This window comes from Arvicola amphibius, chromosome 11 (assembly GCF_903992535.2).
Source record: "Arvicola amphibius chromosome 11, mArvAmp1.2, whole genome shotgun sequence".
Taxonomy (NCBI): Eukaryota; Metazoa; Chordata; class Mammalia; order Rodentia; family Cricetidae; genus Arvicola; species Arvicola amphibius.
Genome location: NC_052057.2, coordinates 94,977,621 through 95,048,585, shown reverse-complemented (window position 1 = coordinate 95,048,585; position 70,965 = coordinate 94,977,621). Strand labels below are relative to the sequence as shown.

At 49.2% G+C, this 70,965-nt stretch overlaps 2 protein-coding genes across 2 annotated transcripts; one reads left to right on the top strand and one right to left on the bottom strand.

Moving 5' to 3' along the window:
• The first annotated feature begins 17,075 nt into the window (after positions 1 to 17,075).
• Enho (energy homeostasis associated) lies at positions 17,076 to 18,846 on the top strand. The gene is made up of 2 exons (XM_038348379.1): positions 17,076 to 17,170; positions 18,120 to 18,846. Exon 2 carries the CDS (start codon positions 18,279 to 18,281, stop codon positions 18,507 to 18,509), a length of 231 nt encoding a protein of 76 aa, XP_038204307.1. The 5' UTR covers positions 17,076 to 17,170; positions 18,120 to 18,278; the 3' UTR covers positions 18,510 to 18,846.
• Positions 18,847 to 19,201: 355 nt separating this feature from the next.
• On the bottom strand, positions 19,202 to 63,435 carry Dnai1 (dynein axonemal intermediate chain 1). Its single transcript, XM_042055953.1, has 21 exons — positions 63,432 to 63,435; positions 63,038 to 63,285; positions 61,438 to 61,470; positions 59,847 to 59,945; positions 59,586 to 59,666; positions 55,509 to 55,635; positions 55,175 to 55,305; positions 54,826 to 54,945; positions 53,654 to 53,713; positions 52,080 to 52,214; positions 46,920 to 47,004; positions 42,728 to 42,845; positions 42,383 to 42,426; positions 32,279 to 32,526; positions 27,241 to 27,330; positions 27,046 to 27,133; positions 26,343 to 26,422; positions 24,692 to 24,840; positions 24,491 to 24,590; positions 21,946 to 22,131; positions 19,202 to 19,300 (listed from the first exon to the last, which is right to left on the bottom strand). The coding sequence occupies exons 1-21, from the start codon at positions 63,433 to 63,435 to the stop codon at positions 19,202 to 19,204; spliced, it is 2,325 nt and encodes a 774-aa protein (XP_041911887.1).
• Between the last annotated feature and the right edge of the window lie 7,530 nt (positions 63,436 to 70,965).

Genomic DNA, 70,965 nt, shown 5'->3' with positions numbered 1-70,965 from the left:
GGAAAGGGGTCTGGGAAGAAGACGAAGGGAGGCCAGGGTGAGACAGGGCTGAAGCCATCAAGGAATCCTTCCACCCCAGCCCTGTGAAGAAAATGAACAAAAACCAACACAGAACACTGCCCATGCCCAACCGAAGGACTTTAGAGGAAACCCTTAAATATGACAACCCTTGTCAGAGTAACACGAGAATCTAGTGCAGTGACCCTTCCCCTCCACAAAAGCGGCACTTGGAAAGGGTGAACTGGCCTGAGAATTTATACTAATAGTGACCCTACAGGTGAGCACACAAGCACAGGGAAAGTCGGGTATCGTAATGAAGGAACTTTTAAAAGGTAATAATTTCTTTATTGATTCTTTGGGAATTTCACATCATGCACCCTAATTCTGCTCACCTCCTGGTCCCTCCATACCCTCCCCTCACCCCTACAAAAAAAATCAAACAAAAACAAAACAAAGCAAATGAGAAAAACAAGAACACCCCCCCCCCAAAAAAAACCTCACCTCTTCATTTCTCCATTTTTCCTGCCTCTCCAACATCTCTTCATTCGTCCTGGTGGCACTGGGAGTGGTGTGTCACACAGTACACACTTTGTCCAGTCAGCTTCACTAGCAAATGCTCATTGCAGTGAGTTATTGGTTTGGTTTCTGGTACACCATCATCCCTGGACCTTCCCTGGAGCTCCTCTGGGATATCCCACAGTTGCTCCCAAGTCATGGAGATCCTGCTGGTCTTGTTCCACAGGACCAGTCCCTCCACGAGCTCCAGCAAGTCCTAAATGGGGTAGATGTTAGGGTGGGCCAACTCAAGCCGGGCTTTGGTCCTAGGTGGCCCTTCCAGGCTACCGGGGCTACCCACCCCAGGTGAGGGGGCAGAGCCAACTCCCCAAGGACCTTGCCATCATTGGTTCTCCCTTGCCTCTGGTGAGGAGTGGGGCCTTTTCTCCCAAGAGCAGGGGTCAGCTCTCCCCTGGGGATCAGGGCAGGATCGTTTGCTGCAATGACCAGCGAGAGGCAGGGCCAGCTTTCCTTGGGCCGGTGAAAGGCGGAGCCAGCTTGGCATGGCCCTCTGATTTTATCATGCATGGTTCCTATGCCTCCCTGAGGAGACACGGGCCACAGACTGACAGTGGGGGCCACAGACCCCAACTGCTGCTGGACCATGGACCCAGACATGGCCCTCAGCAGCAGCCTGGGCCAGGACAGCATCCTGGCTCTGGGTGGAAGCACTGGCCACTGAGATTGGGATGGTGCTGGTGGCGGCATGACCCCCAGACACCGCCAAGGCCTCAGGTTGCAGCCCCAACCTCGGGCTTCTGTGCAACCTTTGGTGGCAATATGGGACTTGGACCCCAGCACAGACCCCAGCTGCTCTAGGATCACAGCCCCAGACATAGTCCTTGGCAACAGCCAGGTCTGGATGTCACCATTGCCCCAAGCAACAGTGTGGGCCTCTCAGATGGCCACGGCTCCAGAGGCAGTGTGGCCCTCAGACACCAACATGGCCCCGGACCTCAGGCGTCCTCGTGGCCTTTGATGGTACCAGGAGCTTTGGATGTCAACACAGACAGCTGGCTGCAGTAAGGCCATGGACCCAGATATGACTCTCAGTTTCAGCTCTGGCCTAGATGTCACCATGACATTGGGTAATCACACAGGCCACTCAGATCTGCATGGCCCTGGCCTTCATCATGGAAGTTGGTCTTCGGACCCCAACAAGGACTCAGGCAGCTGACCTGACCTTGGGCATCCACACAGCCTCCAGTGGCAACAAGAGCCACATACGCCCACCCAAACCCTGGCTACTATAGGGCCACAGACTCAGACATGGCTCTCGACAGCAGGCTGGGCCCAAAGGACACTGTGGCCCTGGCTACAGTATATCCTGATAAAGCAACTTTTTAAGTAGAAACCCCGTGCCCTTCTGTGACACTCCACAGAAACAAGAAAAACATGGCCTCTTCCATGGTATGGACTGCTGTTCCAGGGGCTTGAGCTAAAGCTTTAAGATTGGAATATGCTTTCCCTTCACTTGGAGCCAATGTCTGATAGGGTCCTGTGTGGATGGATACGTAAGCACCAGCAAGGTTGACTGGTAGGCCCAGCCGGGCCACCATCTAGCCATAGAATTAGGAGGCGTGGCCGGCCAAAAGCAGCATCTGTTTTCTAGGGGAGGATAAATTAGTAGGGATGAAGGGGTCTACAATGCAAAGGAGAAGTTTGTTAAGCATGCGCCATGGCACGTAGCAGTAAGAGAAAAAGAAGAGGGTGGCCTTTGGGTACAAAGACCATAAGCAAAACACAGGCAGGAAGGAAAGCGAGAGAGTAGAAAGGAGGAGGGGGAGGAATGTGGAACATAACATACACTCACTTGCACACTTGAGTGCACACACACACACACACACACACCAGTCTAGGAGGAAATATAAACAAGGAATAAAAACCGAGTTCCCACAAGTTCTTCCTATGTAGGTCTTGCTAATATATAAAATTGATAGAACAAAGAACCCAAGGACAAGATGGTAAAAGAGAATGGGGTGAGGGGCAGTGGAGGACAGGAATAATAGCGAACCAAAGCAGGAATGCTGTCAGTGCAGCAAGGAAGCCAGAAACGGTAGCGTGCAGTGGTTGGAAGTGATGTGGAGTTAGCCGGGAGAAAAAGATGAGGCCAGGAAAGCACCAGGCAGGCAAGAGGACCAAACCACAAGCGTAGCCATGAGCGTCCTTAAAACACCTTGAAAATGGAACACAAGAAGGTGCTACAGGGTTAAAACACGGGGGAAATCCCCCAGTGAAGAACCGGATACTTGTCTTGAAGAAGATGACCTACACACCACAGTAGTTGACCTTGGGGCATGCTGGTCTCACCTGTCTGGCACTTCTCCAGACTTGTGCTTTACGAAGGTAATGGCATCTACGGAGGCATATACGACAGGGTTCAGGGTTCATCATGAACCTGAGGGTGGGGCTGAGAACTCAGGGATAGGGATGTGGCTCAGTAGTTTGCCTAGCGTGAAGCCCTTGATTCGGTCCCCAGCATCGCTTAAATCAAGGCCTGGAGACACAGGCCCGTGATCCCAGCACTCAGGAGGACCAGGAGTTCAAGGTCATCCTCAGCTATGGAGTGAGTCTGAGGCCATCCTGGGATACAGAAAACCTTGTGGGTTTTGTTTTTGTTTTTGAAAGACAAAATCCAGTCAGCCAAGAAATTAATGAAAACCACAACTGGAGGAAAGATGGTTGTAGGGAAAGGGCTGGTGGTGACATTAATTCCATTTAGGTTAAGATTAAACTGTGGGAATTTCAGTTGTAGGACAAAATGTAAATATTATAAATCTTGATAAAATAAAGACAACATTGGCAACACAATCTGGAGAGGAGGGTGGGAGGAGGACAGGGCTGATCGCATTTTCTCCCCAGTGCAGAGTAAATTGACAGTGTCTAAAACTGAGGCATGATGGTAAAATCCCACCCCAGCTTCTTTTAAATTTTCATTTATTTATTTTTTAAGTTTCTCCCCCTCCCCCTCCTCCCACCCCCTCTCACAGACCCCCCAGCCCACCCCCCATCCACTCCTCCCTTGGGGAGTCAACAAAGCCTGGCACATTAAGTTGGGGGCAGGACCAAGCCCCTCCCCCCGCATTAAGGCTGAGCATGGCATCCCACCCTAGGGAATGGGCTCCAACAAGCTAGCTCATGCACCAGGGAGAGATCCTGGTCCCTCTGCCAGGGGCCCCTCAGAGAGTCCAAGCTTCGCCACTGTCTCCCACATATGGAGGGCCCTGTTCAGCCCCATGGAGGCTCCACAGCTGGCGGTCTAGAGTTCATGAGTTTCCTCGAGCTTGGTTCAGCTGTCTCTGTAATTTCTCCATCATGATCGTGACCTCCCTTGCTCATATGTTCCCTCCTCTCTCTCTTTGATTGGATTCCTGGAGCTCAGCCTGGTGCTTGGTTGTGGATCTCTGAATCTGGTTCCATCCGTTACTGGATGAAGGCTCTATGATAGTTGAGGTATTCACCAATTTGATTACAGGGGAAGGCCAGTTTAGGCACCCTCTCTACTGTTGCTAGGAATCCTAGGTACCGCAGCCTCTTTTTTTTTTTTCTTTCTTTTTTTTTTTTTTTGGTTTTTGGTTTTTCGAGACAGGATTTCTCTGTATCTTTGGAGTCCTGGAAAAAATCCCTCTGTAGACCAGTCTGGGCTTAAACTCACAGAGATCCACCTATCTCTGCCTCCCAAGTGCTGGGATTAAAGACGTGTGCCACCACTGCCCAGCTACCCCAGCTTCTTAATTGAAAGTATTTTTCTAAACTCAAGAGAGGTCTTTTAGGAATGACTGCTTTTTGAGAAATAATTCAACCTGAGTTCATTTATTGCATTTTTACTTGTCTCTTTTCCTGGTTAAATTCAAGTTAATGTTTTGCTTTCGGTTTAAAAAAAAAATCTGCTGTATCATGTGCAATTAGAACTATATGAACAGTTCCATTCTTAGCTCCACACTGTTCTCTCTTACCTCAATGCTTCTTTCTCTATGTATGCATATGCTAGCTAAATCTAACACCGACTGTTTTAGGATGGTGACACTGACTTGCAATTTTTAAAAATTATCTACAACTTTAATAATAACATTTTTTGGTGTATTAAAAAATGTCTGCCTAAGACCAGTCATGGTGCCACATGCTTTTAAGTCCAGCAATCATAAAGCAGAGACAGATGGATCTCTGTGAGGCCAGCCTGGTCTACACAGCCAGATCCAGGCCAAACAGTGCTACATAGTGAAACCTCCTCTCTCTCTCTCTCTCTCTCTCTCTCTCTCTCTCTCTCTCTCTCTCTCTCACACACACACACACACACACACACATACACACACACATGCGCACACACACACACACACACACACAGAGAGAGAGAGAGAGAGAGAGAGAGAGAGAGAGAGAATGACTTAACTTATATGAACATCAGAATGCTAGGCTTAAATTTCAGGATAACTAAACGCACATTAGAGGGCATTTTCAAGATCGTGAGATAATCGGCCACCCTCCTGTGCTAGGTTGAATAATGGTACCCAACATGTCCAAGTCTGAGTTCCCAGACCTGTGACTATTACCTCATATGAGAAAAGAAGCTTGAAGACGTGATTAAGATCAGGATCTTGAGATGTGAAGATTACTCTGGATTGTCCAGACGTGCCTGGGAATCACGGTGGTTCTTAATGAAGAGGGGGAGGGGCTTAGGGAAGGTACCAGAATGATGGAAGCAAATGCTGGATGTTGTGCTCTGAGGATGAGGCCGTCATCCACAGCCAGGGAACAGGAGCATCCACCAGAAGCTGGAAAGGCAAGGATACAGATTGTTCTGTCAAAGCACACATAAGATCAGTCTCCCTGACACCTTGACCTTAGCCCAGCGAAATGGACTTCAGACCACCAGCCTTTAGACTAAGGTGTGTGTTGTTCAAACACACTAAGTTTCTACAAACTTTTTACAGCAGCGACAAGAAGCTCATTGGCACTTCCTGCACACCCTTCCCATGGCCCAAGTTGACCTTTCGTCTTTGTCTTTCAGCCAGCCAGTTACGACACTCAACTGTGCTTGTCACTGCCCGTTGTGGGTACTCATGGGTCTCAGTCTCTCTCCCTCTTTCTCCCTATTCCACATCTACCTGCTTTTTCTCTTGTCTTGTACATAATGTTCTTCTGAACATTATTTCTAGGAAGCTGATCACTGCCATTGATTCAAGCACTATCTGGTACTTGTCGAGTGACTCTTGGATTAGTTTATTATAACGTGGGTGTATTATGACCCCTGACCTGGAACTTGTTTGTAGGACAGGCTAGTCTTGAACTCACAGAGATCCACTTGCACCTGACTTCCTGAATGCTGAGATTTAAAACTGTGTCACCATGCCCAGCCCATTATGGAAAAAACAACGCAACAAAAACTTTATTGTTTTTATTTCATTAGGTTTTTAGACATGGTCTCATTTTGAAGTCTAGCCTGGCCTTGGATTTGTTATCCTCTTGCCTCAGCCTCCTAAGTGCTGGGTTTCCAGGTGTCCTTGTAAGCTTCCAGTTGCTGGGTTAAACACCCTGACCAAAAGCTATTTTGGAGGAGAGGGTTTATTTCACCTTACAACTTAACACTGAAGGAAGCCAGGGTAGGAATTGGAGGCTCGGACAGAAGCAGAAGCCATGGAGGAATGCTGCTTACAGACTTGCTCCCCATGGCTTACTTATATAACTAGGACCATCTGGCCAGAGGTGGCACCACCCACAATGGACCAGGCCCTTCCACATCAATCATTGATCAAGAAAATGCCCCTCTGGACTTGCCTACTGGCTGGTCTGATAAGAAACATGTTCCCAACCCAGGTTCCTTCCCAAATAACTGCAGTTTATGTGAAGCTGACAAAAGGCTAGCCATCATAGCAAGCGTGTAGCCCACTCCCAGATGACTTCCTGTTCGTGTGCTATCTAGGCAATGAATGTTAGACATGCACATTCTCTATGTGAACATGTGTTTTTGTTTGCATACACTTAGTGGGTTTTCAAATGTTTATTTTACTTTAGTTTGTGCTTGTATATTTTCCTGAATGTGTACTTGCGTGCCACACGTGTGTCTTGTGCCCTTGGAGGTCAGAGCAGGGTGTTGGATTCCCTGGAACTGGAGTCCACCAGGTCCTCCTCAAGACTAACAAGTGTTCATAACAGCTAAGCCACACCTCCAGCCCACACTTAGTGTTTTTTGAACAATGATTTATTTATTTGAAAGAGTTCGGAATTCCACAGTGCACATGTAGTAATCGGAGGAAAATTTGAGGGATTCCTCTCTATATGTGAGTCCCAGGGATTGAACTCAGGTTGTTAGGCTTGGCAGCAGGCATCTTTACCTGCTGAGACATCTCACCAGCCCCGTATACTTAGTGTTTATGAAACAGAAACTATTGATTTTGTACACCTGAGCGCACACAGCATTAGATTTAATGTCAGTGGGAAACACTTGTCAATGGGAAAAAGATTGGGGCTATGATAAGGCAGAAAACACCACCTGTCTGCAAAGGGCACCGCATGAAGAAAGAGGGGCAGAAAAAGCCAGACTCTTCCGTGCTTCATGGGGCTGGGTAGGAGTTGGGATCGAAGAAGATGGGGGCCACATGCCCAAGGTTTTGGAATTGAGCTGAGGTTCTGAAGATTTCGCTGACAGTTGAGAGCTCGAGGCTGAGACAATAGGTCATCTTCATGGGCACTGTGTGTAGGAATACAGGGAAGAAAAAGAATGTGGACCCCTTGGTGACGGGGGGGGGGGCTCTGAGAAGTCCTGGGAGAAGCTTTGGTTAGATGGTGTGTAAAGTCACGTGCAGCTTCTTTCGGGGAATGTAGTCAGTTGGTGGGATGCTTGCCTAAGCATGCACAGAACCCTAGGTGTCACAGCATATGCCTGTAATCCCAGTATTTGGGAAGTGAAGGCATGAGGATAAACTCAAGGATAGCCTCGGCTATATAGTGAGTTTGAGACCAGCCTGGACTTGAAGCTATCCTATCTCAAAACAACCCAAAAGCTCTTGCCGTACAGTGAGGATCAAAGTTCTAATCGCCAGGACCTGCATAAAAGCCCAACACAGTGTAATTCCAGCACTCCTACAGGAAGGTGGAAACACAGTGTAATACCAGCACTCCCACAGGAAGATGGGAGCCGAGATGGGGGCCAGCTAGCCTGTATATCCAACACAGAAACATCAAAGACCCTGTCTCAAGGTGGAAGCAAGGGCCAACACACAATCATCTTCCCTCCATTCAATTAGCAACCAGCCAACTATGGCAACACAAAGTTCAGCTTCTTGCTATATTCAGGCAGAAGGACTAGGGTTGGGCATTGAGAAGTGTGCTTACTGGAGTACATGGTCCTAAATCTTGGTGAACAAGGATTTGGGAAGGAGAGTGGAGGAAGAGGATAATAAGACCATCTACTAAAATAGCCGGCATGAGAAGACAAGATTTGGGCTATAGTTTGAACATCCTATCACTTGCTAGGGTCACACAACTGGTGAGGGACAGACAGGTTGAGACTTTCAGATACCAGGTACTAAAGCTACCTCCTGATAAAAGAGTCAGCAGGTAAGATGCTGACTTAGCCTGGGGTGGTGCTAGGTGCCTGTAAATCCAGAACTAGGGAGTCTGAGGCAGGAGGATGGAGGTTCAAGGCCAGCTTGCATTACATAGCAAGACCATGTTTCAAACAATGACTTTAAGGTCAGATAAATCTTGGCTTCTGCTGACCTCGAGACAAGATGATATTCTCTTTACTACTCTGTTTTAGGAAAATAGTGTATGAATATCTGCCTCTCAGTGTTCTGGGGATTTAATAAAATAACACACATAATGAGCTTGGCACCGCACCTACCTATGGTAACACTACAAACCTTGGGTCTTAATAATGACAGAAGCAACAGTAAATAGCATCTGGGACTTGGGGAGTGAGATCTGGGTTAGTGGTAAAGCATTGTCTAAACAAAAATGGGCACTGAAACAATGCAGAAAAGCTTGTTGCAGATAGGAGAAGGGGATGGGGGAGGGGACAGGGAAGGGAGGGAGGGTGGGCACGGGGAGCAATGTCCACGAAGGAGCTAAGGAGGGCCAGAGAGGCTGGGAGCCAGTGAGCTAGAGTCAAGGGCAAAGGAGTGGTTTAGGTTCAAATACCGACTCCATCACTTGTTGCTATGGGGCCTTGGGAAAACTCTTTGGTTGTCTGGAGCCTTGGCTTCCTCACCTGTCTCCTCCACCTGTGTCGCGTGGAGGAGAGGAGTATCTACAAGGGTTGTAAAGCACCAACAGAGTACAGGTGCTTCATAAGCAAGAGTTGCTTTAGTCGGAGAAAGCACCTGCCTGGAAGACAAGAACGGACAGTTTCAAAAGGTATCCTCAGCTGCAGCGCTGCCAGACAGGCAACACAGATAAGGGCTAAAAGTGTTCATTGGAAACGACACGGGTATGAAAGGGACCTTGGTGAGCCAGCCTCAGGGATGGTGAGAGCGGAAGGCTGAGATGGGGTGGGGTGGGAGGGTGCTGAGGTTTGCTGTGGGGGGGGGGGGTGGAGCTAGGAAAGAAGGTAAGGGCTGGGGAGCCTGAGCAGTGAGTGTGGGAGTGGGGACAGTGATAGGCAGGGTTTGGGGAAGGGAAGTCAGCACATAGCAAGTGCTGTCCCAGAATGAAGTGGCTCTGTCCTACCCAACCCTACCAGGGAGACCTGGCTCCAGCTCTGGAACTCGTTCTTCACACAATGCTTCTCTGTCTGGGTACCTGGTGCTCCCATGGCTACGGCTTGGGTCACCCAAAGCTGAGGCCAGGCACCTCCTCTCCCTGTCCTACTTTCTATTGCGGCTTGGGAAAATGGCTCCTATCTTGTGACCCAGCTCTGGCGTCTGTCCTTGATCCTGCACAACACAAGGGAAGTGGGTAATGGTTTCAACAGCGGTCAGTTTATCCTTCCTTCTGGTTCCTTCCCACCAGTATCTGTACACATAAGAAATTTAAGATTTCATTTTAAAAAAATGATACTTATTGATGATTGATTGCCGGGGGTGGAGCATAACAGGTATTAGAACTAAAATATTCTCAAAAATAGACCTGAAAACGAGGGACTGACCGAGCTAGTGGACAGAAGGCAGTGGGCGTCACCTAATCCTAGTGTGAGAGGGGCCAGTGAGATAGCTCAGTGTGTAGAGTATTGCCCCCAAGTCTGATGATTGGAGTTTGATACCCAGAACCTGCATGGTTGAAAGAAAGAACCAGCTCACCAAGTTGCACACACACACTCGGCAAATACACACACATACACATACATGCATACATACATGCATGCACACATACATATGTACATACATAAAAATGCAATAACCCCAGTGTAAGGCTCTGGGAGTCCTTTTTACATGACAGCAATGCAATTACTTTACTACAGTCTGTTGTCTCTTCGGAGAGCTTGTGCCAGCTAAAGCTGACTCGCTTGAAGATACAGTGATTAAAAAGACAAGCTCTCCAGAGTGGGTGGTCGCAAGCAGCTAGGAGAAAGAGTGCTTTGGATCTGGAGAAGAGAATTTGATTTCGCCTTGACCCCAGATTGCTAGGAGTAAGACAATTATGCTGCCTTGCAGGGTTTCAGACGCTGTTATTTGTTCCTCTCTAATTAAGAAACTGTGAGTTACCAGCAATCAGGGCCGGGATACACTGAGCCACCAGAGGACTGGGAACTTCCACTTGGTGTTCCTCGCCTGATGGGCAAATGGGGTAACACTTTCCTTATGACGTCATTGGCTAGGGTGGGATAAAATGAGCACATTATGCTTGGACAGTATAAAAAAGGTCCATTAGCCTGCGTTTCCCAGTAAGCCCGAAGGCACCGTGAGAGGAATAGAGAAAAATCACTCAGAACCTTGCCCAGACTGTGGGTCTTCTTGCTGGTTCGGGGACCATGGCTCCACTAATTTCTTGTGTTGCTCTATCGTACAGTACTATCATACAGTAGTAGAAATATTTGATGTTCATGAGTGTTTTTCATCTTCCAGACAGTTTTCCATGTGGAAAATGTCCAGTTTTAAAATCTTACCTTAGAAATAAAAATTACTGTGCTTTACCCCATCTCCCTGACATCTTGTCAGGAGTGTTGGTGCACTCTGGAGGCCGAGGTAAGTGTAGCTCTGTAAGTTCAAGGTCAGTCTGGTCCACTTCCCAAGTTCCAGGCCTGTCATGGCTGCACAGTGATAACCTGTCTCCAGAAAAGGAAAACAAATCCTGCCTCCGCAGGGGGTGGAAATCGGAAAAGGCCTGTGCTCTCTGCAGCTCCGGCTGCTGATCCACCAGCATGGTTCTTTGCCATGTGAGACTTCTGTGTGGAGGGGAACAACAAAAATAATGTGAAAATGACTAAAGTAGACTAGTATTTCTGGTTCCCTTTCCTTCAGAGCACAGAAACATCGACTTCCTGTGTCCTTTGATGTTTGGTATGGCTGTGAGATTTGATCAATGCTATGACGGCAGAAGCCACTGTCTGATTGCTTTTGTTTGTTTGCTTCTTTGAGACAATGTCTCAAGTGCCCAAGCTGGCCTCAAACTTGGTATGTAGCTGAAGCTGGCCTCGGACTCCTAATCCTCTGCCTTCACCTCCCAAAGTCCTGGCCTTAAAGGCTCAGGAGACGCTGACACTCCCTTTAGGAAGGTGGCATCCATGGGCATGGTGGCTCACGCCTGTAATCCTGCCATTTAGGAGGCTGGGACTGGAGAATTTCTGCAAGTTCCAGGCCTGCCCGGGCTACAGAGTAAGACCCTGACTGTATAAAGAGTGGAACTCCCTGCAGCCTGGCCCACACTGGAACTATGGTCCAAGCAAGAAACGTGTCTGTGCTGTTTGAAGTCAGTGCAATATGAGAGCTGTTTATAATTATTCTGCCTCCTAGCTAGTCCTGATTGACAGAGATAGGAAGCATGCTGACATAGGACTTTGGATTCTGCTGTTGGTAGGAACACAAGTGTCCAGCTTTGGGGCTGGTAGTGGCAACAGCCGTGGTTTCCCAGTGGTTGTAATAATGAGTTCCTACCACAACGGTGCTGTGGGCTTTAACACTGGCAGGCGATGGAGCTCAGAGTGGCAATGGCTGTGGCTTCCTCATCGGGCTTTGTGATCTGGCTTGGGTGTCAGTCCTAGTAGCTTAGCCTCAAGACCATTTCCCAGTTCCCCTAACAATTCTGGGCTAAATAATCTCCTTTAGCAAGTCCCTTCTCTGCTCTAACCATCCAGTGTAGATTCTATTGTTTGTGAAAAAGAACCCTGGCCGGCAAATTACTATATTTTGAAAAGTTCATATCCCATTGATTACAAGAGGCAAGTTACTTTACTTTGTGAATTCCTAAGGGGAAAAGGGACTAGAAATCTATTACATGCCATTACTTGAAAAACCCCTTCTGATTCCAAAGTTGTTTAAGCTACAGAAGAAATAAAAACCCTTAGGATCAATGAACCACATTTTAGCAAATGTGGACTTCCACCCATAAAACCATGAAATTGCTAAGTTGTTTATTGTTGTTTTATTTATTGAGTTTTTACATTTAGTTGGTGGTGGCGGCAGTGGTGGTGGCGGTGGTGGAGGTGGTGGCAGTGACAGTGGTGGTGGTGGAGGTGGCGGTGGCATTCCAGAGCAGTGGCTATAAGAGGACAACTTGAAGGAGTTGGCTCTTTCTTTCCATTATGTGGGTCACAGGGATCCAGTTCAGGTCGTCAGACTTTTCAGATGCCTTTATTGGCACACACACAAGAGACAGAGACAGAGAGACAGAGACAGCACACTGTACCTGTGTATTGTATCACCAGGAGAGGGACCTCCACACCTAATCCTCATCAGTGCAGAAATCTATGCTCACTCAATCTTAGGACAATCCCTAAAACAACACTAGAAGGGCAGTGTTCCTCAGAACAGGGAACTGTTCCCTAACAGTCCTTTCTAACACTGAAGAAGAGATCTCATCATTGTGAATAAAAGCTGGACAGGCTAACCAAGGAACATCTCAGCCAGAGATGTGAGCCAGCAAACAGGCATCGTGAAGTTGTCTAGTCTCAGAATTTTATTATTTGTGGCCCCAAACATATAGATGATGCTGTGGATTAGTGACAAACATGTAATGTTTCATTTTTATTCCATTTTATTCTCTATTTTTCCATCTCATTGGAGGGACAGGGCATTAGTTTAAAGGTAGTCAAAAGGTACTGGGCTTATTAAAAGTCATATTCCTATCTCATGGAGACCTAAGCAGATCATGAAGGGACATTACCCAGAGAACCTGTATTTGAATGGTGGTCCTGTAAAATAACCCTCAGAGGTATTGGCTGAGTCGCCCTTCATTAGCAAAGGGTGAATTTATTGCCCCCCCCACACACGTAATTTCCCATAGTCAAGTTGGTGAGACCTAAACTGGCTGTGGCAATTACTTCTGTTAGGTTAGTTGAGGTCAGAAGACTTGTCCACTGTGGGTGGGTGACACCATTCCCTGAGCTGAGATGATTCAGGACTTTATAAGTAGGAGAAAGTAAGCCGAACACAATTATTCAGTACTCCCTGCTTCTTGACTGTGGATTTGATGTGGCTCCCCTGTCATGGTAACTACAACTTCATATTAAAAGCCAAAATAAACTCGTTTGTTTGGTTTGGTGTCATTGTTTTGTTTGTTTTTCCGAGACAGGGTTTCTTTCTTCTTTCTTTCTTCCTTTCTTCCTTTCTTCCTTCCTTCCTTTCTTTCTTTCTTTTCTTCTTCTTTTTCTTTTTTTCTTTTTTTTTGATTTATTTATTTATTATATATACAATGTTCTGCCTGCATGTATCCCTGCAGGCCAGAAGAGGGCACCAGACCCCATTACAGATGGTTGTGAGCCACTATGTGGTTGCTGGGAATTGAACTCAGGACCTTGGGAAGAGCAGTCACTCTCCAGCCCCTTAACTTTCTTTATTTAACAACCCAAACAGGAAAAGTAACTAAGACAGTGAGTTTTCCATTCTTGCAACAAACACTTGAGATACTCAACATTATTTATCTCTTGGGACTTGGTCTCACTATGTAGCCCTGGCTGTCCTGGAATTCACTATGTAGACCAGGCTGGCCTCGATCTTACAAAGATCCTCCAGCTTCTGCCTCCCGAGTGCTGGGATTAAAGGCATGAGCCACCATGCTTGGCTGATATTCAACTTTTAAAAAATAAAAAGGAGCAAGATGGCTTAGTGGGTAAATGTTTTACCACCAGCCCTAAATTATCTGAGTTGATTCCTGGAACTCACTGATGGAATGAGAGAACCAACTCCTGAAAGTCTGACCTCCACACTGTGCGACTCCTGCAAACACACACACATACACACACTCACACACACACACACACACACTTAATAAAGAAATCATACATTCATAAATATAATAAAAAACTGTAAAGTAAAAAGGTTTATTTTGTCTCTCAGCTTTGTAGGAGACTGTGACTTCCTGGCTTAGTTCCTTTGGGGCTTGTACACATCAGGGTAGAAAGAGGACAAAGCTACCTGCTTCTTGGCCCAGACAAAAAAAAAAAAAAAAAAAAAAAAAAAAACAGAGGAAAAGATTCAAGTTCCATAGTCCCCTGCCAGAGCATCCCTGCAGTGACTCAACACTTCCCACCTCCCAATAGCGCCAACCTGGGGCCCAATGTAACACATGGGACATTCTAGATCCAGATTCTAGTTTCTGAGGATATTTTGGAACTATATACAGAGAAAATGATGTGTCAAAATAGCGAGCATTTGCCGTTCTGTTCTCCTTGACCTGTCTTCTGGACGTCACCCACCCCACTTCCGTAAGGTTATCATGTGGGTCACGATAGCCGGCTGGACTCCCTTTTCTTGGCCTCTGTTGAGCAGTTCAAAGTCAAGCAAATCCGAGTAGTTTCTGAGGGATTTCAAATTGCATCTCAAAAAGCAGCAGTGGCAGCAGCAGCAGCAGCAGCAGCAGCCCCTCCACCCGTCTCCCCTTGACTACCTCCACAGTAAGAGTTTGATATCTGGTATTGCTCCAAGTCTTGTTTTCACCATGTGGGCCAAGTGAACATTAGAGGCCATACGAGACTGGGGACAACCAGGGCATGCGGCAGGCTCTTGGGACAGTTTAAACCAGTTCTGACTCTCCTTAAGTGAGCTCATATAGTGTTTTTGACTTAACTTTCTTTCACCCTGCTGCACACACTCACTGGACATCCTTGCTAGACCTCAGAGCCGCTTACCCATGCCTACTGAACAGCTCCAATAAAGCATCTCATTGGCTCCTCAAATTTGACATCTCAAAACATTATTGCCCAAGTCCTTTGCTGAAACTTACATTTAAATTATATTTATTAGATGGGGGGGGGCACACATGTACTACATACAGTGAGTAGCATGGAAGTCAGTGGACAATTGGGGTCAGGTCTCAAGTTCCACCACACTGATCCCAGGGACTGGACTCATGTCATCAGGCTTGGTGGCAAGTGCGTCTACCAGCTGAGTCATCTCATCAGCCCCTCCTATGTGTTCGTTATCACTAGATGTTGCATCAGAGTGTTGCAGTTACTAAACAGCTACCCCGAAATGTCCTCTTCGAACTTCTCGTTTTTTGAGTTCTGCCTACTGATGTTCTTGAATACCCCAAATGCCCTCCCACTCTGTTTGCCAGCAACATTTTTAGCTCCTCATCAATACCCGTCTTTCTTTCACCCTCAAATGCTTTCAAAACTCCCTTCCACCCAACAGTCCAAATCATCCCTCTAATTTCTGGATATGATCACATCACTCCGATGCTCAGAATTCTTCAGTGACTCCCCACTGTTTCCAGGATAAAATCCGGACCCCTGTGGCGGGGTCACAAATCTGCTCACATTACGCTCAGATGTGCGGCCATATGTCTCCTCTCTTTCCTATAACTGATCTGATCTTCCTCACAATACCCCCACCCTGCTGGGTAACAGGGGGGAAACTAAAATTAATCCATTCTGACAAACTCCACGGGGTCCGTAGTTTATTTTAGACAGCCTCTAACACAGTAGCTTTAGATGATTCAGCCCTTCAGATTACTTCCCCTTCTCCTCTTCAAATCGTATCCAGGTTTCCAGCGGGCTTCTTGGAAGGAGGGGCCCTGCCCCTTAGCCACCTGGTCCTGGGGGTTATGTCAGTGGCATTTGCTGTTGCAGTCGGTGTGGTATTAATGAGAAATAGGAGAAATAGCTACTATTACAACCATCTTGTAGAGAAGAAAGCCCTTGTTAGAAGAGTCAACAAATTTGCCCAATGTCACAAAGTTAGAAAGTGGAGCTGTGAACCAATACCACCACGACTCCAGTAGACATTTTTCTGTGAGCAGAGTATTCCAGAGAGAAGTTAAGGCTGAGTATGGGGCAGTGAGAGTCGCCATGATAAAATTGATCGTCCGTGGACGATATGTAAGCGAGACAAGAGGGGCTCAGATAAGAACTCTTAGGAATCACTGAAGGGCTGTGTAGCTCCGTGGCGTGCATGAGCCCAAAACCCTAGGTTAAAACATCACTGCCTTGTGAGGGTCAGGGAGACAAAGGCCTGCTTGACCGCTCCTGTCCGAACTGTTTTGGTCTCAGGAGAGCTATCAGGATGAAGAGGCAGGCATCCATCAAGCCTGGATCTAGTTCAACTAGAGCTGAGCCATTCTTCAGGTGTTTCAGGCTCCCTCCAGCAAGCAAAGCACAAGCTCCTGACCAACACTGGGTGAGAAATCAGTAAAACGCAAAAGTCTTGTGTTGCCAGAGATCACACTGTTCTTAGACAAGGGGCAGTCTATAGGAGATGATGCAGAGTGGGGAGGGGCGGTGTAGAAAGATAAGGGGTGAGGAGGGGCAGGTGTGGAGATGCGTGGACTTTTTCCAGATAACAGGGACAGACTTCTCCCAGATATGGAGGGGTGGACGGTGCAAGAAATCACTGCAAAAAGGTGAGCCTGGCCCTCCACCCTCAAGGGATGAATCAAAACAAAGTGGCCCCTTCACCCCCCCCCCCCATCACCACCACTCTCGCCACCCCCCTTCCGCCCCTCCCTCCTTCTCTCCTGCACCAGGACAGTCGTGTCCCACCCCAGAGCACAACCAATGGTGCGGGAACTTGACCCGACCAGCCAATTGAACGGCGGCAGCGGCACAGAGCTGGCCCCGCCCCCGAAGGGCCGCAGGCTGCAGGCCACTCACGAGGCGGGGCTCTTCGCTGTTTTTGCTGCCCGCCGAGCTCCGCCGAGCTCAGCCGACTCCCTCCCGCCGTAGCCGAGCCCAGTCGAACCCAGCCGAACTCAGCCGAGCCCAGCCGAACTCCTCTACGCTCCAGCCGCCGCCGCCCGAGCACCGCCGAGCGAGCTAGCTAGCGGCCCCGGCAGCGGAGGAGGCGCCGCCCCAGGGGGAGGAGGTGCCCGCTCTCCGCAGACCGCCCGCGGCAGAGGCGGCCCGGTCGCGCCCCGGCGGGAGCGGCCGGCGGAGGCTGCGCGGCCCAGGGGGAGGGCCCGGGGAGTGGACGTCGCCCCTGCCCGCCTCCCACCGCCCCCCGCCCTCAGGCTTTCGAGCCTCAGTCGGCGCTGAGCATCCCGCTGCCCCGGACCCTCCCGCGGGCGCGCACCGGGCTTAACTCAGGTAAGGGGGGGGTGCTCCCCTACGGGCAGGGGCTCGAGATACAGAGATCCTGAACGGAGATGAAGAGACAGTGACCCACACAGAGACGAGACACATCTTGAAGGAGAGATAGACAAAGACAGAGACACATGCGAGACGCACAGAACCACAGATGCCGACCCCATGAAGAAAGAGAGAGACATGTCCTCGAGGGCAGAGGGACATAGAGTCGTGAAAAGAGAGATTCACAGAGACAGACTGGTGGAGAAATGAGACACACACATGAAACACTCAAAACACTCTGAGATAGGGACACAGAGACAGACAGCCACACACCTTCACAGAGGTAGGTATGGAGGGACAAGAATGCAGATCCAGCAAGGGACAGAGAGGCAGGAAGGTGTAACGTTTAGACACACACACACCTGACCAGGGAGGCAAAGTTCCAGGGAAAGGCACACCTCGGCACACAGCCCTGGATAGACACAGACCCACACATTCCTGCCAGGGCCTCCACAAAGTTCCATTCTGTGCGAGCTGGCACCTCTGCAGCTTTCCTGGACTGGCTTACTGCAGCCTTGGGAAAGAGAGGCTGCCCCAACCTCTACAATGATGGTCATAATCCTCTTCCTCCTGGGCCTTGGGCCACCTCAGTCCCGCCCACCAACAGCATGTCTGAAAGCTAGAGGCTTGGTGGGCAGGGCTAGGCTATACCCACCAGTTCCGAGGAGAATGATATAGAGGCTGCCTGCCTGCCTACTACTGCCTGCCCACTCTGGCCGTGCCACAGTACCAGGGGCTTGGAGCCAGGCCCGAGGATGGAGATACTGGCTTTGGGAGGTACTTGAGCCTGCTGGGACTTAGTGCCCTCTGCCTGAGAGGCCAGAGGTGGGAGAGGGGAGCTGTCCCCTTAGGCTTCTGCCCACTTCTTCCCCCTCACCTCCCTCTACTTTCCTCTGTACTTCCCCAGGCTCTGGACTGCATGAGGGCATCTCCACTGCCCAGGAATCATTGTGTGTGGACAGGACAGCCTCCTTGGAACATCGGCCATACCAGAGTTGTGCCTCGGCATGGGCCTTGCCGTTGAGGCAGCTCCGCAATCTGCGCTGGCCTGAGGGTGCTGCCTGTCATGGGGGCAGCCATCTCCCAGGGGGCCCTCATCGCCATCGTCTGCAACGGCCTTGTAGGCTTCTTGCTGCTACTGCTTTGGGTCATTCTCTGCTGGGCCTGCCACTCTCGTTCTACTGACGTCGATTCTCTCTCAGAATCCAGTCCCAACTCCAGCCCTGGCCCCTGTCCTGAGAAGGCACCACCCCCCCAGAAGCCTAGCCATGAAGGCAGCTACCTGCTGCAGCCCTGAAGGCACCTGGCCTGCCCTGGAGTCCTGGACCTGAGTGTACCAGAGTCAGAGTGTGGCGTCTGATCCAGTTCAGCCAGTCTGGGGTCCAGAATTTAGAGTCCAGTCTATTTGAAGCTGGACCCAGCAGCCTAGACTGTAGCCAGCCTGACTCAAAGAGAGCCCTGAGTAGCCCTTCAGAGACAGACCTGGAGTGGGGGGTTAGGAGTTGGTGCTAGGGCCAGGGCCATCTGGACTCTGCTCCATCCCAAGAGCCAAGGGCTGTTTATCTCCCTAAGCTCAGCGTCTCTGAGCTCTCTAGGTTGGGGAAGCAAACTGGAACCCATGGCAATAATGGGAGGGTGTCCGGGCTGGGCCCCTTCTCTGGTCCTCCCACTGTTTGTTGGATAATAAATGGAACTATGGCTTACTCTGAGACTTCTCCTCTTCTTGGAGGCTGTGTGATAGAAAAAAATCAAAGGGACGAGGTGAGCTTTCAAACAGGTTTATTTGTGTAAAGGGAGTGCAATGGAGGTTGAGGGTCAAGTCATGGAAAAAGGTGCTGTGACCTTAAGAACTAGAACAAGGAAAGCAAATACTGGGACTTGATCAGAGTGAGGTACTTAAGCATCCTTGGTGCTTAGGCACCCTGGTACCCAGGCAAAGGGCTGGGCGTACTGGATTCAAAGAACGGGGCAGGGCCTGGGGCCAGACTCTCAGGCTTTGGTTTTCACTTCCCTCACGAGGTTTAGCAGTTTGTCCAGTTTTGCGATCTCCACAGCTGGTCCCTTCTGCACCTCCTGCCCCTTCTTTTCCTAAGGGGAGGGAAATAACCGTAGGGATGGTGAAGGACCGGCTGCCTCATTTTAGGTGCCACCCTGGCTCCTCTGCCCAGCCTGCCCTAGCTATTCCCTGACCCTCCTCTGCCCGGTAAATATTGGATTCCTGCTGCTGGCACTCAGTCCTTCCCCTGCTCCTGTCAGGTGACTCGGAGCCTCATCAGAGGGCCTGGGAGGAGGATTCCAACTCTAGCTCTGAGGCTCAGCCGGGGCTCCGTGCCGGCAGGAGTGGGAAACGGCATTTTTATCTCCAGATTCTCAGAAGTCAGCCAGGGAGAGCTATAGGCTCCGGGGAGAGCTTTTTGTTAGGACCACCCAGGCTCAGCCCTGCAAAGAGGAGATAGATGTTGCTGCAGGAGAGAGGCAAGGACTAGGCCACAGGTGTCCTCATCGGCTCGAGGAGGGGTGCCACTCAAAGCCAGACCTGATGTGCCATGTACCCAGGGTTGGGGAAAACACTGGGAGCCGTACGGGAGCAGTTTTCCATGCGACTCCGTGCAGTGGGGACTGTCTCTCAGGTCCCGAGTGTCTGACCCTTGGTCCCACCTGCAGGCTTTCCAGTGCTTCCACTACTAAGTTGGGCCCTGAGAAAATGGAGTTTGGGCACAGGTATGTTTGGCCCACAGGCTTGAAAATTCTGTAGCAGGCCACATCGGTCACATTCTCCCTGCCGTCCAGACAGTGGGATGTGGACTGTACCGAGACAGTCTGGGCAGCTGTCGCCCCTCCTGCCACCACCTGCGCCCACTGCTTCCTGGCACCTGCCCAGCCACACCTGCTGGGGCTATAAGGTCAAGGGAGCAGCATCAGAGCCAGCGGGCTCCTTCCTGGCCCCACCCAGCGGCAGCTACTCTGCAGAGCTCCAGTTTCCTCTGGCCTTGACCGCCACACCTGTCCCCAGGTCTGTTCCCGCAGCCCCTGGTGCGCAGTCTGAGGCGGCTCACTGCTCCACTCGGAGGAGCCACAGGACGGTTGTCTTTTTCTATCTTCCCATTCTCTCTCCATAATTAAACTGTTTCTCAGTCTTACTCCATCCTTTGGTATTTAAGGGTCCTGATTTTTAGTTCCATTGCTGCCATTAGTCCCCCAAGACTGGACAAGTCCCTTCCTGAGCCTCGCTTTCCCAACCATACAGGAGGAAACGAAAGGCAGTTCTTGACCTATGATGGCAAGGGCAGGAGAGATGCCCAGGGGACTTCCTTTTGTATGAATCACTTGAGTGCTGACAGGGTCACCTCACAGGAACTTCTAATTCTCCCAAGTGCTAGCCCCCACTGTCCTTGCTCAGATCCTGGGTGATTTAGGTTTCCTGAGTCAGAGTTTCGCTCCCTCAGTCACAACTGACCCCTGCTTTGTGAGGAGATGGAACTATGATAAATCTTGCTCCCCAGGATCACACTGGGTAGCATTCCTTCATATCTACCATGCTCACGGTGTCAGGGCTGTGCCCCTCTCCTAAAGGGTGTCCAGCTCTGCCATCTTAAGCCTGCCCCTCATTAAATTAAGAACAGATTTTATCTGTTCCACAAACATTGCTGCCTCCTTTCTCCCTCTGGAGGCCAAGGAGTTGGGCTCAGCAAAGAGATTTAGACCATGCCTGACTTCCCCCAACCCCCAGAGCCCACCGCAGCCTGCGGGCCACAGCTGCAGGCGCTTAGCAGCCTTCTGAGTATTTATAGCCAAGTCCACCCCCTCCCCCAGCTGGCTACAATTACGGGCGTCCATACTCCCAGCCCATGCCTCCCTGGCCATGGTGGGGAATAGTCCATGCCAGTATCCAAAGGATGGTGCACAGTGCCTGGCTGGGTAGGAACACTTGGAGAAGACCATAGCTGAACAAGACCCTGCCCCAAACTGCAGTATATGCCTCAAATCATACCCTGGAGGTTCAATGGTCAGGGCTACTTGGCTGACCCTGACCCTGGCCCCAAGCTGGGCAGAGAGCAAAGAGTCATTTCTGCTTTCATATACAAATGGGTTCTGTTTTATTTTTGTGTTGGGTCCCAAGGCTCTGGGTTCTAAGGCCTGTCCTGTGAGGCCTGAGCCTTAAATCTGAATTTGGGCTCAGGTATAGATTTGAAGTCATCACTCTGGGTTTTGTGTGATACATTTGGGGTCCTTGGGCTGGGTCTTCTCATCATTAAAGACCCAAAAAACAGAATTCAGAACTCAGAAGGAGGCCTGCATCGCTGCTGACCTAGTTACCCTGCTCATGGCTCATTTCCTCCTTCCCTGGGTAGACTCCTGGCTCCCAGTTCAGGGATCACTGGAGCTGAAACTCTAAGCCCAGCAATGATGCTTCAGCTAAGCCTTGAGTCCCTCTCCTGGTGACCTGACATACTTACAACATCCTGCACTTCCAATAAGCCAATGATGCCTGCCTCCCCCATGTTCCAACCCCACTTGCCCCTTGGAAATCACCCCCCCCCAGCCCTCCAGGAAACTCACACGCAGTGGATCAAACTGATCTCTTACTTCACAAACCCTTCTCCCAGCCTCTCCATTCAGGCAGTGGCACTATCCTTACCCTGAAGCCTTCGTTCCAGAAACCTGGGGTGGCCTCTGACCCTCCCTATTACCCCCTCTCTCTTGATGGCAGCCAGGACTCCCAGAGCCCATACCTTCGGCATCTTTCGCAAGTTAGGAGAGAGCTTGAGACAGGTGATGTGCCCACGGTCATCACCCACGATTATGATGGGGTGGATGGGATTGAACTGCACGTGAGTGATCTTGTTCTTCTTCTTGGCCACGACGGGCTGGTTGCAGATAGCCTCGTACTTGTTGACAGCTAAGTCAAACACGTGGGCCTGCAGAGAGGTTGGTGTCACCAGTCACGTAAAGGAGGTCTTGCTCTCCCACCTTGGACTTTCTGGGAACCCCACAGCAGGCCGTCAGCACAGCCCAGCTGGAGACAGCAGGGGGGGCTTCATGCCAGTTACCTTTCTTCCCGTGATGAGGGAGTGAGGATGAAAAAGATTAGAAACCTTACGTCTATGCAGACTTAATATTAATATTAATAGCAGCTATGGGGAGGGTGTGAGAGGGGACGAAGGGAGCAGGTAAGGGGGAGTCAGAGGGATGGAGAGGACAGCCATCCCTCTGTCCCAAGATGGGACAAACGATAATGTCATGTGTGAATAAAAATACCACAAAGAAACCCGAAGCTTTGTAAAAAGAACCAGTAATGGCAGCTACCATTTATCCAGTCTAATAAACTTACCATGTTCCAGGCTCTGGGCAGGAGTGTTACAAGGTTGGATCATCTAATTATACCCCTCACAACCACTCCATATGGCGGTTCTGTTACTATCCCGATTTTATAAATGAGGATTTGGAAGCTATTGGAGGCTAACTTGCTTGTAAGTGACAGAGCCCGGGGTTTATCCCAGCTAATAAATACAGAATGCTCAGACTTTGATGCCTAAGTGCCCAGTAATGTTTGATATTATCTTTGCCTCACCGGGAGTCCGAATCGCTATCAGCCCCTGCTGTGACAGCTAACAGTGTCCCTGCTTCTGCTCTTGCCCAGCTACAGACTGCGGTCCGTGCAGTACCCTGACTTCCCTTTAAAACAATTTCTCCCAGTCTCCCTGGAGCCTCAGTGTGCACAGCTTCCCCGCCTCATCTTCAGAATGCTGCTCCTATGGGGAGGGCGTGGCAACACATGCCTTTAATCCCAGCACTCAGGAGGCAGAGACAGGTGCACGTCTGTGAGTTGGAGGTCAGCCTGGTTTACATAAGAGGACAGGCAGAACTACATAATAGAGAGATACCGCTTCCAAATAAATAAGTAAATAAAGGTTCAAGACTTGCCATTCAGCTTCCAGTATGAGTTTCACCTCACCAAAGCCTTTCCTAAGAAACTACCTGGCTCCCACTGCCACCCCAGGGTCCTACTATATAGCTCAGTCTGGCCTGCTGGCACTTGCTATGTCATGCAGACCGGCATCAAACTTTTGATCTCTGGCTTCTACCTTCTGCATGCTGGAATTATAGGCATAGGCATGAATGACCAAGCCTGGCTTTCTCTGTTCGATATAACAGCTTTATTGAGATAATAATTCACATTCTATAAGTCTCATCCATTTAACTTACCTAAAGTATACGCTTCTTGGTTTTAGGCATGCCCACTCATCAAGTCATTATCATAACCAATTTTAGAGTGTTTTCTTTACCCACAAGGCAAACTTTGTACTCATTAACAGTCACTCCCCATTTTTTTCTCAACCCCTCTGAGGCAAACACAAATCGACTCAGCATCTCTATAGATCCATCTCTTGATATGAGGCATACAGGGCAAATCTATTTTGGACAGACCATATATTTGTTCTTTTGTGTCTGGCCTGTTTGGATTAGCATAAACTTTTCATGCCCTTCTATGTTATCATATGTTCCTTGTCTGCTGAATACGATCCTTTTGCATAGACATTGCATTGCTTGCTATTCATGACTTGATGGACACTGGCTTCTTTCATTGTTTGGCCATTATGAATAAAGCTGCTATAAACATTTGCATCCATGCTCCACCCTCTTTTGGTCCTCGGCTCTAACCTGGTGAGAATGCTGGTGCCTGTTTTCTGTCTTCCTCTTTACTATAACGTGAGCTCCATAAAAGCGGGTGCCTGAACTGCCAGATCCTAGCCTGGAACTGAGCACCGTGCTGGCCCTTAGTAACATGTTCGTGGGCGCTGATTGATATGGGGGTGATGCCTTAATCACTAGATTCTTTCCTTGGGTGCAGGTGCTTGTCAGGCTCTGTCAAATTCCATAAAGAAAACAAGCCTGCACCTAAGAATGTCCTCACCCAAGGTGGCTTCTGAGTGTCTGTCACACTCTCCTCAAGCTCCTCAGACCAGCTTGGGCACTTCTGGAGATGGGGGTGGGGTCTAACTCCCTCACGGGGACCTCAAGGAAGACAACTTCTGGATGGCATCTCAGCTTTCCAGAGGGCTTGCTCCCCAAGGTGCACGTTCCTTTCCTTCCTTAAGGCCCCCTGTGATGAAGAATTCCTCCACACCTCCCTGCATAGCCTGCACTTTAAAATACACAGTTCTATGTCCCATCGTCCCCTACTGACCTGGGGTAGCATGTGGTGGGCTCTCTAGAGACCCTGAGACACCTCCGGGTCTCCATGGTGGCTCTGCAGGGTGAGGAAGAACTACTCACCTTCCCATCCGTGGTGACTGCAGCAAACACAGTGGAAGAGTATGGTGCCCAGGCCACGTCACCCACAGCTGAGTTCAGATCATAAATGAACATGGGGGTCCTGCCGTGGCAAAAAGGTCAAGCTCATTAACTCAGAGGGTTCATAGTGCCAGAGCCGAGGTGAGGCCATGGGGCTGGGCAGGGCCAAGGCAGGCCTCTCACTTGATGGTGTGGTCCCAGATCTTCACTGTCCAGTCAGAGCTGCAGGACATAAAGACCTTGGTGTGGTACGGGTTCCATATCACAGCGTCCACTGCCATGTTGTGAGCATCATAGGTGTCCAAGAATTGGCTGGAGTAGGATTTAGAGCACTATGAAGGGGAGGGGGTGGGCGATTCAGGAAAGCTGGGCTCAACGGTGAGAGCAAAGCCAGCTGTAACCTTTTCCCCTAGGAGCCCTAGAGGACCAGCACCTGAGCCCGGCTGTCCGTCATCCCATCTGCATCACCTCCCAAACTCCCAAAGGAGAGGAAGCTCTTATGGGCTGGGGTTCAGGCTGGGCATGGAGCCCTCCTGGAGGGTGAAGGGAGGTGACTGAGTAAGAAAGTGACTTCTCTCTCTGTTGCAAGGCAAAGTGGGTCTCACACCCTGGGCAAGGATGCGGCACAGCCTAATCTTTTGTCCAGGCGAGCGCCTTGGTAGACACAGCCTTGGATTCACCACAGCTCGGACATCATCCACGCCACAGTGAGCATCACCCCACCTTGTACAGGCGAGAACAGGTGTGGAGCCAGGAGCGGACTCAGATCCCCTGATTTCCCGTTCAGTGTTTGTCCTGGCCAGCAAGCCTCTCTTCCTCCCTCCAGGAGACAGAGTGACTAGTCTTTCCTTCCCCTGCCTCTCTCCCGCAGCCACTGGGAGGGGTGGAGAGGGGGTGGGGACCTCTTTTGCATTCAGACCAACTCGGGCTGGGCCTCTGGGGCTCCCGGGAGGCTGTCTGTAATTAACATTCTGAGTCTCTGAGCCTAAGAAAAGCTCACAGCAAAGCTATTTCTGGATGATGGAGGTTCAGAGGGATGTTCACCTACTAACACTGAGACGCGGCAGAACACCGGCTGTGAGGTTGTGTCCTGCTGGCAGCTCTGCCCCTCATACTCAGAGATGAATCTGTTTGATACCTGTCCTTCAAAGCCCAGCTCAAGTTAGAGCTCCTCCAGGAAGTCTGCCCAGAATGTCCTAGCTCCCCCAAGCCCCTACTCCCATGTCTGCCTCTTAGGAGAGAAGGAAAGAGATGGACTCAAGTTGTTCTCTAGATTCTCCATCACCTTTCCTGATTGTAGCCCCTCTTCCTGCCACCCGAGCGGACCAAGACATGCATTCTTCAGCTGGTGAGATGGCTCGGCAGGTAAAGTGCATGCCGCTAAGCTTGATGACCTGAGTTCAACCCCAGGAAGACTACAGGCTGTCTGCTGACCTCCATATATGTACTGCGGCATGCATGTACATCACCACCAAATAAATAAATGTTAAAACAAACAAACAAACAAACAAAAAAGAGCTTGCAGGAGAGCTCAGTGGCTAAAAGTGCTTGCACTAAGCCTGAAGACTGGAGTTAGAGCCCCACCAACTCCACAGAATTATCCTGTGACCACCATATGCTCAGTGTGACATGAATGTGCACATACACATAACACACACACACACAGAAGTAACAATTTAAAAAATTAAAAAAGAAATGCCTTTTTCTCCCTTCCAAAGGCTTCAGAACAGTGAACACTGATGGTGTCAGCAAGGGATTTGTTGTGTACTCTACCCGCCCTAGGTGCATAGGACAGGATGCCCCTGTGAGGAGCTGATGGGGCATGCTGCCTCACCTTGTAGATTTTCCCCTCCTCTGTGCCCACCAGGAACATGTAGTCGATCTCTTTGTGGAAGTCAAAGGCGGTGCCACAACCTTGGAAGAATAGGGGACAGACTTAGCCGGGTTCACAGAGAGAACCTCCCACCCAGCTCAGTGTAGGACAGATAGAACTGGGCCGCCGCAAGGGCTGGGCTCAGGCCAGGAAGGCAGAAACTGGACCGCGGGCTGGCTTGTCCTAGGCCCTTAGGACTCTACAGACAAGAATGGGGGCCTGGGTAAACAAGGCAGGAATTGAGTTAAACAGGGTCAGGGTCATGGTAAACAGGGATGGGGGTCTGCAAACAGGGACATGGTCTGTGCAAACAGGGATGGAGTCTGCATAAACAGGGTAGAAATTGAGTAAACAGGGCCGGGATCTGGGTAAACAGGGCTTAGATCTGCTTAAGCAGGGATGGCTCTGCAGTGCAGCACCTGATCTGCATAAACGGGGGCGGGGTCTGCACGCGGGAAAGGACCTGCCTGAATAGGGGTGTGTGCCCGTGGCCGGTGCTCAAGGGCTCCGCCCATGAGATTGGGCTTTTTGGTCTCCGCCCGTCTAGGCTCCAGTACAAATGAGGAGAGAGCGTTGGGAAAGTAAATGGCCACTGTCACCAATCCTGAGGTGCTGGGGGTCAATAGTCTTGTCCTGCTGGAGGGGTGAGGGCTGGGGCTCCTACCTACAGTGTGCAGCTGCAGCCCCTCGGGGATTTCTGTAGTGCTGCCCTCCGCCTTCAGCTTGATGACGTCTATATGAACCAGCTCGCTCTATATCAGAGAGGGATGGGGAGAGGTGAGGGGTGGATTGGTTCAGGAGCTCTGCCATTAGTTCCTCCCACCTCACCCCTCCATGACCCTTTCTGGGAAACAGGCACCTTTACGAGGGTCCATGACACAATCCTGCCATCAGATGACACAGAGAAGAAGTTAAGGTTGTTGTCCATGTCGTCCTTTTGCCATTTGACCTGAAGCATCACAAGCCACAAGTTTTGGAATTCTGTTAGAGTGTTGAGTTCTGGGAGCCCATTTTCCAGAACTGTATGATGAGACCACTCAATCTCATTTCACCCAGCTCTTCTTCCAACCCGGAGCCACAGTATCAGCCAGAGCGTTGCCCTAAGATGCACTTTGGGCAGTAGTGGTTTTTAGCAGTCTGGTTGTGGGGAGTCCTGGTTCTTGGTTTAGTCTCCCCACACATCCATGGCCTGGAAAGATCAGAGCCCCACAACCAGTGCTTCACTTATAAAATGGAAGTCATGACAACATGTGAGAAGTAAAATATCTTTTGTATGTAAAATCTTCAGAACACTGGATATAGGAAATGTTCAAAAAATACTAACTAATGGGGCCAAACCTTCAGTTTCATGGCATCTGTGTGAACTGACTCCCAGCATTCAGAAGACTGAGACAGGAGGATCATGAGTTCTAGACCAGCCTGGGATAAAGAGCAAGATCCTGTCTCAAAAACAAAGTCTCTAGCTAGCTAGTATCCTCATTACTGCCATCATCCTAGGAAGGAGGACTGCAAACCAGGGCCTGTTCCCTGCTCCATGACTGAGGGAAGGAGTCAGTCCCCTCTTCTAGGCTTGACCTTTTTCTTGAAAGAGTCCTCTTTGTTCCCACCTTCAATCCGACACCAGCTCCTGCTCCCAGAATCTTGCTCCCAAATCCCAGATTTGAGCTGCATTTCTCCATCTGCAAATCCGGGTTAATTACCCTGCCCCACCCGTCTTCTCAGGGCTGGAAGCAAACATATGGGAAAGTGTTTTGGAGACAGAGCTGTTGTCTTATGAAGATGACACGCTTGAGGCTCAAGTTTCTCTTGCCAGATGTGGAGGCTTGGCCAAGCCAAGTCCCAGAAAGCCGGGGTGGGGCTGGGTGCCCAGAGCTTTCCAGCCTCTGACTCCCTCCAGACCCCCCATGCTGGGACCCCTGTCCAGTCCCCTCCCTCTGTCACAAGCTGAGGTCCAGAGAGGGAGGCCAAGAACCTAGGCCTGTTGCCTGTAACTGCTGTTGCCTGCAACCGCAGCTGTCACCATGGCTGTTGGGGGGGGGGGGGTGTTGTCTTTCTCCATCCAGCCCCTAGGCCTGGTGAATCAGATTGGAGCTGCTGCAGGAGGCAAGGCTGAGACCTGCCTGGGCCTGTCTGGGTAGCGGGTTCTTTTGTGCTTTCACTGGGAGGCTGTTAGGCACAATATGGATGGATCTTGAGACCACTTTCCCTTCTGTGCAAACATGGTCCCTTTAAAGGGGGGAGGGGACAAAAGTGTCAAAGGCCAGGCTGTAAGAGGCGCAGGGGAGCTGCAAAGGGAAGTGTTTAATGAGCAGACGCTAGCACTCATGGAAATTGTATTTCACACCCCACTTAGCAGCCTCATACCCAGTGTGCGTGTGTGTGCCTGCGCACGCGCATGTGCACGTGTATGAGCGTGTGTGTGTGCTGTGTGCATGTGCATGTGTGCACATGTGTGTATGAATGTGCATGTGTGTGCCTTGTGCACGTGTGCACGTGTGTGTGCATGTGAGTGTGTGCATGTGTGTGAGCATGTGAGTGTGTGCCTGTGTGCACGTGCATGTAAGTGTGTGTGCATGTGTATACATGTGCATGTGTGTGCCATGTGCACATGTGTGCGCGTGTGAGTGTGTGCATTGTATGCCTGTGTGCACATGCGTGTGAGTGCGTGTTAGTGTGTGTGAGTGTGTGCATTGTGTGCCTGTGTGCACATGCCTGTGAATGCGTGTGTGTGTGTGTGTGTGTGTGTGCAGATCACACACATTCTCCTAGAGTGGAAGTGAGAGGGAAGGAATAAAGCTGAGAGGAAAGGGTTACCAACAGGGTCCAGAGAGTCAGTGACCCCAGGGTCCAGCGTGGGAACACTGCACTGAATTCTTTTTCCCCTTACCTGATCACGACTGAGCACGGGACCAGCCTCTGCTCATACTTTCTTCCTGTTCCCTTTCTAGAACTGTACAGTACGGAGTGTTGCTAGTTAAGGCTTCTCAGTAGGGTTTGATCAGGACTCAGACACCCAGGGGCTGCCTGGGGAAGGAGCATGTGCTATATAGGACAGACATGAGCTCTGCAGCCTCCTGTGGCTTCCCAAGGCCAACAGATCCGAATGCCCTAGACTGTTGACTGAAGTCCAGACACACGGCACAGCCCCTATAAGGACCTGGTTCTTAGCTCTTGGGTAGCTCATTCAACAGCCTGGCTCTTAATAGCACGCTTCCTGGAACTTTACCTCTGCCTTCTCTATTAACCTCTGGCCACACACGTTCCTCTCTGTCGTTTCCCACATCTACTGATGCAATACAATTCTTCCCTTTCCCCATAGTTAAACAACTCCCCTGCCCCAACAGCTTCCCATCCTATGTCCGCATCTCCGTCTCCACGAACTCTGAGCTCTCCCAGCCTTCAGAACTCATGCTGTAGCCAGAGAGCCTTTCCAAAGCACTGTAGTGACTGTTACATCCACCCGGTCCCCTGAAGATCGGACTGTGATTGTCAAACTGTGCTCTTAGGATGTCTTAGGACCCCCTGGGAAGTACCGCGGGAGGCAGCAGAAATGACAACAGGGGACCCTTAAGTAAGCAAGGCCCTGATTTTATCAGAGCAGGTCTTCTCTCATCTTTTTTTGATACACTGTACTTTTGTATTAACCTTACATTTGAAACTACTGATCTGTGATGCCCAAGCTAAGCACACTCCCAGCTGGGTGCCAGCCCTTTCCGCAGACCGCCCTCTCTTCCTGCGCATGCTCTGGTCCTGCGCATGCTCTGAATGGCGCACTGTTTCCCAGAGGACCACTGTACTCTGAGCCCTTTATTATTGCACAGTGGTTCCTTTTGCCACAGTGATGTCCTTTCGATCCAGATCAGGAGTCCAGGAGTCAGGTGCGGTGGTGGACACCTTTGATCCCAGCATTCCAGAGGCAGAGGCAGGAGGATCTCTATGAGTTCAAGGACAAGTTGGTCTACACAGTGAGTTCCAAGACAGCCAGAACCACACAGAGAAACCTTGTCTCAAAAAATAAAATAAAAATCCAGATCAGAGGTTAGGTCCCCTAGAAAGATCTGCCTGGCCTCCTGCCTTTGGTCCCCACTGAGGACAAGGGTCCCTCTGTTCCCTCTATGCATGCTTACCGAGCACTGAGGAGTCTGCCCCGCCCTGGTCAGACTGCGGTTATCTCTCACCAAGAACTCCGGAGACCCTTAAGCATCCTCAGCAACCAAGGAGCAAACAGGGAGGAGTTAATGAATGGATGAATGAGGGAGGCCATGAGAGAAAAGGAAAGAGACAGGAAGTGGAGAGATGAGTGACAGATGGGTCCACGTTACCCCGTGACTGTAGCCTGACCCCGGATTTTGCAAAGGTAGCTGCCCTGTTTTCCTGCCAGGACAGGACCATCCTGTCTAGATAAACTGGGTATTCTGGGACTACTCCCACCCTGCTATTTGATTTAGAGAGCATGGCAGGGTAGGAACAGACTGCTTGGTCTGGATCAGCTCGACAATCCTGGGTTTGAGGAGGGGAAGGGGGGCCAAGTCAACTATGGCCGCTTCGTGCTTGGCCTAGGCTGTCTAGGCTGGGGGAGCAGAGTAGGGCTCTAAAGCCTTTGGTGACATCCATGTGCGTGGAGATAGTGAATTGGGATGTGGACTTTTGGGTGTATAGGACCTCTGGGCCCCACTTTGTAGAGAGTGAAATGGGTAATGTAGCCCAGGGGTGGCCTCTCTGACACCATTTGCCCCAGGCTCTGGGGAGAAGTTGGAGCTGAGAGGGTGCCATATCCCCTGGGCCTGGGAAGCCTACTCTCCTCTCAGACCTGTCCGCATACCCAATGCCTGGGGCAAGGAACTCAGGGTCAGAAGAGGTGAGCACAAGACACCTGCCTAAAGATAGTCATACTGGAGAACAGAGGAAGACAGAGCCCTAAGTATTGCCTGAAGAGCCCGGAGACTTGGGGCAACTTGAGGCAGAAATCTAACCTCAGATTCTCAGACCCGCCCATGAAAGTGGTGCACAGTTTAAAGAGGGGGGCACCTTTGGGACACAGTGGGGATGACCTGCTCTCTGAGACAGAGGCCCTGCCTACCTTGCTAAGCCTGGCTAGAGAAGAGGGGTGCTACGAAGAGGCTCAAGACCAGACTGCCGCCGGGCGGTGGTGGCGCACGCCTTTAATCCCAGCACTCGGGAGGCAGAGGCAGGCGGATCTCTGTGAGTTCGAGACCAGCCTGGTCTACAAGAGCTAGTTCCAGGACAGGCTCCAAAGCCACAGAGAAACCCTGTCTCGAAAAACCAAAAAAAAAAAAAAAAAGACCAGACTGCCTATCAGACTCCCCAGCCTCACTGAGAGCGCATGCAATAGCATTTCTATCTGGGGACATCCCCAAGTCTTGCTCGGGTGGCAGATGAGGGACCCTGTGGGTCCAGGAACCTTAGAGATAAGGATCTGAGCCAGAGGTCCTGGAGGCACTCAGCTGTGGCTGCTGCCGTATTGATGGACCAGTGCGTCCTGGCAGACAGCTACGGTTTTCATACTGGAACTTAGGGGCAGCAGACCCCAGCTCTTTGGGGTTTTTTTTGTTTGTTTGCTTGTTTTGTTTCTGTTGTTGTTTTCCTGAGACCGCGTTTCTCTGTGTAGCCCTGGCTGTCCTAGAACTTGTTCTGTAGACCAGGTTGGTCTCAAACCCAGGTGCTGGGATTAAAGGCACCTCCCATAGACCCCAGTTCTAAAAGAAAACTTCGGACTCCTGAGTCTCATCTTTGCCCTTCTCTGTCCCCTCTCACATGCAGCTCCTGGGCCAGATGCCTGTCTTCCCCAGTCACTTGCTTGTGGTTGTCTCCTCCCCAAGGTCCCTTGTTCATGGCTCCTAAGCCCACATGCTCTTCCCACTGGGTCCCAGGCTGACCTGCCATACGGGGTCCGTGTGCTTGCCCGACTTGGAGGTGCTGCGGAAGCAGGGCTGCGAATGAGGTTTCTTGAGGTTGTAAATGGCCACGTTGCCATCGTAGTAGCCCACGACCACCAGATAGGGGTGGTCTACGTGCATGTCCAGACACATGATGCCACTCTCACTGCTGAAGATGTACTCCGGGAAGCTAGGGTTCTTCATGCTGTAGAGCAGCAGCATGCCCCGGCTCTGTTTCATGAAGTCATCTGCCGAGGGAAGAGGGGACACTGCAGATGAAGGTCTGTCCGTTCTGCCAGGGGAGCCCCCATGCGGGCTCCCCACCAGATGAGTAGGCCCGACCTGGCTCTGCCTATGAGAGAGCATGGGACACCTCTCTGGCCTTCATTCTATGACTATATGACATAGAAGTGTGAACTTGGCCCTGGTAAAGGTGACCGGGCCAATCACCAACAGTCACTCTCTAGGCTCTCTAGGGTACAGAACAGGGGTGCATGCTCAGACCGTTGCTGTTTGAAGATTTGGGGAGGGGAAGTACCCTCAGCAGGGGTTTGGGTACCCAGGTAAGGGGCAGGCTGCTGTACAATACATACCAAGATACACGTGTTCCTCACAAATCTCCAGTCGAGGATAGGAACTAAGCTTGAACTACTGTGCTATTGTCTAACCAGGCCTGGTGATGTAGGCCTGTGATCCCATCACTTAGGGGCTGAGGCAGGAGGATTGCAGGTTCAAGTCCAGCCTGGGAAACTTAGTTTAGACCCTGCCTCAAAAATTAAAGAAGAAGAAAGAAGAAAGGACAAAGGAGGAGAAAGATGAGGGGGGATATAGGAGAAAAAGAGGATGGGGGAGGAAGAGCAAGGAGAGGGAGGAAGAAGGGGAGAGGAGAAAGGAAAAAGGAGCAGGAGGAGGAGCACACAAAGCCCAGGCTTCAGTCTGCAGCTCAGCTTGCAGGACAGAGCAACAAAGGCCTGCTGCTGTTTGTGGTCAGCCCATGGCAATCACCTGGAAGCATCTCCTCATAATCTTACCCTACAGCTCCCAAGAGCAGCTGTGCCCGGGCTCTAAGAGACCTCCAATATCTGGAAGTCTCCAGCCAAACAGGTCAAGGTCCAAAGGCCCACTCGGCTCAGATGCAGATCTTGGTAATCAGCGATGGAGCACTCAGCGGAGGTCCTCTTTCCTACCCGCCCCACATAACCTCCTGCACGTGTGGTGACTCTCCTGATAGGCAACTATGGAGCAGCACACGGACCCAGCCCTCATGCCCAGACCTCCCAGCCTTCCCAAGCTGAGGGAGCAAGAGCCCGGAAGGTAGAAGACAGTCCAGAATGACTCTCCATTTTGCACCTCCTACCCCAGGCAGCCTTTGACCTTTGCACTCTCCCTGTTCCCGGGCTTTCTCCTCTAGCCTGACGACTGCATAGCCTGGCCACGAACTACTAAGTAGCCAGTCCTGAGGTGCGCAGTGGTGTGGGGGAGATAGGAAATTGCTATCTTGCGGCCAACTTGACGAGTTTGGGTTAGTCATGTCTTTCTGTCTTATTGCTAAGGCATCCCACATAGTCCCTGGGCTCACGACATGACCTCGGCTATTATCGTCTATATTCCAGGTATTGCCACCCCAGAGATTCTGCAAAGACCAGGCCTATGGAAAAGCCCACCTTCCTTTGCTGTGATGAATCCTCACAAGTTCTGAGGCTCTGCTCAGGAGCCCCCTCTGGACCCCTTGCAGGCCATGCTTGTAAGGAGGAGCCACATTGACAGTGGATGGTTCTAGAGTTCAGCCTGAGCCATGGAGGAGGTGGTGCATGAATGAAAATGTTTCTGTCTTAGGGGAAGCAAGCTTGGGTCCTCATGTTCTCCTTATAACAGACCCACATCTTTAGAACAACTAACGACGCCATGATGGAAGAGCCATTCAGGCCATAAAACTTAGCACATAGACAGCACCACCTGCCAAAATGAAAACAAAGACCTAATCCATCAAAGTCCAGAGTTCTGGGAAAGGCTCTAAATGCACTAACTTGCTTTTGGCTTCTGTAGCTTCACTTCTGACTAACTGTTCCTGTTAACTGAAGAGTGTCAACCCAGGACATGGTTTTTGTGTTTAAAAGCTCCCCCCTTTGTGCTTAAAAGGCTCGGTGCTACACTGGGCCCTGAGCACCCAGTGGAGTCAAGCTAAGGAAGAGTTTCTATTGGCTTAACCCCATGTCCCAGCAGTCTTCTCTGGTAGATACCCCATAACACCCTGAAGCCACAGTCACAGTAGGGGGTTGCCTTGAAGTTGGTGGGGAGAAGCTGGCAGTGCCTCCCTTTGTGAGCTCCTAGGTGGTCCCCAAGGGTTATTCTCCAAGGGAAGAGACATAGATCTGGCCAAGGCCATTGCTATTCTTGAAGGGCTAGGACTGGTCACTCTTGCCCCTTATGTCCATCAGGCAGACCCTGAGCGCCTGGCCTTCCTCTCCCTACCTCCCACTCGGTCACTCCTGGTTCACCCTGCAAGGTCCGAGACAGCTCATCGCTGGGCCCTCCAGCTGGCCACCAGCTAGAGGTGAGCCACTGGGGCTTCTGATTCCAATCTGTCCTCCATGTTAGCCAAGACTGGCAAAGGGTGTGACACGGACAGTAAGAAGGAGAATGGGAGACTGGACAAATGGTTGGTGAGGCCAAGCACAGCACACAGCCTGGCCCTTTGACAGGCCGTGGTGATGAGCTGCTTCCTCTGGACAAACTCCAGGTGCCCCGGCTCCTGTAGACATGCACAGTGCTCATGACCTGTGAAGCCAGGAAAATGGGGTAGGAAGCCCTGGGCTGCTCAGTAACCCTGAATGGAAGGCAATTCTGCCCTGTTTCCTGAACCACTGGGGCAACATGCAGGAATCGTGGCCTCCCAACTTTATACATGGAAAATTGAGTGTCAGAGGGGAAAAATGGTCTACTTGCATGCATAACACAAGTCACATGGTATCCTTTTAATAGCTGGGCTTACCTTTAAATCTGGTCTCTGAAGTGTTTTTTAATTATTTATTTAATTATTTGTGTGTGTGTGTGTGTGTGTGTGTGTGTGTGGCACTCACATGTATGGCAAGTGTGTGGAAGGCAGAGGACAACCTGTGACTTCTCTCCTTCTACTCTGGGTTCCAGGGATCAAGCTTAGTTTGTTAGGCTAGGTGGCAAACACCTTTACCTGCTGGGCCATCCCTCCAGGCCTGGTAATTTGGTCTTTACATGGAAGAGGACAGAGGAAGGGGCAGAGACAGCCACAACAGTGGTGCTTCTTGGCAAAGCCAAAACAAATCTCCAGGTTCTAGATTAGACAACGTGTAAGGCACAGGGCAGACAAGCATGGTGAAGGGAATGGCTGCCTAGAGGGAAGCAGATTTCATGAATAAGGTGCACAAGGAGCAAGCAATCACACAGTGTGTTGGGCACACAGGCATGCTGGGATTTAGTTGTGCTTTCTCCTCCTGGCTTTAGACATCTCTGTTACTTGCAAGTAAAGAAGTCCTCCTTGCAGGGTGGTGGTGGCGGCACATGTTTTTAATACTAGCACTTGGAAGGCAGAGGCAGGAAGATCTCTCTAAGTTCGAGGCCAGCCTGGTCTACAGCAAGAGCTACACAGAGAAACCCTCTCTCCAACCCCTCCTCCCAAAAAAAGGAGTCCTCCTTGATACAGAGCACAATTCCTAGTCCCGGTTAGAGTATGTGTTTTGTGAACTTTAGCTCAAGGCTCCTTTTGTAAAAATACATCAAGAAAGCTGAGAAAAACCTCATCTGACTGGGATTTCCTCTTGACTCTTGTACTGTGAACTTCTCATTCCTGACCCCAATGGCTCTCTGAGATCTCATGATTCCTCTTTTCATGTATACCCAGTGTGACATCACAGCTCCAACCCCCAGCAGCCCCATGATATCATCTTATCTAGAAACCATTAAGTCAACATTATTACTCAAATCACCAATGGTCCTCATATAGCATCATCATTACTAATGATGACTGTTAGTGCCATCATTGCCAAATCATTTGCCATCATTGGCAAAAACTCTAGTTCGGGGCCAATGAAGAAATTCTAGAGTCCTCTGGACTACAGGGTGTCAGGAATTATGTGTGGTTGGATATAACAAGAAGTGGATCAGAGGGAGGGAAAAGGTCTAGGAGTGAGAGAGTCTACTAGTTTTGATATTCTCTGGGAATCCTTCCAGAACATTCAGCTACTGGAGCTCTGGCTTCTGAGAAAGTGCTGTTTCCACCATCGGTATAAAGAATGGAAAAAGGTTAAAGTCAATAATGGAACACATCTCCGCACACATCTGGCTCTTTCTGGTGACTGGGACTGTCCCCTGCTAACCCCACTCTACTGGATTGTCACCGTGACTCTCCTGTCGATGATCCACAAGGTTTGGGGGTAGAGACTCAACCCTATTGAAAGAGCCTTATGTGGCAGTTCTTCTAAAACTTAGGAACGGGAGAGAGGAAGGGAGAGAAAGAAGACAGACAGACAGACAGACAGACAGACAGACAGACAGTTACTGTTACTGGGGACCAAATCTAGTCAAGTTCTATACCACTGAGCCTAGCTCTCTTATTTTTTTCTTTTGAAACAGGGATCTCACTAAGTTGCCCTGGCTGGCCTTGAACTTGCCATCCTGCTTCAGCCTCCTGGGTAGCTGGGATTACATGTCTAGGTCACTGGGCCTCGTGTATATGTCTTAATTTTACCATAGACCAAAGCTCTGACTGTCATCAGCTTCTGCACCTGGAGCCCTGGCAGAACAATCTCCAATGAGCAGGACAGATCAACATCTCAAACCGCAGTCTATCGGGGGCCTTGGACCCACAGGCGCCACCCCATCTGCTGCAGTGCTGGGTCACGATGGGTGGGCACTGTAGAACATCCTGGTTGCAGAATTATCATGACTCAAGGAGAGCAAGGCAGGTGGAGGGCATGTTGGGGCACAAGGCTAACACCAGGTCAGCGGTCAGTAGGAAGTAGATGCCAACTGCAGAGACAAGGATACCATGCCAGTCTTGGCTGGCAGGCCCCTTCTCGTACTGTGGCATCCTAAACGAGGCCAGCCTAGGACTGGTTCCAAGGCAGCAGCTGTTTGATGACTCCCTTATTAAGTCATGCAAGAGGCACTTGGAGGGGGCGTGGAGTAGGCAGAATAATGCCCCCCCCCCAAATGTCCACATCCTAATCCCTAGAGCCTATAAATATGTCACTTTGTATGGCAAAAGGGACTTCGCAGATGTGATTAAGTTAAAGACTTTGAGATGGGGAGATTATCTTGGATTACCCGGGTGGATTTGATGTAATCGTAAGAGTTCTTATAAGGGAAAGAAGGAGGCAAGCGAGTCAGAGAATCCGACATGACGGCAGAAGCCGATGTCAGGGTGATGCAGTTGCGGCTGGAAGAGGGCCACAAGCCATGGAATGCAGGCAACTACCAGAAGCTGGAAACAGAAGAAGGAACAGGTCTCCCTGGGGGGCCTCCAGAGGGAACACAACCCTGCTGACACCTGATTTTAACTCAGTGGAATCCACCTTGAGGTCCTGGCCTCCAGGACTCAGAAGAAATGTGTTACTTAAGCCATTGTGTTTGTAATCACTTGCTGCTGCAGCAACAGGAACCAGACCTCAGAAGTGTTCGGGGAAGGGTGGCCCAAACTCTAATTTTAGAAGTCAGAGCAACGGCACTTCTTCCTGAGTGACACAGACATCAGACGGGTGGCTGCAGTGGTCCTCGGCCCTTCTGATATCAGCAGTGAAATGCTCTCCATCACTACCCCCACCCCACTCCTGCCACCTTGGACTCTGGGAACAGAAATGCCCCCTTGTGTTGGGGTTTCCACAATTTCCATAGGCAGAGGACCGGCCCAAGGCTGCCATGGAAAAGCGTCTTGAATCCAGGAGAGCTCCAAACCTCAGCATGGCCAGAGGCACTGGACTCAGGAGGGGCTCAGGCTCTCAGGCAATGGGGCTTTTCCTAGGCATCCTTGTCAGATTGGGAGTTGTATTTAAACAGTGTGGGAAATAAGAGCGAGGCCTTGGAGACAGAATACATCAATTGGGACGTTTAATTTGATTTAGGGAAAATGAGGCAAACATTTGAGAACCTAAATAACTAACCAGTAATTAAACTAACAACGAAATGCCCTTGCACTGCAACCCGGCAAGCATAGTGGCCTTTATGGACTGTATTTACAAAGAGACCTGACAACATAATTAGTCCTGTAAATTTTACGCAGCCTGCAGCTAAGGAGTGATGGATTCTGTGTGCGGAGGATGAACAGGGAGAAATGAGGTGGATGAATTTCCATTTTCAGTAAATGAAATTAACACTGCTTAATTAGTGAAGCTGACAAACAAATGACCGGGAAAGATTTAAATCCTTACGAGTAAATCTCTGGCCTGGGCAAGTTCAAGGGACAGAACAGGAGTGAGTTTAGTGTTCGGAACCGAGGGCTGCTGTTGGCCTCCTCTGAGGCACTGCCCCAGAGAAAGGCTGGGCAGGAGGACAGCTGGCTCCTTTGCTGGGAAGCTTCCTGCCCCATCTCCTGTGGGATGGCCTCAGGACCACAGAAAGAATCTGCTAGGCCACCCCTGCCTGGCAGACCTTGAGGAATCTGTTTCCCTGCTATGTACTGGCTAATGAGCTGGAACGGACCCCTTCGGTAGCACAGGCTGGCACAGTCACATCCCAGCTGTTCCAAGACCATCTTTTCCTGAATTGACTTTTTTTATCTTCCAGTATCCCCCCACCCCCATTTACCTGCTGACAGCCTCTTTTTTTTTTTAAAGATTTTATTTATTTATTATGTATACAATACTCTGCCTGCATGTATGCCTGCAGAAGAGGACATCAGATCTCATTATAGATGGTTGTGAGCCACCATGTGGTTGCTGGGAATTGAACTCAGGACCTCTGGAAGGGCAGCCAGTGCTCTTAACCTCTGGGCCATCTCTCCAATCCAGACAGCCTCTTTCTCCCTTGAGCTTGTAACATGGAGCCTGAACTATGGAGCATCCCTGACTCTGCGCTTTGAGTAGCCTAACATGCTGGTACCAGAAGCCATAGTGGGAAGGCAGATGTGGATTTACTGTTTATACTTCTCTGTCTCTCTGTCTCTCAACTCATTTTGTAAACCAGGCTGGCCTCCAATTCACAGAGATCCACCTGCCTCTGCCTCCCAAGTGCTGGGATGAAATGGGATTAAAGGCTTGTGCCACTAGGCCTGGCTTCCTTTTTCCTTCTTGCTCCATATCTAACCCCAGGAAATTGTGTCCTAACGATGTGACAGGCCCCAGTCCTTCCTAGAATGTATGCCTATCCTTCTTGTACTGGCTAGTTTTTATGTCAACTTGACACAAGCTAGAGTCAGCTGAGAGGAGGGAGCCTCAATTAAGCAAATGTATTCATAAGATCAGGCTGTAGACAAGCCTGTAAGGCATTTCCTTAATTAGTGATTGGTGAGGGTGCTTTCCCTGGGTTGGTGGTCCTGGACTCTATAAAAGAGCAAGCTGAGCAAGCCGTGAGGAGCAAACCTGTAAGCAGAACCCCTCCATGGCCCCTGCATCAGCTCCTGCCTCCAGGTCCTGCCCTGCTTGAGTTCCTGCCCCGACTCCCTTTGATGATGAACTGTGTGTGATGTGGAAGCGTAAGCCAAATAAACCCCCTCCTCCCCAAGTCACTTTGGCCATGTGTTTTCTAGCAGCAATAGCAACCCTAACTAAGACACTACATAATTTTTCTGTAGCTGGGTTATACAATAAACATCTAAATTTTAGGAGGAATGGGAGCTTCAAAGGCCTGAGCTGCGCTTATCAGGCTCAATCTCAGAAATAAACCGCAATTCTCATTCAGTGTCTCTTCAGGCAGTCTTTCTCCCATGGGGGGTTGGTATTTGGGAACTTTCAAAGGCTGTGATGGAGGCTGATCGGACTAGCTGCTCCTCATGATGACCCTGTCTGCAACTGGGGTGCTGCACAACCGGGGTGCTGCCTCAACTTCCGCTTTTCCTTCCATGGAGCACACATCTGAGAACACAAGATGCTCCAGGTGATCTCAGGAGCCAGTGCAGAATTTCTGGGGCCCCACCTTGGCTGGCCCTGCTCAGGCCTGAGGCTGGTGCTGTATTAGATGGTCATCTGAAAACTGGCCAGGGGCAGCAGCAAACAGCATTGCCTCTGCCCTGGCTTCTAAAGAGGTCCCTGTCTCCCTTGCTCTGCTCAGGCCCTCTGAGGGGCTTTGCCGGAGAGAGAACAGGAAAGTACTCTTGGCCTGTTTGTCTAAATGCGCCTGGAGCTTGGGCGGCTCTCCTCCTGCATGCAGGAGCATCGGGAGATGGCTCCAGAGGGAGGCCTGGATGGTTGTCCGTCTTGCCACGTCACTAAGGAGACAGAGGCACTGAGAAGTGCTCCCGCAGAGGGAGGTCCTCAGCTGTGGGTACCACTGGGTCTGTGCCTCCAAAAAGGCTAAGGAAAGACAAAGAAGCATTTCCTGGGTAAGGGCTTGCCCAAAGGAGATAGGCAAACCTGTCAGCTTGAGGTCGTTCCCTAGTGAAAGGTATTACTTTTTCTGACTAAGGCTACCTCCCGTGGATGGCTCCACATGACCTTGCTTCTAAGCCAGGATGGAAGATGGGCTGGAATTTATGGGGTTTCTCCTCCACCTTCTAGGGAGGCTCCCACACTCTCACCTCAGTCTCAAGCAGGGAGCCTGGGGGTCCACACCCACTCCAGGGAGGGCCTACCCAACCCCCAGGCTCTGTTCCAGGCCCAGTAGCTGCGGCAGGGAAGAATGTGCTTGTTCCCTGCCAGAGGGGGAGGGTGCTTCCCATTTGGCAGGAGCCACCCTCAGGAGTAAGGACACAAAGCAGGCATTTAGGGCACCCTCAAAGGCAGCCCAGACCACAGGGCTGGGAGCAGCTCCAATGTCTCCTCCCTGAGAGGAATGACAAATACCGACTCCTCCCCCTCCCCCTGGATCCCTACCCTGGTCAAAGAACGGATGGGCAATCTAAGGGGCAGTGACCAGGAGCTTGTATGCCTGCCAGCCAGCAGCAGCTTGGAGAACGGAAGGGCTTTTCTGTTAGCAGAAGCGAATCCTCCCAGCCAGAGAACAAGCTGCTAGCATCAGGGAGCTGTGCCTGGCTTGCTGTGTAGGGCCCTTGCCGTTAGGAGCAGGGACGATCCCGTTCAGTGGCAGGGGCTCCTGCTTGGCCCAAGTACCATGGACACAGGTGCCACCATGCTGTCCCCACCTTGGGTACCACCCAGCAGGACCAGTAGCACAGGTAACTGTGGTCTCCAGTGTCTCAGGAACAGAAGAATGAACTTCAAGTACTTGCTCTTCCTCACCCCTACCCTGCCTCAGGCCTGGTCAGGAAGGGCCTCCATCCCCCTCTCTGGAGTGGCTAGGGTCTTGCCATTTCTCCTTGGCACACCTGCACCAGGTCTCCCAGCCTCTCGTCTCAGGCCTGCAATTCCTTCCTGTACTGAACATGTTTCTGCCCTTTCTAAAATTCCTTCAGCAGTTTCCTTCTTGAATGGCTTACCAGGTCCTTTGAGGGCTGGCTCCACCATCTCTCTCCTGCCGGCACGCTTCGTCTACGCTGGCCCCTCTGCTACAAAGCCTTCTCCTTCATTCTCTGAGGTTCAGTTGGCATATTCAGCTGTATTCTCTTTACCAACACTAACTGCTCATATGAGTGTGGGTCTTCTCATTAGAACAGTGATGCTCAACCCATGTGGGTCGTGACCCCTTGAGGGTTGAACGACCCTTTCACAGGGGTCGCCTGAGACCACCGGAAAACAGATATTATATTCCGATTCATAACAGCAGCAAAAATACAGTTATGAAGTAGCAATGAAAATAGTATTATGGGTGAGGGTCACCACAACATGAGGAACTGTATGTACTAAAAGGTCACAGAAGGTTGAGAACCATTGCACTGGACTGTGAGCTCTCTCAGAGGGCCAGTGACAACGTCCTGGTCATCTCTGTATTTCACACACCTGCCAGAGAAAGCTCTGAACACACTAGGAACCTAGGGTCTGTATATGCATGAGCAAACGAATGAATTGCTAGATCACTTACAGGAGCCATGTCCCACCGCAAAGAGATCCTTGTACTTCGGATTCCTGCCAAAGAAATGTGAACTCGTTGGCACAGTAAACAGACATGGCCCTCCCATGGTCAAGAACATTCCCAAGGGCATGGGTGACTACCTACACTGCAGACATACACTGTCCATTTTAGATTCTCACTAATAGTAGACATTAGATAATCCTGAAATCCAATAAGAATCCAGGTCCTATTTTCCCCCTACTTTGTCACGTGTCACAGTCAAGATGTAAAGTGCAATAGAAGGACATAGGGCTCAGGACTTGTCACGCAGTGGGTGCTCAGGGACCCTAGATTTGCTGCAATATCTGTACTCACCAGCAGAGGGCGGTGACGGCCAGGCGCTTGGCTTTGTCATTTTGAAACTTCCAGAGAGGCAGCAGCGTACCCTCCTGGTCCCTGTATTCATCAGCAGCATCCTCATAGTACTTAAAATCTTAAACACAAACAGACACAGTCAGCCAGGAGCTGCCACTTTGTAGCAAATCGATACCTCCTTGGACAATACAATGAACCCCTTTGTGTTTGGGGCTGGAAATAATAGCAGTGCCATCTCAAAGGGCTATTGTGAGAATATAGGTTAAGTATAATATATGCAAAGTGCCTAGAAAAATGCCTGACACATAGCTTCTCCCTGTATACTAGTAATGCATCCATATGTGCGTGGACAGAATCCCGGGTTGTATCCCTCATCCTTGTGAGCTTTCTCAGTGCTTCAGAAAGACGCTCAGGCCAGAACGGCCAGATTTCAAGGGTTCAGCTGCCAGCGGCTGATTAATAGTTCTATTCATCCTGCCTCCTAGATTCCTAAAATACAGTCCGACTTTATGCTCACTGCCAATCCTTACCTCAATGAAGCCACCAGGAAGGACGCTCCTCTGTGGGTTCCCCAAACTCAAGCTTCATCCTCAAAGATAACTTTTTTCATAAGTTAGCCAGAAGCCTCACCTTTCCGTTTACCTAAGCTAAAAAGTAGGGATTCCTTGGCTGATCTCTTTCTACCCTTTCTTATATTTTCCTCCTGTCTTTTTAAATCCATTTTTTAACCCCTAGCTACCGCCTAGGTTGAGATCGCTAAACCCATCACCTGGCTATTGTATTCTTCAAGTTGGTCTCCTTCCTCCTCCCTCATTCAGTCCATGCTCTTCAGGGCCAGCAGAGCAAGAGCAAACTCTCGCTCCACCGTGCTACTCTCCACACATCGCTGACGCTTCTCATGGCTCTCCTTGAACAAGGTTCTCCGGTCAGATCAAGGCCCCTGGCCACCACCTCCACATCCTTTCCGACCAGTTATTCTTGTGTTTTCCCGTGTTGCCTCATGTGTTTCCCTACCTGGATGACTCCTACTTGCGCTTTCTCTGACTCTTTATCCTCCTTTTCTACAGGGTCTTCGTTTTTTTTCCTTTTTTTTTTTTTTTAAGTGGGGTCTCAGTTGCAAGGCCACAGCATGTGTCGCCTATCAACTCTGTCAAGAGAGCGGCAGAGGAGTGTGGCCTAATTTGGGGGGGGGGGTTGGGGAGAGAGAAAGTATCTGTGCATGGCAGCTAGGGGGTCTGTAACCTGTTATCACTATATTACCCAACCTGGATTGCAACGTCTGGGCTCAAGTGATCCTCCAGCCTCAGTCTTCTATGTAGCTAGTGCTACAGGTATGTGCCACTACATTTTTTTTCACTATGTAGTTCAGGCTGGCCTGGAACTCATGGCCATCCTCCTGTCTCAACCACCTGAATGCTGCAAGTTCAGGCATGAGCCACTATACCTGCATACCTGGTCTTTCTAGTAGAGTTAATCTATCTATCCCAGTCCTGCCTCACCTCTCCTGAGACATCTGTCAGTCTTTCGGCCTGCCCTCCGTGCTGCGCAGCTCCTGGAGAGCAGGACCTATGTTGTTATATCCATCCATGTGTCCCCAGTGCATGGTGCAGGGACAGCCACACAGCAGGGCCCAAAGTCAGGTGGGAAATGGTTCTGCCTTCTCTCAAGTGGAACAGCCAATTAGAAGGAGCACCCTGATTCTGCACAGTCAGACACATGCCCAGGCATTGCCTAGACCCTCCCACAATGCCGCATACCTTGAGGGTGTTGTAGGATTACATTTAAACCTCAAAACTGTCTTGGAACAACTACAACAACAACAACAAAAGATTTAAGTGGCCAGTCAGAAAGGTGTGAGCCTTGATCACATCAAGATCCCTGAGCTTGGGGGAGCTTTGAAAATTCCTCATTTCAGAGTGGGATTAATTGGTAACACTTCTTTATTTTTATTTCTCCTTCATGATTACACTTTCCCAAAGGGAAAACACTGCGCAATTAAAAAAAATCAAAGTTCAATGCATTTTTATGTGACTGCGCTCTTACAAATGAAAGCGGTTCACAAGGCCAATTTCTCCAAGGATATTAATCAGGCTTGCAGCCCTGTGGTGGGCCACTTGCTGAGGCTGGGTCTCAGGAAGCCACGCTGTGTGAGTGACAGGTTCATTCACAGCTGCTGTGTACACTGACAGCTTTGAAAAGCACTCAAGGTCGTTTTCCAGCCTGAACGATAACGAGGGGGCTTGTTTAGGCTGCCGGTCTTGGCAGCCTCAGTTCTGTGTCCCACGGGTGAGCAATGAGCATCAAGTCACCAAGAAGGGCCCGAGGCTGTCAGCAGAGGAGACTAGCCAGCAACATGGCGTTGCCAACTCTGGGGAGGCAGCTGCTTCACATAAGCGCACAACCTCTTAGGGAAATACAAGCCACTTGGGAATGTGCTGTTCATACCACGGGAAGGAGTCCATTTCCTTGGCACTCTCAGAGACACCAGAATTTCCCAGGCCCCTAGGATTGGAGCATTTCTGAATCAATTTCTATCTTCACCTCGTCACTAATTAATTGCTAGGGTGGATCTATTGAGTGTGTCCCTGTGAAACACCTCCTCCAGCTTGGCGGCTCCGTAGCCAGTGATGATGTGGGTCAGTCAACAGATCTACCAAGGGGCTTGTGTTTGGAGTGCTGGCTCAGCTACTCATGGCTCCCACTAGTTGTGATTTTGGTCAAGAAGTAACAGATTAGCTTGGATTTCTCATCCATAAAATGGGGATAATAATGCTATTCACATCCCAGGATAGCTGTTTGGAAAACGTAAAATGCTTTGCCCACATTGTACAGCACAGTTCCTGGCACACAGGCCCTTCGCAGTGAGCTTTGGTGCTTGTTTTCCACGATTTCACCTCTCCCTTTGTCCCGTCCCCTCTTCTACCATTTGACCAGGCATGGCGAAGCCTGTTCCACTCCACACCTTCACTTTGGTCCCTGAATTCTGCCCGGTCGCTTCCTTATCCAGCTCCAGTCTCATTGGGCATTGCTCTGCCTGGGGTGTCCGTATCTCTCAACTGTCTATAGAGAAGGCCCCAACTGCCTCTTCAGCCTGAATTCCCACCATTTCCCTACAGCTACTGTTTGGGTCCTTGAGCCTACTGCCCCTTGTCCCCAGGGTCAGCTCCTACCCACTCTCACTGCCAGCCACTGCTCATGCCATCCTCTGATGCGAACACCCTCCCTTCCACACCCGCTTACACAGACCCTGCTTATCTCCTGGCACTTAGTCCACTGCACCCTGGAGCCCTCCTTGAACTTTTCCATGCATCCCATATTTATTTTTCTCTTCTTATTCTCCTCCCCCCACCCAGAAAATGGGTTTCTCTGTGTAGTTCTGGCTGTCCTAGAACTCACTTTGTAGACCGGGCTGGCCTCAAACTCAGAAATCCACCTGCCTCTGCCTCCCAAGTGCTGGGATTAAAGGTGTGTGCCACCACTACCTGCCCATTTTTCTCTTCTTCAGGGGCCCCCAGAGAAATCCTTCTCCCCTGAGTTCTTGTGTTAGCATCTCCAAGCCCACTGAGTGGGGACTGGGACACAAGGTCAAGACCTAAATTTGGGTTCTCTTTGCCACTCGTCAGGCAGCTTTGTCCTTTGCTGCTCGTATGTGAAGTCAGAGTGCCTTTCTGCTCTGCCTGCTCCCCAGGACTGTCGGGAGGATGGCATTCGATCACTTTTCTACAGCTCAGCTTGCTGCATGTCAGGTCTCATCGCTGCACCCGCTGTTATTTATGCCATTGTTCATGGCGGACTTGCACAAGTCTTGTCCCTTCAGCTACATCCAGGGGAAGAAGGGAGGTGGTGGCTTGCGTTTGGCTGCTTTATTTTCCCCTTCGCTGTAAGACTTAGCATGGAACACTCAAACGCTAGTCTTTTGTGAAGGGTTTTAGATACTATTTCTGAGACTGGCAAGTTGGCTCAGCAGCTAAGAGCACCTGCAGAGGACCTGGATTTTGATTCCCAGTACCCATAAGGCAGCTCGCAAGTATCAGCAGCACCAGTTCTGGGAGATCCATGCCCTCTTCAGAGTGTACATTCAGACACACAGGCATGAGCATATGCACACAGACACAGGTGCGCGCGCGCACACACGCATACACAACTGAAAATGAATAAAAATAATAAAAACTAACATCCCTTTAAGTCTTACCTTGAGCAACATCATCATATGTGTTTTGGTTGACCATTCGCTCCACAATCTTAGCAGCTTGAGACACTTTGGTGATATCATCACTCTGTGGGACACAGAAGTCACAAGTCCTCATCAGCTAGTGCCTGGCAAGCCCATGCCATGTGCCCTGAACCAAAGCCCAGGTTTGCAATTGGTTGGGCAATAGACCCCTGTGGTTACCTATCCTAAAGGGCTCAGAGATGGCTCACAGCCCTGTTTCCCACAACCGCCACATTCTGGGAGCCCTTTCCTCACGGGTGTGCTGGGTCTGAGTGCACACATCTAGTCCCTGGATAAAGCTGCCTCTTACTCTCCCATCCGGTTTGTTTTTGAAAAGGCATGGAACAGAGCCCAGGAAGGCACTGGAGGGCAGAGCACTCAAGGACCTGTTAGAGGCTTCGGTGGGGCAGAGAGGCTTTCTCAGATCATGGAAGACAGATTCCCATGAAAGGCCTAAGGGAGGGTCGGCCCGAACGCCTTACTTCTTTAGTCTCAGGGTGAGGGAGTCACAGAGGCCCAAACGGGGAAATAAGCTTCAGGTGGAATGCAAGGCAGAACTGCGCCTGCCAAGGCCAGGGCCCTTCCCAGACCACAGACAAAGCAGCGAGTTCTGCCCTGGGAAACGACTCCCTCTGAACCAAGAAGCAGCTTCCAGAAACACAGAAAGTAAACTGCTTGGCAAGTTAACAGAGATGCACGAAGTTTGGGGCAGGCGAGAAAAGCACAAACAAGGAGGGGTAGAGATGGGTTCAGCAGTTAGGAGCACTCACTGCTCTTGCAGGAGACTAGAATTCCATTCCCAGCACACATTCTGGGGAGCTCACAACAGCCTCTAACTCCAGCTCCAGGGGAATCTGTGCCTCTAAACGCCAAGGACATCACCCTCCCCTCCCCCCCCCCCCGTGCATAGAACCCTCTTCCCCTACATACACATAATTAAAAATACCAAAAATAAAGTCTTTTAAAAAAGAAAAGAACAAAGAGCTTGGGCTAAGTGGCAGAAGGGAACAAGCTAAGTGTGTATCCAGACAGACAGTGGCTACAGGTTGGATGTACGAATCCTGGAGACCAGCACTGCTGCGGGAGGCCATGCTGGCTGGGATTAAGAGACTAGGTTGTGGGGGCGGCAAGATTGCTCAGTGGGTAGAGTCTGAAGCTCTGCATTCATCCCCGGGACTCACATGGTGGAAGAGCAATGACTCCCACAAATTTTTTTTTTTTTTTTTTTTTTTTTTTTGGTTTTTCGAGACAGGGTTTCTCTGTAGCTTTGGAGCCTGTCCTGGAGCTAGCTCTTGTAGACCAGGCTGGCCTTGAACTCACAGAGATCCGCCTGCCTCTGCCTCCCGAGTGCTGGGATTAAAGGCGTGCGCCACCACCGCCCGGCGACTCCCACAAATTTACTTCTGTCTTCCACACATGCTGTGGCTCGTGTGAGACACTCTTTCCACAAACTAAATAAATAAAATCTAGTTAAGAACCTTAAGAAGAGAGGAGGTTCTAGATCACACAGGCGTATTTCTTTCCTAGTTGGACGCAACCCTGAGCAAGTTACTTTGATTCTCTGGGTCGCAGAGCCCCCGGACAAAATGAGGACCAATGGGCGGCCTCTCCCTCAGAGACCATGTGGGGGGTAAACACAACAATGTAACATGGATTTAACGCGGTTCCTGGTAGCAGCGCAGGCGGAGGAAACACAGTTGAGTGGTGGAGGCTCACACACTGCCGTCTGGGAAATGGCTCTTGGAGGGCCCTTCACCACTCTTCAGACTGACTCTATTTATCTCAGAAAACTGGGCAAGGAGGGCCGGCGTTGGAGTCTGTAAGTATAGCGCTCAGAGTTCACCTGTTCCCAGATACCCCCTTCCACTTCGTGACCTAAAGCACAAGCTCTCCTTTCAGAGCTTCTGGGTCAGCTTGACTCTCCCTGTGTGCGGCAATGCTTGCTGTGGACAAATAGCCAGTTAACTGACATTAGCTTTCCTGGCTCTGCTGCCTACCATCTGAACTCTCTTCAGGGGCTACGAGGAACTGCAGACCTGAAGGCAACCCCTCTGATGCTACACTGCAGTGCCTCAGCTCCCCACGTCGACGCTTCCTAAAGTGATCTCGTCCAAGCTCTATGAGCCTCGGTGTGGCTATTACCAACAGTGGCAACGCTGCTAGCCCTCTGTGTACACATTATTGCGGCTCGTTCAACAATCTTGCAAAGTGTGATGTCATTTAAGATGGCTTTACACGTTGGGAAACTGAGGCTTCTTAAAGCTCCAGCTAATATTATCAAAGCCAGACTCAAATCGCGAGTCTGTGGGCTTCGGAGGCCATGTTCTTGTCCCTTCTCTCTCTAACTACAGTATCCTTGTCTGGGAGACCTAGGCTGGACCCTAGATGTGCCCAGAGGAGAGTACAGTGGGTGTCACCTCCACTGCTCCAGATGCCATCCTACCGGAACAGCCACAACTCTTTGTGGGTTCTGACTGACCTGGTGGCTTCTGATCCCATTCCCCTATGCCTGCCAAATCTTCCAGACCACACAAGCTTGCATTCATTTTTGTGTATTCAGCCAAGTCACTAATGAACCTGAGACCTGCAGTCCATTACCTGGGACCTTCTTGTAGGATATCATGAACTTACTCTCTTTTCTCCCTGCCCACACCTGAGCCTTTTACCAACCTAAATAGACAGAGGTCTTTGAGGAAATTGTGTTTCTCTGCTCCAGCTCTAGGTCTAGGCAAAAGGGAAGGTGCTGCCATCCTCACTCATTCTTACAGACAGCCGGGCTCAGCACCTGGCATTCCCGGCTAGAACTCAGTTCCTTCGGGGAAAGGGTACTTGCCGAGGTACTCACCCAGGAATGGCGTACATTATCCCTACAGTGTCCTACCTCACCAAGGTTTCTTGGCCAAGTGAATCAGTGTGAGAGAATATTCATCTATTCATCTAAGTGTGTTACATTCATTTATGTTGTGGAACATTTGCTTAATGATGCAAAGATGTGTTGTATTCTTTTATGTTGCATTTGTTTAACTCTGTGAAGCTGGGTTACTTTGCCTGTCTAAAACACCTGATTGGTCTAATAAAGAGCTGAATGGCAGCTGAGGCAGGAGAGGGACAGGTCAGGCAGAGAGAATGAGTAAAGAATGAGAAGAGGGAGAGTGAGAAAAGGAGAAAAGAAGGAGAGGAAGATGCCAGGAGCCAGCGACCCAGCCAGACAAGGAATAAGAAGAAAAGAAAAGATACACAGAAATAGAGAAAGGTAAAAGCCCAGAGGAGAAAGGTAAACAGGATAATTTAAGTTAAGAAAAGCTGGCTGGAAATAAGCCAAGCTAAGGCCGGGCATTTATAAGAAAGAATGCGTCTCCATGTGATTATTTGGGAGCTGGATGGCGGGCCCCTCAAAGAGCAAAGAGTAAAAGGAGTAAAAAACAAAGCAACTACATATCAGAATCTGCCTGTATCCCTGTTTCCCATGTCAGCAAACTGGATGAACCAGAGTGACAGGAAGTGTTGACATCAGCTTTGGCAGACTTAGTTCCCACATCAGTTTTCAGTCTCAGCCACAGAGTTTTCTTCTGGTTTCTGGGTCTTGATAATTCTAGTTGGGGTTTCTGCCATTATGGGTTCCAGCAGAGCCAATAGCCCAAACTCTCAAGGATCTTCACATTGAGCCTAACCCAGACCAGAGCCTCCTCTGGTGCCTTGAGGAATGGTGTGAGGGAGCCAAGGATCCTGACATAGCCCTCGAGGCAGGGGCTCTATCCCACAGAGACTGTGTTCCCAGCATGGCCATGACCACTCAGTGTTTGATAAGCTATTCAAAGGAAATGAAAGTCTCTATTAAGTCATAGCAGGGGACCCTCAAACCTCCCTTCAAGTGTGACATCAGGGTCATGGAACAGAACTAAGAGGACATGGGCACAACTCGGGTAAAGAAAACAACTTTCTTAACTGAGCTGCGTTTTAGTGTGGTTGGAGAGGAGCAGAGCCACTTCCCTGTGAGTGCCCTGGGCGCTCTCCAAAGTGCTGAAACCAGCCCCTAGCTTCTTGTGACCCTCTTCCAAAGCAGGTCACACCCATAGAATCTTCACTCTGGGACTCCTTCTCCGGACCTAGATTTCTCTCTCTCTTCGGGAATAAATGAGGTCCCCAGCATCTCCTGTGGTCATCTCCCCCATGCCATCGCCCCATGTTTGCATCCCTTTACACTATGGTGATCCCTAAACTCCTGCAGGCTGCACCCTTCTAAGTCCCCAACCATGGTCTTTCTAAAACTCCCACTTGGCTCCTTATGGTCAACCCAACTCAAGGCCTGATGATGATGGTGCCTAAGATAACCTTTGAAGACTCACTGACCTAGTTTCACATCTGTAGCTGTGATAAAAAAAAATACCCTGACAAGAGCAACTTAGGAGGAAATGGTTTATTTTAGTTCAAAATTCCAGATTACAGTACATCATAGCTGGAAATTCAAGGCAGCAAGAACTTGAGGCATCACAGTCAGGGAAAGAGATGCCTAATACTTAGCTCACATTCTCCATGCTACACAGTCCAGCACCCAAACCTAGGGAATAGCGCCGCCTTCAGTGGGTTGGGTCTTTCCTTACCCATTAATGTAAACAAGACAGCCCCCACAGACATGCCCACAGGCCAATCTGATCTACACAGCCCCCTTGAGACTCTTTCCAGGTGATTCTAGATCATGTCACGTTGACAACTAAAATGACCATGTCACTCACTGTAACTATCAGATGTAATTAAATCAAAGACTGAAGGCAGAAGACCTTAACTCACCCTAAACTCAGTGAAGACATATTATCCTTAGATTTCCACTCCTACCACAACTTGGTGACTTTCCTGTGATACAGATAATACAGACTTTTCAAGAAACTCCGTACTAGGCCAGTGACTCTCAAACCCTTCTGACTTTCAAGAATATTAATCAGGGGGGAAGATGGGGAATGCTAGAGGCAGTTCTAGCTGTCCTTATGTCTTCTCCTGAGGTAAGAAATTACCTGCACCTCAATATCAGCCTTCTCCCTTGAGTGTCTGTGAACACCTTCTATGTAGCAAGCTTTTATTTACCTACAGCCCAAGGCCCCACTCAGACATTCCGTGACCCAGCTGTAGACACCCCCACCAAACCTGGGACTCCATAGATGTCAGTTTCCTCATGGCCATCTTCTCTGTCTTCTTAGCCACTGGAGTCTTTGTCTTCTCCTTCTCTTTGGTCTTTTCTTGTTTCTCAAGCTCATCTACATAGGCATCATAGATTTCCCACTAGGCAAGAGCAAGACAGAAGAGTCACCACAGGGCATGGCTTTCAGTGGGCCAGCTCTTCAGCCTGCAGGAGTCAGCTGTGTTAACCTCTCAAGTTGGCACCCTCCAGTCATTGAATTACATGTTCAAAGTCCATCTTCCCTACCAGTCATCCGCTCTAGAACAGGAAGAAAGGAGTTTTCAGGGTTCCTCTGGGCTGGGCTTAGCCACCCTGAAGCACAGGGTTCGTATCTTAAGCTCAGTTCTAGGTTTCAACCCACAACAGGAAGAGAAAAATGTGCAACCATTAGGTAACTAATAATTTGTTGGAGATATCTAAAAGTGAATTAAGAAATATTTTTAAGAGATCTTCCTCAATTGGTGAGATAGCTCAGAGACTAAAAGGCCCTTTGCAGCAAGCCTGATGACCCGAGTTCAATCCCTGGGACCCATATGTTGGAAGGAAAACTGACTTCTGAAAGCTACCCTCTGACTTCCATGCATGGAACACACACACACATACATGCACACAACACACACACACACAAACATGCACACACATACATACACACACACACAGAGAGTTAATGGGAAAAATGTCTGCCTCTGCGGTAGTGGAAAAACATATTGGCTCCAGCTGACCATCTACTTCACTGCCCATATCTCAAGATTAGAAAGAATAATAATTAATAGGCGTTCTGCCAACCAGAGCTGGAGAAAGGAAAACCCAAGGGCTGTAGCAGTCGTAGCAGAAGCAGCAGCAAGAATCTGGGGCTGGGCAAATGCAGTAGCTCACAGGGAGTGCTTCCCAGACTGGGCAGTCACTGCCACCTGGAGGCCAGATAGGCACACCTTATATTTAAAAATTCTCCCGTAGGCCAGGAGGCCTCTCTGTGCTGCACTTCAGTGTTTGTTATCTCATTCAGAGCCTGCCAACACCTCCGCGTGGCGGCTGGTCATCCTTTGTTGACAAAGAAAGAAACAGAAGGATTAAGAAATATGAAGCATACTATGTCCAGGATCCCACAGTAGGAAGAGCAGAACTTGGGCCTGATCCTAGCACCTGTTCAAGTCAGCACCACAGCCAGGAGGGCTTAATGGGAAGGAGAAGGGTCCGCAAGATTACAAAGGGCAGTCAGAATGCTGGCACTTTACAGTCAGTCACAGGGTGCCACAGGCTACAGAGTCCATGGGAACAAGCATTCTACCATGTCCTGGGGAAGGCTCCAGAAGCCATCCATGCCTCCAGCATGGCGGCACGAAGCAGGTTCAGCACTCACTATGGGGAACCTAATGTGATGTGCCCAGTGCTGGGGACTGATAGCTCAGGACGACATGCAGGGAGATGGATGGATAATTAAGGCAGACTGGAAGACATGCCAGTCTCCTGTGCTGCTGGATGCTCCAGGACGCATGGGAGGGCAGATGGAGACAGCTTTCAGGCTGACCCAGGGTCTTACCTGATTGGCTGTGGCTGAAAAGTTTGTTCTTGGTGGCGGCTCCATCTGACATTCTCGATCCTAGAGAACAGCGACAACAGGAGACCCACAGATGGTCTCACCTCCCTCCCACTTAACCCAACAGACAGCTTTAGGAGAAGCATTTTGGTTGGAGCTGAGGAAGGGGTGGGACAGAACTGGAAAAGCTAAGAAGAGCCTGGTGAAAGACTGAATTATTCAAATCCCACATCTGTTTTTCCATTCTGGTCTCCTTCAGTAGCCTAAGCTGGAGGACAAGGGTGGTGAAGATCAATTACGCCAGTTTCTAATCAAGAAGAGGCCCAGGTTGGAGATGGACAGACTTACAAGAGGCCAGCCTGTCACCAGCCTCCAGACACAATGCACAGAGGCTAGCCTCCCACAGGCACCAGGGCTAATGTCCCTTACATGAGAAGGCTTCTCCCCCAAACTGGGCTCTCTGCATCCAGCATGTAAGTTGCTCACTCCCCATTATGTATAACCCAACTATCCAACATCAATCTAAGGACCACACAGGGTGATGAGGTGCTGCCCAAGACTGACTGACCCTGGAGACCCTGCCTCCATCATAGATGCACCATGTTCATAGTAGAACACTCGGTGAGCATCCCTCACCTAAAACCCTGTCAGGCTCTCAGCCTGGTTCTCAGGACCCTTCATGGTCAGGGAATGTTCTAGCTGATCTACCACAGAGACCATCAACCTCCATTATATTGTTTAAAGACTCCCCATCCCCCTGGCACACTGTGGTCCTGATTTCTACTCCATCTTCCCAATCTAGCCCAAGTTGCAGCCTCTCAGTGGAGTCCAAGGGCTCTGGCCTTCCTTGGGATGACTACAGGGACTTGAACACATATTCCAGTTTTCCTTGGAGAGGGAAGCTGTGGTCTGTCCTGTCGCGCCTCTCCAGGCTCAGGCCTGCAAGTACTGGTCTTAGGCATATGTCTGCCTTGCCATTGTATAGCACAGAACTTCAAAGAAAAGGGGTGTGGTGGGGGAATCTACCTTGGGGGGGGGATTGTTGAAGGTCTGTAAAGGAAGGGATGGGGAGGATCTACCCGGAGGGGGTTGTTGAAGGTCTGTAAAGGAAGGGGTGTGGGATCTACCCAGAGGGGGTTGTTGAAGGTCTGTAAAGGAAGGGGTGGGGAATCTACCCGGAGGGGGTTGTTGAAGGTCTGGGACGCTCTCTCACTGAAGTTAAACTGGTTAGTGAGTTTTCGTTCCTTGGGTTGCACAGGAGCCATCAGTTCCTCTTCTGTCACTTTTTCAGTGGTCTGGAAATAAAGATCAGGAGGCCAGGGTTTAGTTGTGGGAGGGAAACAGTGGACGATCAGGAATAAGGGGAAGGATGCCCTGGCCCAGCAGGATAGGGGCGGGTCAGAGGATGCCACCAGAAGCACTGGCACATGCAGCCTCTGTCACCCGTTCTTCCTTGAGTCACCCCTAAAGCCTCCATCCAAGGCTGCCCTGGAATGGTGGGGACAAAGAGTAATGTCATCGCACCTCCGTTGCAGCAGGCACGTCTGTTTGACTCCCAGCTTCTGTCTCTGCTTCTTTGGGTTCCTCATCCTCTTCAAGGATCTCTGTTTCTGAAGTCACCACCTTGGCCGACTCCTGTGAACCTTGACCAGATACTGCTGATCAATTCAGGGTCCAAGCCAGCTTAGTCCTGCCTGCCAGGTCCTGCTTGTCCCCTGGGCTCTCCATGACCTGGGTTAGCTCCCAGGCCTGTCCGGGACAGCTTGCAGTTGGACACTATGAAAATAGAAGCCTGGAGAGACCAGCTCCTCAGAGATCCAGGCTTGGGGCTGCAGCCTTAGGCTGGCCCGTGTCCTACCTGCCACCAGCTCCTCTCGGTAGTGCTGTCGCCGTCCTTCATCGGAGTCTTTGGGGATCAGGTTCCCCACCTGACTGAAGTGAACTGCCAGTTGGTTCACAAAGCCAATAAGTTTATACGTGCCTTCCTGAAAAGAGAGGATCCCACAAAGGGCTGGCATCAGAATGTGGTCTGCCTTAATTCTCTAGAGCAGTGGTTCACAACCTTCCCAATGCTGTGACCCTTTAATACAGTTCCTCATGTTGCAGTGACCCCCACCATAAAATTATTTTCATTGTTACCTCATAACTGTAATTTTGCTACTGCCATGAATTGTAATGTAAGTATCTATGTTTTCCTATGGTCTTAGGAAACCCCTGTGAAAGGGTTCTTTGCCCCCAAAGGGGCCGTGACCCACAGATTGAGAACCACTGCTCTAAGTTAGCACTCCACCTCTGCTACAGGGACTATAATCCCCAATCCTTATTTTTGTGGGTTTTTTTTGTAAGTTCTCATCAAAGACTCATTTTTAAATTATTTTATTTTATTTTATTTTATTTTGAGATTGGGTCTGACTACACAGCCCACAGTGGCCTGGGACTCTCTGTGGGCCAGGCAGGCTTCAAACTCAGAGTGCCGCTTAGTTCTGCCTCCCAAGTGCTGGGATTAAAGGTACGTGCCATCACACCCAGCCTTAAAGACGTATTTAAATATCCTCTGCATGCCACCTAAAGCAGCCCACACTTACCCATTACTGCTTCAGGGGTTTTGTCTCCTACTTTCATGCCAGGGGTCCCAGCTCACCTGCCTCACCTTGGGCAGGTCAGACATAATTGTCCAACACCTGGCCACGCCACTTTAATGGACGTCAGAGGGACCAGAACATCAGAGGCGACCAGATCTCTTGTCTGCTATTTCTGTCCAAGAGGACCACAGAGGTCCAGAGAAAGTTTGGGTTTGGCACTTGTCCAGGTCACATAGCAGATGAGAAGCAGGACTGGGCTTCAAGCCCAGGAAACCATATTTGTTCGTTCAACAAATAATTTTGAGCAGCAACCATGAGCCAAGTATTTTCTAGGTGCCCAGGACATAAAGTTGAGCAACAACAGACACAGTTCCTGCTTCTGCAGAGCCTGTGGTCTGGAGGTCCTGTGGATATCGTGTTGACTGGCCTCCTAGCAACCCCAAAAATGGATTTGGAGACCAGAGGTCCCTTCCCTTCTTTTAAAACAGTTCTGTTCAACCATTTTACATCATGTGGAAAACAATTATATTTATATGGCACCCTGAGATTAAAAAATGTTGCTGGGCAGTGGTGGCACATGCCTTTAATCTCAACACTCGGGAGACAGAGGCAGGAGGATCTCTGAGTTTGAGGCCAGCCTGGTCTACAGAGAGAGTTCCAGGACAGCCAGGACTGTTACACATAGAAACCCTGTCTCAAACAACAACAAAACTCCACAAAATCAAAGTCCCTATGAAGCCCTTTCTCTCTGTGAAGGACAGGGACAGGAAGTGCTGCTAAAAGCGCGGTCCTTGCCGGCAGAGCTGGAGCCAGTCCTTGGTCTGCTCGGCACTGTCTTCATGACTGCATCTTAACCCAATAAAATAATGACATCCAATTTCAAGGAAGTGTAAGTTTTGGCAATAATGAAAGCAATCCATTAACACAATGCCCAACACATAGTAGGTGCCCAGTATTAATGCTCAATGAGACAGTAACTGATAGTCTGATAGAGGTTCCCATGAGAACGGATGATCCATCCAGTTTTCTTCTAAGACATCACCTCAATCCTGTCCTCAACTGGGAACTTCCTCTTCATCTTAGGGATGGAATTTGGATTCTTTAGTACATGAAGAAAGAGTAGCAGCTTTGGAACCTAAAACTGGACCTTTCAGAACCAACCATGTAGAAACAGCTGTGTGGGAGAATGCTCGACAGGCCAAGAGATACTGCAAGCACAGCTAAGGTGAGTGTCCCTGGGAGCCAGCTGGCAGGTCGCTCAAAGGAAGAGCAAGAAGAGGACACTGAACTAGAAAAACAACGCTTGCCCTGGGGTGCCCCTGCCACAGCCAGGCCACTGAGTCCCGGCAGGCCCGTATTTCTAATGTCAAGACAGGGTACAGGAAGGTATAACCCTGTCTAACATGACTTCAGGGAGTGAAAGACAGCTCCCCTTCAACCTCTGTAAACTGCCATGTGGGGGTCATTAGCAAAACTCTTGAATAGCATCTTTTGGGAAACATCTTTGTGGAGGAGCCGACTACACAATCTGAATAAGAAGCAGTATATTCATGGAATTGTCACAAGACATGCACAGATGTTCATTATTTAGCAGCATTATTTAGAATTGCCCAAAGAAGAAACAATCCAAATGTCCATCAACTGAACAATAAAGAAAATGGGGCATATTCATAGAATATAAAGTATTACTTGGCAATAAGAAGACATGGAGTATTGACATATGCTATAACATGGATGAATTGGAAACATCACGCTGAATGAAAGAAACCAGTCACAAAAGACTAGAAACTATAGGACCCATCTCTTCACATGTCCAGCATACACAAGTCTAGAGAAAAAAATTAACCTAGTGCTTCCCAGGGCTAGAGGAGATGGAGAGTGGAATAGCCACAGCTATGAGGTGTGGCGTTTTCTGGGGGGAAATGTTCTAAGTCTGGCATGGCTGTGCACACCTGTAACCCTAGCCTCAGGAGTCAAGGCAGGAGGACCAGGAATTTGTACGAGAGTCTATCTCTAAGAAACAAAGCTAGGACAGAAATGTATGGAAACAGGTTGTGTTGAGAGTTGTACCTGAAGGTCTGTGGCATCCTATGTAAAAATACTTCGTCTAGGATCTGAGACTGGCACGCAGTAGGAGTGGAACTAAAAGACCTCAAAGTGAAGTAAGAAACAGAGTCATGACTTCCACGTTAGCTCAAATGCATTCTGAAATTCTCTCCAGGCCTCACAGAAGCTGACCTGCTGTGGTCTAAAACATGGTGCTGTCTCTTATGAAGACCTGCGGCAGGTTGTCTGCTAAGAACTTGCTCACACCATGGTTACTAAAAGATGGCGCTGGGAGTCATCCACCTGCCTGGCTGGCTCGCATATCAAGAGACTCTGTGCCCAGAGCCCACCAGAATTCCTCTCAGATGGGAAGGCCCTGTGTGACGTGAGGCCAACATCTCTTGCAGAGAGGACTCTGTTCTACCCAGGTGTCTTGCTGGAGGAAAAACTAAGCTTCTAAAGATCCAATACCTTGTGTTGGTGAAAAATGTGTTCTGTGTATTGGAAATATTGAAACAAATCATTTTCTTTTCTTTTTGCGGGGGAGGTTTTGAGATAGGGTTTCTCTGTGTAACAGTTCCGGCTGTCCTGGAACTCACTTTGTAGACCAGGTTGGTCTCGAACTCACTGAGATCCGTCTGCTTGAAAAAAAAATCATTTTCTAACCAAATGATTCAATATTCTTAAAAATAAAAAATATATTAAAAAGCTAGAGATATGGCTCAGTGGCAAAGCACTTGATCAGTATGAGCAAAGCTCTGGGTTTAATGGATTCAGTCCCCACACCACAAACAAACAAACAAACGAAAACAACTCCTCAGGTACTGAAGGCTTTGCGGCTAGCAAGACTTCTTCACTGAAAAATTCCAAAGGGGCCTGTGAGGTGGCTTAGAAGATGGGAGTACTTGCTGCTAATCCTGACAGCCTCAGCCTCAGTTTGATCCCCTGGATCTTCTCTGGAAAATTGTTCTCTGACCTCTGAGCTCCGCATGCACATTGGAACCCTGTCTCCTTTCTCCTGCTCTTCTTTCTTTTGTGCACACGTGTATTCTCTCTCTCTCTCTCTCTCTCTCTCTCTCTCTCTCTCTCTCTCTCTCTCTCTCTCTCTCTGTGTGTGTGTGTGTGTGTGTGTGTGTGTGTGTGTCCAAATAAAATGTACTAAAATTAAAAAAAATTCAAGCATCTCTGGATCATTCCATGCAAAACCCCAGTTTCTAGCCAAGGACCTCAGTTTACAAGTGACTTTATACAGTGGCCTGGAGCCTTGTGCAATGTGCCCAGCCACTGCCCAGGAGGGGATGACTTACTTTGAAGCTGTACCTGACAATATTCTGGGGTGCATGTGGATTGTTGGCTGTCAGGATGCGAGTGAACTCCTCCTTTAACTCCTGAGGGAGACAAACACCAAGAGGGTCATGCAGAAAGCTCCCCCTCCCATTGCCTCTGAGACTTGCCCCCCCTCGGGGTACCTGTAAGCTCTGTGCAAGCCTCTAATCTACCCTGTGGAAGATCCCACATCTGAAGCCGGAGGAGATAAGATGAGCAGGGGATGGAGTTTGCTCACTCACCGCATCAGTCAACTCCAGCTGGTCAGGGGGTCGAACCGTGGCTCTGGATTGGGACCACTCATCAGTTCCTTCTCCCACATCCGTCCCTGAATCTTCATCCTGAACAAAACCACGGTAGGGTCAGGAGGGCCCAATCTGCTTGAGCAAGCAAGCGATGCTGCAGGAATCCCCTTTATTCATAAATCCTCCCTGAAGCCAAGTTCTATCCACTTGCACAGAAAGACTACTCATGGAAGACTCCAAAGGTTTCTCAGTGCCTGGGAGACCATAGCCACCTCTATGTCAGGGTCAGGGCTCACCTGAAACACTGTTGTGGGCCTTTTGGCCCCAGCAAGGCATTAGAAGAACCAGCTCTTCCTATTGCCTTCCACAAAGCCTAGAAGCTGAAGTCCATGACCAGCTGCCCAGTACTTTATGCAATGTGCTTAGACATCCAGAGAACCCAAACTGTTCTCCAACCATTGCGATCCAAATTTGTACTTGACCTTCCAATCTGCCACATCAAGATTACTTTTTTTTTTAAATGACTCTTAAAACAAATAGTGACTTGTACTTTGCTCCTTGAAGCCAAAAGGAGTCCAGAAAAAGAAGTTCTGCATTGTTAAATGCCTTGCCAAAGTGCCTGGGGTATCTGAAATGCTCATCTTTACTAACAGTCAAAGACATTCAAAACAAAGCAATGATATTGTGTTTCCCAATGAAACTGGAAAACAACAAGAACAACCTTCTGAAAGGTGGGCTCCCAGGAATGGACACAACCTTTCTAAAGAGTAATGTGGAAATATTTACCCAGGTCTAATACCTGTTCATATCCTTTGACTGAAATAATTATACACAAGAATTTACAATAATAACTAGCCAGGCAGTGGTGGCACACACCTTTAATTGCAGCACTTGGGAAGCAGAGGCAAGTGAATCTCTGTGAAGTTTGAGGCCAGTCTGGTCTACATAACATGTTCCAGGACAGCCAATGCTGTTACACAGAGAAATCCTGACTCAGAAAGAAAGGAAGGGAGGGAGAGGGAAAGAGGGAGGGAGGGAGAGGGAGGGAGGGAGGGAGGGAGGAAGGGAGAGAGAGAGAGAGAGAGAGAGAGAGAGAGAGAGAGAGAGAGAGAGAGAGAGAGAGAGAGAGAGAGAGAGAGAGAACCACAACCATGCCAAGAGACACAAGTGATAGAAGGATGGTCATAAAAGAGGAAATGCTGATGTTCTTCCTCTAAAGCAAGGCATGGTGGAACACATTAAGACATGACCTTAAGGGATATATGGTTGAATCCTATTCAATAATTTCAAGTATTATAATAAAGTATATTAGCATGGAAAGTACCCAAATATTTATATTTAAAATGGTTATAAAATAATAAATATAATTTTATTACCTTTAAAAATATATTTTTTCTTTTATGTACATAAAAATATCTGGGAATATATAACATTGCATGTTAAATAAAAAGCAATCCTAGGGTAGTAGATTAAGCATAATTTTAAGGCCCTTCTAGCTTGCTCAAATTTTCTAAAACTATGTGGTTAATTTTCAATAGCCAAAATGCCACCAACATCTTGCTTGGTGCCTGGTGGTCCCAACACTTACTCTTTTCCTGGCTCCTCTGGTCACACTGATACTCTAAAGGAGGATAAAAACAAAAGGTGAGTCGGAGGTGAAATGGCAAAGAAACAGCATCAACCATGCCTCAAGGAGGCTTCTGCCCAAGGACTTCACCCCAAAGGGCTGTGAACTCTCCCAGCTCTCAGAAACCATCCTGGGGTCACCTGCAATGGCAGCAGGTGCTTCTTAGGTGAGTCAAGGAGCTCCTGTATCTGAGGCAACCCTGCTTTAACATCACCACAACTAACCCATGAGGAGTAGCCCGGGAAACTTAGTGCTGGGAATTTCTTACTTGTAACTAGTTCAACAAATATATTTTTAAGTAATTTGTCTAATTTTATTTTATGAGTTATGGTGTGAGGGTGTCAGATCCCCTGGAACTGGAGTTGTAGACAGTTGTGAGCTGCCATGCTGGGAATTAAACTTGGGTCCTCTGGAAGAGCAGCCAGTTCTCTTAATCTCTGAGCCATCTCTCCAGCCCAACAAATATTTTTAACATATATTCTAAGAGTCGAGAATGAAGCTTGGTTGGTAGAATGCTAGCTGCTATGTACAAACCTCTGAATTCCCTCCTTAGTAACACATAAAACCAAGATTGGTTAACCAATGAGATGGTTCAGTGGGTAAAGGCACTTATTTAAAAGGCTGGTACCTGAGTTTTATCCCTGGCACCCACCCACATGGTAGAAGGAGGGAAGAGTCTCCCACAAACTGGCCTCTGACCTCCATATAAGTGCTGTGGCACATACACTCACATGCTCACACAACGTAAATGAATTAAAAGAAAAATTTAAATGTCATGTTCCCAGGAGCACATAGTTTTAATGTTTTCCCAAAGTTCACACGTTGCAGGCCTGGTACCCAGGTTGGGTACTGAGAAGCAATAGGACCTTTAACGGTCCCAGTTGGAAGCCCTTGGGATATTGTGAACACACCATCGGAAGGCATTAGGGCAATACTGTAACCTGTAATGTTGTAGCTCTCAGAGAGAACGCTTGTAAAAGGAGCAAGCCTGGCACCTCCTTCTCCCTTTGTGGCTGACTCAAGATGAGATCCTTCCTCCCGTGCTAGCTCTGCTATGTGGTGCTCACCTCAGTAGACTGATGCACAACTGTGAGCAAAATGAACCTTTTTTTTCTAGCTGGGCTTGGTGGCACACCTTTAATCTCAACACTCAAGAGGCAGAGGCAGATGGATCGCTGAGTTTGAGTCCAGCCTGGTCTATAGAGTTAGTTCCAGGACAGCCTGAGCTACACAGAGAAACCCTGTCTCAAAATAACCAAAACAACAAGAACAAAACCCCTCTTTTCTTCAAAACCCCCATGTTTGTTCCATTGACAGAAGCTGTCTAACATATAGTGACATGCTCAGTTCGACTCAATAAACATTTGTAGGGGATCTATTTGCTGTGCACTAACCTAAATAGCGGGATAAGGACAAAAAGGTGAGACTCCTGTTCAAGTTCAAATTTCCTTAGAGTTCATGAAGGATGGGGGAGCAGTGTCAATGACCCTCACTCACTCAGCCTAAGTTCTTTTGAAAGCTAGCTCTGTGCCAGAGTACTATAGGACCGTATGGGTGGTACCCTCTGTGCCAGGGTGATATAGGGCCATATGGGTGGTACCCTCTGTGCCAGGGTGCTATAGGACTGTATGGGTGGTACCTTCTGTGCCAGAGTGCTATAGAACTGTATGGGTGGTACCTTCTGTGCCAGGGTGCTATAGGACTGAATGGGTGGTACCTTCCGTGCTAGGGTGCTATAGGACTGTATGGATGGTACTCTCTGTGCCAGGGTGCTATAGGACTGTATGAGTGGGACCTTCTCAACCTGAGCTACACACAAAGATGCCAGAGGTTACCACCTATCTGGGTGCCAACAGAACAAGATTGTCCAGGTGGGGATGCTGTTTTTAACATCTATTTTTATGTATGTGTATGTGCCTGTGTCTTGTGTATGTATGTCACATGTGTGTGGGTACCCATGAAGTCAAAAGAGAGCATAGGAGCCTCTGGACTGAGTTTATAAGTGGTTGTGAGCCACCCCACAAGGTTGATGTGACCCAAACTAACGTCTTCTGGAAGAGTAGCTAGGACTCTTAATCATTGAACCATTTCTCCAGCCAGAGATTTTTCTTTTTCTTTCTTTTATTTGTTAAAGGAAAAAAAATCAGGTTTTTTTTTTTTTGACACAGACAGCAAAATGTTTCATCAAACAAAATCCAGCGTGTGAGATGAAGGGGTGGACTAGACATCTATCACAGCTCTTACAGTCACGGGGCCTTGGGAATGGCTTGTCCGGTGAAAAGAGGGGTTTGTAGGTGAAGGACAAAAAGCACTGCTCAGCCAGGGCTGGGATTCAGGCTGGAAAGGCAGGCAGCAGGGCTCAGATTTCATCTAGGATGCCAAGGTTTCCAGCGATGGTTAGGCCCTAGGAGCCTTCCTTTGAAGAGGCTCTGATCTCTAAGGTTGGAAGCATCATAACATCCAACAGCTTTCTAGCCCACAACAGAGCACTGAAAGGCCAATCCCCAGCCATACCACCAGACCTAAGTAGAAAATGAGACCCAGTTACCACAGCCCTGTGGATGTCCGGCTACCACTGCCCTGTGGATGTCCGGCTATCACTGCCCTGTGGATGTCCAGTTACCACTGCCCTGTGGATGTCCAGTTACCACTGCCCTGTGGATGTCCAGCTACCACTGCCCTGTGGATGTCCAGTTACCACTGCCCTTTGGATGTCCAGCTACCACTGCCCTGTGGATGTCCAGTTACCACTGCCCTGTGGATGTGTCCAGTTACCACTGCCCTGTGGATGTCCGGCTACCACTGCCCTGTGGATGTGTCCAGTTACCACTGCCCTGTGGATGTCCGGCTACCACTGCCCTGTGGATGTCCAGTTACCACTGCCCTGTGGATGTACAGTTACCACTGCCCTGTGGATGTCCGGCTACCACTGCCCTGTGGATGTCCGGCTACCACAGCCCTGTGGATGTACAGTTACCACTGCCCTGTGGATGTGTCCAGTTACCACAGCCCTGTGGATGTGTCCAGTTACCACTGCCCTGTGGATGTACAGTTACCACAGCCCTGTGGATGTACAGTTACCACAGCCCTGTGGATGTGTCCGGCTACCACTGCCCTGCAAATGTCTGTAAAACATTTATCTGGCAATGAAAGAACTGACAGGGCACTTTGAGTGTGATTGTTTTTGGCAGTTGGAAATATTTCAATTAACACACTATAAAAGCCACACTATAATAAATGCAAAACAGGCCAATGAAATCAGCTACAGCCCTGACTTCCCAACCATGGCAAAGGAGATTGAATGTCAGGCTGCCACTTTGGGCCCTTGGTCTTCCAGAAGGAGACGCCTGAGACAGACAAGCCTGAATTCCTGAAAAGCTTTTGATGGTTGTTTCCAGAAGCCATCAAACCACAGAAGAAAGCCCAGGCCCCTTCCCTGGGCCCTTGGAATGCCATCAGTCTGGCCCCATGTCTCCATTCCAGCCTCTCCTTCCCCTCCGACATCAGAACTAAAGGTAATCTATCAAGGCTACTTCTAGTCCCTGAGCCTGACCTGGGACTTCCCGCCTCTCCACCTTTTATTGTTTCTTCTGCCAATAATATCAGCGCTTCTTTCCTACCCGCTGACATCTCTGCCTAATAAAAACCCACTCACCCGGCCTCTGCTCCATCAACTGCTTTTACCACCTTCTCTACCTCCCTCTGCCCTTCCCTCCCTCCCCTCCTCCTGAGCAGGCTCCCTTCCTCTTTTGATTACCACACAAGCACTGGCTGTTGTGAGATTAAGGACCCAATTAGTCTTTAATTAGATACTCCATTGTCTCTTTTGGTTTACAAGAGGAGACAGTACTGTGAGAAGAATCATAATACTGCAGTACATATGGGAGGTAGCTGAGAAATTCCAACTCCCAACACAAACAGCCTGCTATTCTTATGCGATTGCTCAAAGAAGGCTCTTCTCTTGGGCAGATTATTCTGTATGGCCCACTGAAGCTATCTATGGAGCAAGACAGGAAAAAGCGTACCCAGCCTACTATGGCAAGTGGCATAACTCTGGCCATTAGTGAGATGTGAGCTGTCCCAGCCTGAACGTCTTTACATCAGGACATTCTTCTATTGTTATTGCCTAATTACATTTGATTTCCCTGTCTCCAGTTTATCTCCCCTCTAACTATATCACTAATACCTTTTTTTTGTTTTGTTTTTCAAGACAGGGTTTCCCTGTAGTTTCTAGAGCCTGTCCTGGAACTAGCTTTTGTAGATCAGGCTGGCCTTGAACTCAGAGATCCGCCTGCCTCTGCCTCCTGAGTGCTGGGATTAAAAGCATGCGCCACCACCGCCCGGCTCACTAATACCTTTTTCAGTCAGTGGGCACTTGCTTTGGGATAGCCATTCACTAAACTATTTATGTATATCATCACATTTAATATTTATCATTAGCCTTTGGGGTTAGAGCATCATTATCCCCACTTTACAGGTGAGGAAATGAAGGTTTAGAGAGATGGAGCAACTGATCCCAAATTAACACAATTGAGATCATACTTTCAGTCACTATAGTTTTCCCAAATGTAAATCTGATTACGGTACTCCTTTGACTTACACTCTCCAAGAAATCCCCACTGGGTAGGAGAGGGAGCCCATGCCTTTTCTTCATGACCTTGTTCCTTTCCTTCTCACAGCCACACTCAGTCACTTAGAGGACTCCCAAATGTAAGCAGGAGAGAGCCATGAAAGCAGGGATCCTAAGCCTATGTGTCTGATGGCAGACATGTCCCCTGGTACCGTCCCTGCTAGGCGACAGCTACCCACATAAAATAACTTCTCTCCTGGAGCAGGAGTTGTGGGTGTCATGTCCAGCTGTGAAGGAGGCCAAATGAAGCCTTGACAGAGCCCAAAGGCAGGCCAAGGAGACAAGAGGAAGATAAGACTTTGGTGCAGAAACAAAAGGAGTAGCCTGGCCACAGGTGAAGCCAAGAATTCCAGCAGAAAGTAAGGCATTCCTTGTCCCAGGATGATGGTGACTCCTGATCCCATTCCTATCTAATCATCTTTCGTCATCAAAACCACAATGAAGTGGTGTTTTGGAGTGTGCCACACATTTAATACCTAACTTCTGTAAACAAACAATATCTTTCTCCATGCTATGTACCCCATTTCCTGAGGCATCTGACTTTTCTGTTCTATTCTAAGCCTCTTGCTCCCTTACCACCAACCATGATGTCTGGCCACAATTAACACCCTCTGTCAAGCTGCCCTTCAGTCATTAAGATACTGCCTTTTGGAAGCAGGACAGGGCTGGGGAGGGGCTTGGTGGCACACGCCTTTAATCCCAGCACTGGAGAGGCAGAGGCAGGCGGATCTCTGTGAGTTCAAGACCGGCCTGGTCTACAGAGTGAGTTCCAGGACAGCCAGGGCTGCACAGAGAAGCCCTGTCTCCAACAAACAACAACAAAGCTGCGGCCTCTCTGCCCACCACCAGCTCTTTCCTCGGGCAGAGCCCTTGGATCACCTTCTCGGCTCAGCATGCTTTTGCAAGATCTTTCACATTAAGATTGCTCCTAGGCGGGTCTTCCGAGGACCTGAAGTCTATTCCCAGCATGCACGTTAGGCAGTTTACAGCTGCCTTGCACTCTAGGTCCTGGGACAGTCCGTGCCTCTGGCCTTTGCAGGCACCTGCATTCACATACAAGTACACATACACACACAGTTAATAACTTAATAATAATTTAACAATAATAAATAATTAAAAAAAATCTCTTGGCCTTGTCTGATTTCCAGTGCTGGCCCTGTTTATACCCAGTCTTCAGTGTAGCCCAGTGTGTCCTAGGATACTCGAGGAAGCCAGAGGGTAGAGAACAGTTTCCAGGGCTGTGGACAGGAACTGAGTAAGAACAAGACAACTAACAAGAGACCTTCTCATTACAGCAGTAATGAACCAAGATCTGTTCACTTGGCACAATGCAAGAAGGGGAGAAGGGTGGGGAAGAGGCAGGTAGGAACCAGCTGACCGCATCAGCATCCTTAGCTGCAGTCTGGTGAGCACTCACGCAGACAAGCACTCCGCATCAGGCATTAGCAGTGATTATACCTGCTCCTCAGAGGCTTCTACAAAGCAGGTAAAATGGTTCTCATTTTAAAGATAAGGCTCTTGAGAGCAGTTCACATAAATGATGTGCACAAAGTAAGGGTACATTGAAAACAAACTTCCCAGTCATTGTGACTGACGGTGACTGTTGCCACCTGCTGCGCATTTACCAGCACTTAGAATTAATTTGATTCTTACTGTTTTGGTACAGCACAAGTAGCCTACCTTCCCTTAGCATAATTTAGCCTAAAGAAATTAATTTAAAAACTCTCTCTCTCTCTCTCTCTCTCTCTCTCTCTCTCTCTCTCTCTCTCTCTCTCTCTCTCTCTCTCTCTGTTTGTTTTTGTTTTTCCAGACAGGGTGTGTGGTCCAGGCTATCCTGGAACTTGCTTTGTCCACCAGGCTGGCTTTGAACTCAGAGATCTGCTTGCCTCTGCATCCCAAGTGCTGGGGTCAAAGGCCGTGCGATGCAAACGCCCAGTAATTTTAAATTTCTTAAGTCTTCAGGAGTGAAAAAAAAAAAAGGAGTAAAATGCACACCTTTCGTTTCAGCACTTGGGAGACAGGTAGGCAGATCTCTGTGAGTTTAAGGCCAGCCTGGTATATAGTGAGTTCCAGGCCAGGTAGGGCAATACAGTAAAACCCTGCCTTAAAAAGAAAAAAAGTAAGCCAGCGGTGGTGGCACATGCCTTTAATCCCAGCACTAGGGAGGCAGAGGTAGGTGAATCCCTGTGAGTTTGAGGCCAGCTTGGTCTACAAGAGCTAGTTCCACGACAGCTAGGACTGTCACACAGGGAAACCCTGTCTCGAAAAACCAAAAAAGCCATTCCTTACCACTTTTTTTTTTTTTTTTTTTTTTTTTTTTGGTTTTTCGAGACAGGGTTTCTCTGCAGCTTTTTTAAAGCCTGCCCTGGAACTAGCTCTTGTAGACCAGGCTGGCCTCGAACTCAGAGATCCGCCTGCCTCTGCCTCCCGAGTGCTGGGATTAAAGGCGTGCGCCACCACCGCCCGGCCTCCTTACCACTTTTAAAATGAGGTGCAATTAGGCGGAGTCACGGAGACAAAGTGTGGGCTTTGACGCCAACCTTACCTTGAGCATCCACTGTGTCGCTGGCTAATTCCACACCACTAGGAGAAACACTAGTCTTCTCCATCACAGGGCCTTTGTCTTTAAAACAGGCATCATAGAATCCCCTCCCAAGCAATCACAGGTTTGTGAGGATTCAGTGAACTGGTGCGCAGGGAGAACAGCGGCGTGCTGACAAATGGTGGCTGGAGGCCTACGCCTGCAGGATCTGTGCGCGCCTCTGCCCATTAGGGAGCACCCACCCTAGGAATGACTAGTCTTCAACAACTCACGTGTCACTGAAGAACCCACGCAGCTACGCGATTGTTCCTGGAAAGGGGGCTCTTCAAAGCATGCAAGCCCACAGATGCTGCTTCCTCTTTCCTGGGGCCCAGGAGACTGTGTATACCATTCAGTTGTCTTGATCCTTATTTTAAAACTCGCTAACAGGCTTCCATTAAGCTCAATTGAAACCAAATACCTCACCAGCTTGCAGCTTCAGTTTCTAAAAAAGTAGAAGCCCTCGGTCCCACGGGAATGGCGATTCACCAACACATCTTCATCCAGCTACAGTGAGTGCATTCAGATCCCTGAGCCGAGGCTCACAGAAGCACACAGTAAGTGCTTAATGAGAGACCCTGAGTTTTGGAACAGTGGTTTGCAGGGTGATAAGCACTGTCCCACACTGTTCCACACTGTTCTGAAAGAACACTTGATGCAAATGTTCTGCAGGTAATTTGGTAATGCATACCAAAATTTAAAATACAGATGTGCCAGGGCTGGAAAGATGACTCAACACTTAAGAGCACTGGCTACTCTTCCAGAGGACTGGGGTTCAATTCCCAGCACCTACATGCTGGCTCATATATGTCCATAACTCCAGCTTCAGGGAACCCTATGCCCTCATCTGGCCTCCACAGGCACCAGCCATGCAATGTTGCATAGATATACATGCAGACAAAACATCCATACACATAATAAAATTAAGCTTAAAATTTTTAGAATTCATATACCTCTTAGTTTGATAACCTGACTTGAGTCTTTCTCATAGAAACTTTATACATATATCTTATGCCTTCTGCTCCTTGAAAACTTGGCACTTTGTAAATCAAATATATTTGCAGAAATATTACAATACTGCTAAATATCCATCATGGTTAAATATTATGAAGCAAGTTGGGGCTGGGGCTGTAATTCAGCCCATAAAGTGCTTGCTGCACAAGACTGTGGATTTAAAGTCAATCCCTAGAAAGCACAGAAAACACCATGTATGGCCAGGAAGTGGTTGTACACACCTTTAATCCCTGCACTGGGGAGGCAGAAGCAGGTGGATATCTGTGAGTTCAAGGCCAGCCTGGTCTACAAAGTGAGTTTCAGAAACTACAGAGAGTTCCAGGGCTACACAGAGAAACCCTGTCTCAAAAAGCCAAAAGCAAACCAACAAACAAAGCAGAAGCTTATCCCAAGGAACAACACCCAAGATTGACCACTAGTTTCTACCTACACACACACACACACACACACACACACACACACACACACTTTTGAATGCACACCTACAAAAACATACATACAGCAAAGTACAGCAACCCAGTGAAATATCGAGCATAGGTTAGGAGAGAATGACTGGTGCCCAGCATCATGATGACAGTTTATAGGACACCGTATTTTTAAATATTTATCTATTACTTCTGTTGTATGTGTATGAGTGTTCAGGCTACATGTGCGTATGTGCACTATGTGTGTGCTTGTTGCTAACAGAGGCCAGAAAATGGTGCTGGATCTCCCAAAACTGGAGTTATGGATGGTTTTGAGCTGCCATGTGGATGCTGGGTACTGAACTCAGGTCCTACACAAGAGCAGCACGTGTTCTTAACTGTTAAGCCGTCTCTCCAGCTCCAATAATGTACTGCATTTAAATTTTTTCTACTTTTTTTGGGGGGAGGGTGATGTGCCTTCTCACATCTGTCTAGTATTCTTGAAAATTGTTAAAAGAATAAATATTAACTATTAACACATATACTAAAGGTAAACATGTGATTATTATCACAATAATTATTCTAGATGCATGCATACTTCAAAATATGTTGTATGTGGCCAGGTATGGTGGTGCACAACTTTAATGCCAAAACTCGGGAGGCAGAGGCAGGCAGATTTCTGTGAGTTCAAGACCAGCCTGGTCTACAGAGTGAGTTCCAGGACAGCCAGGGCTACATAGAGAAACCGTGTCTCAAAAATAAACAAACAAAAAGTATGTTGTACATATATAACATCAATTAAAAAGTGAATTACTGAAAAATTAAAAGAAAGAGGTGCAAGTCACATGTTGTGGAAAACT

Excerpts from the sequence above, each read along its gene's own strand:
- Enho (XM_038348379.1), top strand. The coding sequence starts at position 18,279 with ATGGGGGCAGCCATCTCCCAGGGGGCCCTCATCGCCATCGTCTGCAAC.
- Dnai1 (XM_042055953.1), bottom strand. Across the intron at positions 32,527-42,382 it reads TGCGGTGGGACATGGCTCCT|ATGACTTCATGAAACAGAGC; the intron begins GTAAGTGATCTA and ends TTCCCTCGGCAG. Across the intron at positions 27,134-27,240 it reads TGTCATGGACCCTCGTAAAG|AGCGAGCTGGTTCATATAGA; the intron begins GTGCCTGTTTCC and ends TCTCTGATATAG.